The sequence below is a fragment of the Temnothorax nylanderi genome, unplaced genomic scaffold (assembly GCF_030848795.1).
Source record: "Temnothorax nylanderi isolate EJ_2023f unplaced genomic scaffold, tnyl_v1.0 TNYL_tig0870_pilon, whole genome shotgun sequence".
NCBI classification, from domain to species: Eukaryota; Metazoa; Arthropoda; class Insecta; order Hymenoptera; family Formicidae; genus Temnothorax; species Temnothorax nylanderi.
Window position 1 is genome coordinate 1 of NW_027249932.1, and position 58,731 is coordinate 58,731.

Below are 58,731 nucleotides of genomic sequence, written 5' to 3' on the forward strand. Positions count from 1 at the left end.
CATCATTTAACATTTTGTTCGTGTTAAATTGAAATTCTCCTTTTCGACGTATTGTTTCAATTATTTTTTACGTTCAAGACATCCTTTCGGTAATGCAGCGAATTTCTTAACATCTTCTTCATTACGATGTACACTTTCTAAATGTCTTGCAATTTTTGCTTTTGGTAACTTACAATAAAAACAGTAATATTTTTTTGTGCCACTACGAGAATTATCAATTGTAAGTGTGCATCATCACATCCTGATACACCCGATGCATTTGCGGTTGTTGATAAATTAAAAGTAGTCGATTCGTTTAAGCTATTGTTACATGCACTTGCTTCATTTTCGTTTATAAGTTCATCATTGCTTTCATAATCTGTGTAGCTAGCTGAATCTTCTGATGGTTCATAATCTTTGTCAAAGTAGTTCTCATCTTCGATATTTCACTATTTTTCTCCGGATTATTCTCCACTTGTTCTTCTATTATAGTATTTCCTAATTCCACTAAACATAAAACATTACTGTATATATAACTTTATTAAATATGTAAAGATGTAAATACGTGTAAATAAAATTTTAATAAAACTTATATATAATTTTTATGACAAAATTTTACTTATTAACTAACTTTGGGTAATATCTTCAATTTCAGGAAAATTTTCTAATGTATATGTATTATTGAAAGGCATCAATTCATCCATTATAAAAGAAGTATCATTAATACTACTACAATCTAGCAAACAGTTTCCTATTTCTTCATTGTTATAATTACTTTGTTGTAAAATTAATGATTTGTCCGATACAGTTAAATTTGGCGAGTTACTTTCAGACTGATACCTGCAATCAAACATAAATAATTTATATAGATTCTTTATATATGCATAAAAATAAATGCATGATATATTTCGATGCAAATTAGTCACAAAAATAAAAATTGAAATAAAAAACTAAAATATCTCTAATTCCTTAACAAGTTCAGGAACATGTTTTGTCTGAATACTGCTTCAATCTATTCCAAGAAAAATGTGTGTAATACTTTCAACAATATAACAATTTATAAAACAAATAGTATGTATAATACACAGAAAAAATAGCAAATAAAGCGTAACCATAAAATAATATGTAAGACATGGCAAAAAGAATATAAAGCATAGCGTTAAAATAAAACTAGATTAATTATTAGTTTTTGATGTTTTGGTTTTATGAAACATTAATTGATATAAATATTTATAGAAATAGTAAAGAGAAATGTTTTCTTCTAATAGAAAAATAATGCTGTTTGTAGAAAGAAACAATTTAAAAAAAATTTTAATATGAACAATTAATTCTTTATTTAAGTACTTTTTTAATTAAAGTACTTTTAATTAAAGTACTTTTTTTAAATATAATTTTGAATTTAAAAATCAAATATTTACAAAATTGTAATTATAACTATTTTAGATAAAATTATTTAATTAAGAGTTTTAACTATATATTTTATTTCTTTATGAAATATTTGTGATGCGCTATGTCGTACATATATTTTACATACTGTCTTCAAAAGTGTCTTGTTGCCATAATTTGCCGCATACATCTGAAATAACTAGTAAATTATTCGTATTTTATTAAATTAAAATTTTTTCATTTATTATTGTGCAACATTAGGAAAACTTTATTACCTGCATACTTCCAGTTCTGTAATTGTTTCAGATTTATTTTTTCTGTCATTACATATTAGTTGCTTGCTTGAATTTTCATTATATGACAAGTTTTTATAAAATGCGCGATTAAACGCAGCAAGCAGAAATTGAGAACGATCTATAAAAGCGGCAGATGTTAAAATAAAATATCAATTATTTCAAAATAAGAAACTAAAGGAAAAACTGATAGGTAAATGAATATGTATATGTCACATGACATTTCAATTAAAAATACCAAAACTTCTATCAGATTTTTTATTTCTATCTTATTTTGACTTCAAATTACCTTGTATATTATTAAACTGTTTATTACTCTTTTCACTCTCTTTATAATTTTGTAAAACACGCGTTTTGTTATGTCCGTCGAGAATTTTTCTATCTTCAGTTTCATTCATTTCTGTTAATAAATAATATCTTTATATAAACATTATATAGATATTTTATCTTTCAGCTCTAGGATTTTATGACTTAGAAATTTACTGTGTACCTTCCAATTTCTGTTCATTATATATATTAATTTATTATCTTTTCAAAACTTATGATTATTAGTATTTCTACTTTCATAATTTTATAGAACAATCTTGAAATTTACTTTATTTTCATTTTCCATCTTTATTTCTATTTTGTTGTATCTTATAATCTCTACAATTGCTTTGCGAAACATACTTTTCTCTATTTATGCAATCGATAAATGTACAAACTTAGAAGTCGAAAATGTTTTAAAAATATTTTGAATACAATAATTGAACATCATACCTGAGTTATCTTGTAGATTATTATATAACTTAATTTCATTTGTTTTATTTTTATTTGTATAATTATTTGTTATTCCAGTATCATCATTGTGTAGAATAACGCCTAAATTAATTTCACTTTCTTGTACGTTTTTCACTCTTATGTTCATCTTACTTATGTTCTTTTTGTTATTAAGTTCTTGAATTTGATTTTCCTTTTTTCGTTTTTCGTTTGAATAAAGTTCTTTTTTTACAACTGTAATTAATAATTTAAAAAATTTCAATAGTATACCCTAATAATCAAATCAGCAATCAGCAAAGAATTTTAATGTTTAATAAACAATAGATAATAAAATGAAAATCCATATCAAATTTAAGCATTTGGAATTATATCTAGTGATTAACTCATTTTTTCTAAAACAAATTAGAAAAAAGTAAAGTAAAAAAATAAAAATTATTAGTTTTACATTATAATAATATTTAATCAATAGACAATATAGTTTATTTCTCTAATTATTTTTAACTTATTAAATTAAACAATTTATTAATGATAACCCAATAACTATCTCTAAATTAATAAAATAGTATGTAAAAAAAAATACAAAACAGTATTATAATAAGTATGTAAAATTTATAGAATTAAAAATTAATATGTAGATACCTTTTATATAAAAGTTCGATAATATTTTATTTTCTATTATGGTTGGAATCTGACGTTCTCTGAAGTGCGTTACTTGATCTAATTTTGAGAAAATATTACATAGTTAGTAGTTTTACAAATATTAGACACATTTAAAAATATACATTAAAGTTAAGACTTATTCGTAATAGTACTCTAATAGTTTTATAATAGATTTATTACTCTGTATTATTCATTTTCTTACTCGTTTTTCTGATAACTTTCGTCAAATAAATGTAAGGAATATTCATATTTAAATTATTCGCAATATTTTTAAGTACACCATAGTTTCCTGAAAAAGAATGAAAATATTGATAACATTTATATGTTTAAAAAATTAAATTACATTTTTGCACTTATAAAAAATTACTGGTTACAATAAAAGATACATTCCACTCAACACTACAAATGCTTCGAAGCACTTCTTTTCTCCTTTCTCTCAATAAAGAAAGAAGCAGAAGAAGGATGCTTCAAAGTGTTTGTAGCATCAAATGAACCGCAGCTGTGACAATTGTGTTTAAGTTAGAATATACGTACCATGCTTAGCTATTATATGGTGGTTATGAAACGACATCATCAAAAATCTGCTGACAGTAAAAATACCAAAATATTTGCAAGGTGCCGTGTACGTCGTCATTCCTGCACTTGGCGTAATAATCTGAGTACAGTAAAACTGGTGATAGAAATAACCTGCCGCAAAGTCAAACTGTGTTTCTTGGAGCTGAAATATCTTTTTTAGTGTTTATTGCAAATATTTCGACAACCGTTGAAGATATATAGATAATTTAAAACAGACTGTTTACATTGCAATCTGCTGTATTAAAATTGCCCGATTTTATTAATGCCAATTATGTATGTCAGTTTATTATAACAATATAGCGCATGGAAACATAAGGAAACGGGCGCCAGGCAACGTTTCAATGTCATAAAACGCTCATATCTTTGCAACCATAAATAACAGAAATATAATTCAAAAATATTTTTAGTTCGTATTTTGTTGTAATTGAACAACTCGATTTTGTTCATACCAATTACATATTTCCGTATATTAAGACGAAAAACTGCACGAGAATCTGGTGGAACGTCACGACCTTAGCTGTCGGTTTCTTCTCTCTTTATCGTTTCAAATAACAGAAATGTAGGTATAACTAGCATTAATAAAATCAGATAATTCCAATAGAGCAAAGTATAAACTAACAAGTGCTCTTTAAATCATCAAGAATAGACACTTTTCTTGCACAACAATATGATCTCAAGCAATCGATTCAGTCTACTAAGAAGTCGATCGATCCAGTTATTATTTTGATCTGATAAATGTGTATCTGCTCAATTCGACGGCACGCGTAAAGATACACGACGTGATTTCATGCTCATACGCTGATGTTTGGATTTAGCGCGCACACTATCGTGTTTCTTGAGGTTTTCTCTTTGTAGCTGAACTAATATAAGTTAAAAAAGCAAAAGTGTCGAGAAGATTTAAAATTACAAAAGAAAGGATTTTTCCAAGCATGTATGTATATAAGACACCTTTTTATCATTGAATATTTTTTAAACCGTTAAATGCCTGAGTAAATAGTAAAATACACAAACACGTGTATTATATATTTTTTCTGTTGCCCAATCCCTTAACAAATGTTTTGTGAAATTGGAAATTATTATATGTAGTTTTGTTATCATACTTAACAAAGTCACTGTCCCTAAAATAATAGTATATATAATTAAATAAGACAGGATTTCTTTGGTAACCTGTTAATTGATAGGTTTCCAAAATCCTTTCTTATATATGATTGAAGACAGTCCCCAAAGTAATCTTTTCTCATATACGATTACTTTGGGAACAGTCCTCAAAGTAATCTATTTGTGTATAAAATAATGAGGACGGGTCTCAAAGTAATCGTTTGTCCCCAAAGTAATCACTTTATATCAAATTTTGTCCTCATAATAATCGACTTGTATACATATATGTATATATATTATAATATATATACATATATATATATATATATATATATATGTATATATATTGTAGCTACATTGTATTTTTAAGGACTGTGATTTTAATTCATTCAGTTATGTGATAATATTTAATTCATTTACTCGATTATGTAGCTCTACTAAATTACAGTCCTTTGAATCTGAATCCTTTAAACGAAATTGGACAATTCGTTAAATCTAAGTTTATCAGATGTTATCTTTCTTCCTATTTTTATCCGACACTGTATACTTGTCAAAACTTTTCGTTGGATCAAAAGGTTCCCATCTACTCGCTGGAAAAATGTGTTTGTTCCTCTCGTACCATGATCTAATGAGAAATAACATAAAAGAGAATTATACAAAGTATTCTTTTAATGATAAATACCTAAGTAAAATTTTTCCGGCATGTGATTCCTCGGTTTCGACAGAAGCATCGTGCATAACACAAATATCATCGTAAACGTCAAATGTGAACAGAGGTTCGCTTTTTCCTCGTGCCTAATTGCAATATTACATACATTAAAATAACATGCCAACATTGTGATATTGCTTCATAAGTTTTATCATTTAGTATCTTTACCTTAGTTACAATAAAATCGTAAAACGTATAATGGTGCGGTAATATAAGAAAGATCCTTCTTGACATACATTAACTGATCTGCCATTACTGTTTTAAGCTCGCTGAATTCACGCTTCAGAACTTCTAAACATCTCTGAAGAAGCTGATAGATAGAATTACCTGTATGTGAAAATTTAATTTATGCAGTAGAACATTATATATCACGCCAATGTTACTCCAAAAGTGACACTGGAGTATTTTAGTAACTTAAAAATTCTCTAAATTACTGAGACATTCACCTTTCTTCATTATAACACTCCGACGATAGCCAGATCCATCCCAATAACTGAATGTGATCTCAATTTCTTCTTCCTTCAACGCGTTCTGCTTTCTAGCCCATTCTTGCCTCGATTCTTCCTTAAGTTTATTTTCCTCCTCCTCCCTTTCCCTATCTGGCAATAAACTTGTATCTACATCTGGATTTTTCTTAATCTTCTTAATCGCGAGGCCATCAGATTGCTCATTTGCTGACTGCGGGGATTTTTCGGCATTGTCTTCGTCCAGATTAAAAGACAAAGCTTGAATCTGTCTCTTCTGTTTGTTCTTTTCTTTTCCTGCTCTTTTTCACGTTCCTTGTATCAAAGCATGATATGTATGACTAGATGACATTCAGAGCACTGGGCGAAAATCACATAACATTCAGAGCACTGGGCAGAAATCACATATATATATATATATATATATATATATATATACATATATATTCACGGCAAACAACATATATAACATCGTGTTATTTTTATTACATTTAGGAAAATTATTTCATATTAACTCAATAGGCGTTAAACTTGCATACATAGGGAGCTTTCCAGCAAGTGACACAAGCCGACACAAACGTCGTTCTATCTTTCTTTTTTGGCAATGAGTAACAAAGACAAAACGATACCTGTGTCGACTTATGTCGTTTGCTGGAAAGCTCCTATAAGTGAATCTCGCGTTTTATGTAAAATTTTGTAAGAAATCGGTAATCTAACCTATACTACGTTTACGCGAACGTTACTTAATTCTGTAGTAACTTACGAACGATACGATAATTCCTCCGCATAAACGGGAGATTTTATAGTAACTACGATGAGATATCGTTCGTATAAGTTACTACAGAAGTAAATACTCACGTAAACGTAAACTATTATAATTCCTGTCACATGCACTTAGTCGCGTAAAAGAGTCACGGTGCGGTTTCGCTTCGCGTCGTATAATAATAGGATAATTACATGTAAATAAAACAATTACCTTGAATCAGAAAAAATATTAACGTCGCGTCGCGTAAAGAGTCACGATTGGTCTCGCTCCGCGCGTATTTGACGTGGGACACTACCGTGTTATAGGTTAACTGACTGTGTGACAGCGCGCTAAACGCACTATCTGCACTGCGCGCAGTACACACACGTATACATCGAAACTGGCGATACTAGCAGCACCGCCAGTGTCGAAAAAGTGAAAGTGACGCGACTCCAGCCAATGAAATGATGGCATGGCATGAGAGACGGTCGACGTAGACGACGACGACGTATCTTAAAAATAAATTTTCACATTTGGACTTTGCGTCGCTATATCTCCGCTCGTAGGGCACGTAGCGGAAATATTATAAGAGAAACCCCCCCCCCCCTAATTCGACCCCAAGCTATCGATCAAGCCTACTTAGAACTTGATCCGTTCACTCGTTATCGAGATCTCAACATCTCGAGTACTCGCAACTCATCGCGTCGCGTAAAAGAGTCACGGTCGGTCTCGCTCCGCGTGTACTTGGTGCGAGACACTACCGTGTCTCTTGATTTGTTGTTGTTAATTAATTTGTTGTAAGAGATACAAAAATATTTTATATATGAAAGTTGGTTGACTTTTCAGGGTGATTCTAGTGGTCTAGTTAGTTGAGATGGGTGATGATATAATTTTAAATGTTTATAACAATTGTTCTTGAAAAATGTTAATAAATTGTTATTTTAATGTGGTAGTTTTCTATAAGTATAAGAGAATGTGTTTCTATAAATGTTTTGTCTTCAACTAATCGTTTTCATTTTTATTTGAATTTTTGTTGCAAGTCCGTATTGGCTATCCTCGTCTTACTCATTGTGAACTCGCATTAAATTATCCTCGTCTTCCGTACAGAAGTCGTATGCTAATTTAATTTATAAGGAGAAAGTATTAAACTATTCTCGTCTTTCGTATAGGATGTATGTAATATGGCATAAGTCTGTCTCTCTTAGATTCGTGTGTGAAGCAAATATTCAATTTTCAATCTCATTTATTAATTTAATTAATTTAAGTAGAAAGCTGGGATTAACGCCATTGACGTTTGAGGACATAAGAGATTCGATTTTTAGTATAATAATTAGGTGTCAAAATTTTCGTTCAAAAATGAAATTTGTTATAGCCAAAACGTATCCATCTAAAAAAAAGACATTAAAAATGTAAAAAAAACCGCCAAGTATATTTTAGACAAATAAATAATTTTATAAATAATATTAGACAAATAAAGAAAATATTTATTTAAAAAACACAAAAAAATAAATATAATGGCATGAAAAAGAAGTGAAATCAAAGTATTATTCCAAGTATATTTATTAGAGCAGGTAATATTGTTTAAAAAACACAAAAAAAAATAAATATAATGGCATGAAAAAGAAGTGAAATCAAAGTATTATTCTAAGTATATTTATTAGAGTAAGTAATATTTCGCAAGATATATATTTTTTGCGTAAAATTGAATTTAAAGGAATATACAATATTTTATAAACTATCTCAAAATTGCTGTAGACTTAATATAGGATGCAGAAGACATTTAAAATGTATGAAATACAACGACATAATAAAATGAGAAGATATAAAATACAATAGATAGCGTAATGAAAGGTGCAGAAATTAAAAACGGTTTAATTGCATCGACAATAAGCACCAAATGTGAAAAACAACAATTGAAGATGGACATAATCTCCAGCAGCATCCTTGGCGTGCCCGGCGTATTGCCTATAATTTTAACAACAAAATAGTCCTCCGCACTTAAGTTTGTCAGTATGCCATAAGTATAAAGTATTTTATGTGTAACAAGGCATACAGACAAATAATTTTCTACAATGTATTCAAATTTATTACTATAAAAAGATAATTTGAATATATTACATATACAATATAATAACATAAATTATTACTTAACATAATATTATTGTTTTTTAACTAGATTATACTTGATTCACATATAAAAAATACAAGGTTTAAGGTGATGCTGGATTTGTCTGTATAACCGACAAAATTACCATTTTCTATGTTATCGACCTATATCTGTCCTTGTATAGACAGGGATATAGCCAAGGATAGCACTTACATTACACGCACACATACGCACAAATCGTCATACACGCTGTACTCTTATATTAGACTTCTAATCTCGATTTGGAGGGTTTATCGACATTTTTCTTGTTGTGTAATTCAGGGAAACTCTTTTTCACTTTGGTATCAGTGGTATATCTCTTATATGAAACACATCTTGTGATAAGTTGACAGCGATCGCTGTAACTCGAGACGCTATATTAGGATAAAAGTAGGTAAGGAAATCTGTTATTCCGTAATTTTTTCTCGTTTTCTATATAAAATCGGAGTTTCTCTGAATCATTGATGTATGTACTGCAATTATGGAGAAGCATTTTTAATTCTGTCAAATTAATACGACGCTACATGAGTAGAAAAAAAATGGTAATTTTATCGATAAAACAGACGACTCCAGCATCACCTTAAACATAATAAGCTTTACCTATCCATTCATAAAAAAGCCGTGTAAGAGATTTTATTGTTGACATTTTTCCGCGATGCTGATTGGTTCTCTCATTGCGATGACAATGGAAACCCCTATTTTTCAATGCATATTCTTGTAGCTAATCTCGAGAGCTTTTCAAAACACTATAATAAAGTATTTTTTCATTAAAAACTTTTGGAATTATTAGGCTTGAAAGTTCTAGTATTTTGACATAAAATACAAAATATCTTGTAAAACATTAAGTTTTCGGTAATGTTACCTTAATACTTTTATGCACAGAATAATGAGACGAATCAATTGGTATGAAAAAAAGACATAATTCCTTTAAGAAAAAATATGTAATTTGTAACATGCACCTGCATAATTTTTCTTAAAAGCAACTATGTCTTTTTTTATACCAATTGATTCGTCTCATTATTCTGTGCATAAAAGTATTAAGGTAACATTACCGAAAACTTAATGTTTTACAAGATATTTTGTATTTTATGTCAAAATACTGGAACTTTCAAGCCTAATAATTCCAAAAGTTCTTAATGAAAAAATACTTCATTATTGTGTTTTGAAAAGCGCTCGAGATTAGCTACAAGAATATGCATTGAAAAATAGGGGTTTCCATTTAAGAAATTGAAGGTGACCTTCACGTGATCTTCAAACGCCTATCCAAGGTCAAACTAATGACACCATCTTATGTGCCCCTCGAAACCGTACAACTTTTGTCTGAAACATTTTTGCTGAAAATGCTTCGTTGAAGAATTATCGAGATGCGTTTTTTAAGATGGGACACCCTGTATAAAAAATTTGAATCAGTAAACTTTGCCGCCTAACACGGCTCTCATTTACTCGTGACGAGTGCCATCTAGCGGCACGGTAGGCCAAACCGACAACACTTTTTAAGATTTTGCGAAGAAGAAGAAGAAGACGACGACGACGACTACGACGACGACGACGTATCTGAATGATATAAATTGGACAGAAAAATAGAGGCATATATGCATATCTATGTATCAAGTGCATATATGTGCATCAATGTTGTATCATTATAATCAGAAAAATCTATTTTCTTCTTTAATATTTAAATCTTTCGATAACATCGACTTATTAAAAAAATTCAGTGATTTATTTCTGGAGAAGCGTTCTCCTTCCTGTAAAAGATACGCTGTAGCGTCTCTCACTTAAAAATAATTAATTAATTTATATTATATTATATTATATTATATTATATTATGAAAGGAGGATATGAAAGGAGGATGTATCGCTCCTGTATCTTGATAATCGCTTACGAAAAGATGTATCTCTCTTGTATCTTGTTAAAAAATACTTGTTTAAAAATATCTTGTTAATAAATTATTATACTATTATATACTTGGCGTGAGACGCTACCGCGTCTCTTGATAAAAGACCAAGAATATTAATATAGAAGTGGTCCGGTCCTTCTAAGTTTGAATGGTGAAAAGTTTAATATTGGCGGAATTGAAAACTTTAATAATTAATAACTCGGAAACGGTAAGAGATAGAGAAATGGGGTTTCTTTTATCGTACTCAGGTAATCGAGGGCTTCCTTTTAGGGTTGTCCAAAAATTTTGTGTTTTATGGATTTTCGTAAATTTTAATTATATCTCGGAATTGAGAAGAGATATAAAGTGGAATTTTTTGTTAAATTTGTTTGAGATCACGAGTGCATCGTAGCGTGCATCGGTCTCGTCAAATGAAAGGGCACAATGCGCGTGCCTTCTCTGTACTATAAGTTCATCGTTTCAATAAAAATCCTAATCCAAATATGTAAGTTCTGAATACTTTGCATTATAACGTGGGCTTCCCTAAAGGCATTTCGCAATCAATACCTTTCAAGACGTTTCCAAAACGCTGTTTTCATGTCCTTGCGCGATGGAGAAACCCACGCTATAAACAGTCACCGGTGTGACAAACAACAACATTGCTAACGGCCGGTTAGCAATGTTTCGTCTCGCGTCGACGCGATGCGGTGACGTAGGCCGCCGATTGCCAATCAGGCGCGACTCAATGCGTGTCATAGCCCTGTGCCGCCAATCACAAGGGAAAATCGGAGGTCACCGACAACGCTTCGAAACAATTGGTTATTGCGAGAAGAAGCTCCCGTATAAAAGAGCTTGCTTCGTCGCGCACCGGGCTCTTTGTCGAAAGTCAATCGCACAGAATCTCCGCTCGCTAAACCGCTTAACTACGCTAGCTAACACCGCTGTGTACACCGCTTTGAGTTCGCTCTTCGCTATCGCGCTTCGCGAACACGCTTTCACCACCGCTGCATGCCGTACTAACATCTGGGCGCGCGTTTACGGCTTCTTGCTTTGCTAAAAGTAAAGGAACACTGTATCCATTGTATACTGAGACTTTATTGTAATATACTTATTTTAGTGGACTTATACGTATTTGACTTGTGTGAACCGCTTTCCTCGTGGTCGTCTTCCTCGCGCCATCAAACGCGCATCCGCGTGCTCACGAACAAAATTACTTGACATACTCTGCCGAGTAACCGTAGTGGTTTTATTGATTATTTTTAATTTTGATATTACGATAAATTTTATTGTTAGTTAATTTATTTTAAGAGATATATAAATAATTTATATGTAAAAGTTGTTTGATCTTTCAGGATGGTTCTAATAGTCATATTAATTAGGGCTGGTAATGACGTAGTTTAATTGTTTATAACAATCATGTTTGAAAAATGCTAATAAGATAATTATTATTTTAATATGGTGATGTTCTTTAAGCATAAAAGATTATGTTCCCGTAATTAGTTTGCTTCTAATTAATCGATTTCTACTTTATTTTAATTTTTATTAGTGCGTTCATATAGGCTATCCTTGTCTATACATAGAACGTATATTTTTCTCAGATTCATGAGCCAAACTGAATTTATATTATATAAGGATTCTATAAAGGCTATATTAATAATAAATATAGTTAGCTTTAAAGAGGTTTGCAAAGAAATTTGACAAGCGGTTGTCATAAACTTATAGTTTAATCATGAAAATGGGGTTTAATCATGAAGAGACGGCTTAAGGCGGCCATCTACTATAGGCTCAGCTATGCATCAGCTGTTCGGTCAGCTGTTCGGTCAAGTGCAATATATAACGCATTGTGATTCTGTGACAGTTCGCTAAAAAGTGATTTTACATATTAATACTGTTTTCAGGTGCTGCATAATGAAGATGGAGGAAGGAAAAATTTTTATCTGGCGGGAATATACCGGTGGTGTGTCGCGAGACGTGACAGAAGCACATTTTTTTCTCTCGGTTATGAAAAGCGGCTGATGCAAGACTGATCGTCGTCGTAAAATTAATCGAATATACGCGGTAACTCCCAAAACTATGATGTAGAAGGGGAGGGGGGGAATTAATGTTTCTGTAACGCGCAATCAGAGCTCTGAAATTTAGGAGAGGGAACTAAGGTAGGATGTTTTTTTGTATTAAGACGTATATTCCTCCTCCCCTCTCCGCATGACATCAACCGCGAAACATGTTCAGACATGTTCGTCTAAACCAGATACCCTCCTCGAAGCTCTCTTAGAATTCATCACGTATACCTACTTATTCTTTAATTTTGTACACTATCAACTAATGGGGAAAGGAAATAAAACATTGTAAAATTTATATATACATATATAAAATTTATTTTAAAAAGATCGCAATTCTTTCTGGCGTTTCGACCACCAGTTAAATATTTTTAATACATTTTGCAATGCGCAATTCTTAACGTGTTTTCCACATCGCATAGTATTGGTATCTAGAATATTTAAAGATTCGATATCTTCGTAATTCGCATCCAGAGTCTCGATGGTTAAGTTTTCTCTCGCGTAATTCTTAAGCAGATCCACTAGCCATTCTCGTTTCTGGCATCCCTTGACGTACACGAGAGTCGGCATCTCGTCGTCCTTTTCCGCACCGAGCACGGCCGATGTAATTAAACGTTTCACCATGCTGTACGGTACGTTTCCGTCTTCCCATCGTAATTCATGGTGATTCGCAATCAACCAGGAAGCGCACGATTTGTCGGACTTTGTGAGGGGATTCCACGGCATGGGGCATGTAAAGATATAATGCGCCAGAACGGTTCCTTTTTTCGGCACCGCCGTCTTCTTCAAGACAAATTTCATCCCGACGACGAAACCTTGCAGGTCCACGAACGTTGGTGCGGACATGACGAGATTTCTCTCTCTCTCCGATGCGTGAATCGAGAGAAATGTCGCGCGTTTCGCGACACTCTGATTTATATCCTGCTCCCCTTTACCTTCTCATAAATTTGTATCGGGAGTGAAAGAGAGAAAATTTTCGTCGACGTTGCCGCGAACACTCAGACTATTTTGCGCACTACGTTGGTCAACGGGTTGTACTCAATCACGCGATCGTGTGTGATGAGACAGTACGCGGAGGTATTCGGCGGTACGTTCTCCATGCAATCGAATTCTATTCTGACATCCACGGTAGCGTTTTTGACGGATTCGTTTTGTCGAGAGCAATCGATGATCACAAACGGGCCGTTACGTAGAAAAGTCGAAACGGTGAGACTTGGCTCGAGATATTCGTATCCGAAATAGCTCTTACAGAAACGCGCGTACATACCGTACAGAATCGCCCATCTGTGTTTACCAAAGTCCAAATTCAAATCGTCGTACGGATAGACTCCCGAGTTTAGATCGAGTTTCATGTTGGTCAATTTGCAGTCGTCGAATCGGCTTGTGTCCGCGAACATAACGTTCTTCCGACCCGTCTACAGAGCAAAGACGACGTATCGCGGTTTCTCGAGCTGAGTCGCGGACTTAATGGCCTACGAGTGCTTGGTCGTGTTCTGCAACAAGGGATACTCGTACATATCCCACGAACGGAAACTCATACTTAGATATCGTCCGTTTTCCAAGGCGCGCAGCATCGACAGCTTGTTGATCTCGCTCAATACCACGTGAGGCATTCGCCATTGTATCTTGAGTATTTTGATAGTAGGCTCCAACGCAAGACTTCCCACCAGGGAATCGTTGTCGTTGCGCGATCGTATCAAGATTAATTCGTGACGAGCGTTGATCACCACGCGTTTGTAATCCTCGCAAAATCCTAGTAACAAGTTGAGCGGTACGCAGAAATTGAAGTATCCATTCGCGTTATTCTGTGGATCCCAGCCGGCGTTTCAGGATCACGCTTCTATCGGACGATACCGTTACGTAGTTCTTGAGCGTGCTGGTTATTCCTACATTTCTGCAGCGATCAATCTCCACGCCGTCGAGCTCGTATCGAATCTCATTGAACATGAACGCGACGCAATTATCGCAGGCACAATTGTCCACAGATGCTCTGATTGTATCGCTGATAAAACGTGCGATTGTACTCAATCTTTGTCACGCTCGGTCCGAAATATCGCACCAATTCTTTCGGTGGTCGAAGATTGCCGAAACTGTCGAAATATATGACTCGATCTTGCCTCTTCGCGTACGCTACCCAATGAGTACCGGGACCCGCTGCATCGTCCAAATTCATGATACCGCTCTCGTTTTGACGAGCTTTTTGGACCGCCGATCGGTAACGAATCACGCATGAAAACACCTCTGAAGAACGGTACGCACATGCGCCTTGCCAGTCGATTCAATTGTACGTTAGTCGTAATACCCGTTAGTCGTAATACCCGCGGGCATATTTAACGTCTTTTTGACGTTTTTTTTTATTTTTGACGCTACTCCTCGTCTGCGTTTGTACGAGCCGAGATACAGCCCTTTTTCATATTTGTACGGAGCGAGATAAAGTCTGCGACCTTCCATGGCGCGATTGTGACGTTGCATCTCTTCCAGCTGACGCCGCGCGGCTTTGCTAGCGTTCACCACCGTTGTAATTCCGGCCGCTCCGCCGGCCAGAGAACCAAGAACGCCCAACAGCGGTAGAATCGGCAATACGCCGCTTTGTTTCGCCGTCGTAAGTATCCGTTTTTTCGGATTCCCTCTCTTCTTCTTCGTCTTTGTTCTCAAACCCATTACGAGCTTCCGCTTGGCATTCATAGACGCCCAGACGACTGTAGCGGCAGCTTTCTCTCCGAGAGCCGAATCTCTCGCGGTAATGCGTTTTCGCGCTTCCGCAGCAAGTATCTTGTCCGCCGCGTGTCTTTCGGCGAGATCGCGGCTACGCGATTAGGCTATGTCGTGCTCGCGACAAGCCGCGTCTAATGAATTTACATCCGGATCACCTCTCGCCAATCGTTCTTGTAAACAAGTTCCCGGACCGCAAAATTGATAGCCGGGGATATGCAATTCGATCGGAAGTGCGTTTATCGCACGATTTAACAGGCCTCTGCCAATTTTTTTTGTTGACATTCGCCGCAATTCTTTATCAGTGGCGCGGGACCGTCGACGTGCGTTCGCTGCCACGGTTGATTGTAAAGTTCGTAACAGCGACGATATGTCTGAACCTCCAAATCCGCCCTTATATGTTCGGCACAAATTGCAGCTGTTTGGCGCTCAAGTCGCGAATATCGGAAAGTCTCGACAGCAGGGCGAACATCTTTGCTACTAAGTGATTCGCGGTTCCGCGCACCTATAAATAGCTGTTGTTCGAACGGAAGTCCGATTCAGTCGGCAATGCGAAAAAAATGAGATTCGTGCGACAACCGTTGGCGATTCGCGTGACGAATTGCGACGACAGATCACGGTCGATGGGAGGCAACGCGGAGAAGCGCAGGCACGGTACGATGCTGCCGACTACTATACGCGCGATCATTTGCGGCCTCTCGAATTGCGGTAAAACCAACGTTCTGATTAGCTTGCTGGAACGTCCACACGGTGTACGTTTCGAAAACGTGTACGTGTACTCGAAATCGCTGCAACAGCCGAAATACCGATATCTGGAGAATTTATTGACATCGATCGACGAAATCGGCTACTTTACGTTCTCCAATAACAATGACGTCATTCTACCGAGCAACGCGCGTCCAAACCCGATCTTCGTCTTCGATGACGTGGCGTGCGATAAGCTTTTATCTCTGTTAAACGTACGCGAGAATACCTAAACATCTGATACGCGACAACGCGAATCTGCTGATCCTGTTCAAGCAGGATGGTACCAATTTGAAACACGTGTACAACGATCACGTAAATACCGACATGCCGTACGATGAATTTTGCGCGTTGTGTCACGATTGTTGGCAACAAAAGTACGGATTCGCGGTGATAGACAAGGACAGCGCGCTTTCGAACGGTCGATACAGAAAAGGATTTAACGTGCTCGCGATGCCGTAAAAGCGATCAGTCGTTGCCGATACCTCGTCGGAGGTGAAACGTTAGCGTTATAGAGATCGACACTCTGCTTTTTTTCCGCGATGGTCGCGATCGACGGGAGCGAGAGTATTCGCAAACGCGAGAAGATCGTGAAAAAGATTGCGAAAACGAGTGATTCGATTCACAAGAAACTTCCTTTGAAGACCGGACCCGCTGCAAAAGATCGTCGACAATGTTACGTCCCGACGGATTGCGGCTGCACAGCAGAACTTGGATCGCACGTGGTCGCTTGTCGGGTCGAACGAACCAAGGGGTTCTCCCCGGGGATATCCGCGACCGAGGTTATTCACGACCCAGATTCCCGATTACTAGAGGGTTTCGTCAATCCAAACTCTAATGGGTTGGCCTACATCAATCTGTGTCTCAGTCACGGTCGTATACACAGGTCTGGAAACCAAGTCAAATTTCAGTGGTGGGGGTAGTCCGCTTAGCGTTTGAAATTTTATGTCTCCGGCCGCCACTACGCGTCGCTTTTGGTTATGGTACCTGGTTAAAATAAAGCGCGTAAATAACCTTACATAACCTGATATTAATAATGTCATTAATACCACGTATGATTGTGTGATACTGTGCGATATAACGACTAAATCATGCGCGGTTCCAATGTGCAAATCGCGAAATTATTCAGCAAAGAAGTGTTCGTTGTTTAAAGTGCCGTCAAATATCGAACAATGTAGAAAATGGATCGCTGCGATTCCGGGCATTGTTGATCTGAAGCCGTCGCAATTCGTTTGCGAGAAGCATTTCGAAGAACATCACATCCTCAGGAAATGGGTCAAATACGATAATGATCGGGTTATCGCCGAAGTAAGTTTAATGATGGTCACATTTTTTCTATGCTATAATTATATTATAATTATATATACAAAGACTTGCGTGACTATTGACATAAGTAAATATTTTGACTCGTTCTTGCTGAGTTAACTTTCAAATGATCTTATGTTACCTCATTGCATGTTTATTGAAGGCTCTTTACTTGCGCACTCGACTCCATCCGTTGGCTGTTCCTTCAAAATTTGACAGTCAGAGAAAGGTGGAAAATATCGCCACTGCTGGGGATTCTTCAATTGGCCAACGCATCAGTGCAGAGCATAATTATTTCTCTTTGGACGAGCCCTCGATGAATACAACGGTCGACGAATCTTGCAATGACAAAATACATTCTTCGATAGTCCGTCTTCCTCCGTCTACAGAATTCTCGAACATTGCTCTGATCCAGGAGCCTTCTTTCGTACAAGGTATACTTTATTATTCATTGATTCCTTAGAATAGATATGGACATCGTGGCATCTGAAACAGAGAGTGACTAAATATTAAAATTGCATGAGTGTATGTTTTAAATTTGAATTCTTTTCACAGATGTAAAAACTAATAGGTCTTCGGTAATGGATGGAGTTGATATAAAAACCACGAATATAATACTCCATGAGGATGATCTTTCGCCAAGGGATGTAGCCACCATCGAGTCAATTCAGGAGCAACAAATTCAGGATGTAACCACTGTCGAGTCAATTCAGGAGCAACAAATTCAGGATGTAGCCACTGTCGAATCAATTCAAGAGCAACAAATTCAGGATCATCCGGTGGTACATTGTGCACCTGAAGTGTGTGAACGTCGCTTTCACTTTTCACAAGTCACTTTCAGCTATGGTAAGTAAAATCGCATTTAAATAGTAACCGTAAAGCGTGTTTTCCAAAGTTTTCATTCGTCTCTGTTTCCATAGGTTGTGACCGGAACAACGAATGGAATTATAAAATGTTATAATATAGCCACTTACTACTTGGGCTGAATTTACGGTCGCCACTGTATTTTCAGGCATCAATACAGAAAGCCTTGGTAACTGCGTTGCCCCGTCCTTCCTTCTCAGCAATATGGCTGCCGTTTCTACGTCGCGGACGCATTCAAGGCCATCGGCCACGCCCTTGTTAAGCGAAGCGTAATTTACGATTTATCGGATAGGATGTTCACTGGGGTCGCGAATGAATATTTGCTTGTTTATTATAAACAAATAACAATTTATTAATATTGGTTGTACAGCAATCTCTACTCGCGCACGTGTTCGCTCGATCGCGTGTATTACGTCGAGTGTTCTCGAACCGTCGCTATTCTCGTGTGTGTGGATCGTAATGATCAAAATAAGCGCAATAGGATTTCCCGTATCACGCACTCACTGTCTCTATGAATGTATAAATCACGCTACTGACGCTAGCGGATAACGGGATAAGAACGCCTTTTTCGATTTGTATGACGCAACAGGTATACACGTGTTAACGCCTCGAAAGTTCGCGACGGACTGTCCGGGAGGAACGGGTCGAGTTCTCCCACCTTAGACTCACGCATGCGCTGAGTCCTTATTTTAGGCGCGCAGCCATCGTACTGGCTGTTCGTACCTCAGGGTGTAGATGGTACGATTCCATCTGCACTTCACACGCCGAGTCGCTCTTGGGACTCGGCACCTTTTCAAGAGATGCTACACTAAAGTGCAACGGCGTGCATTGGCTTTCGCACTTGCGTGAACCAAACACGTCGCTGCACGCAAACTTCGCGCAAGCGAACCAAAAGTCACTCGATTTGCATCGAGTGACTCTCAACGTCACATCAGACGAATCCTATGAAACCAGGTAAGTATACAGGTAATTTTACCCATTTTTAATTCTCCTCTTTCTTTTCAGGTACCCAGGATCACTATGGAATCGTCTCATCTAATCACCGGAGTCGGTGTACTAAAGGTAAGTATAAAATGTAAGTATATCGCGGCTTAATATTACCGCACGCATAATCATATAATAATGAATTCTTAAATCGACAGGGAATAATGTAATAATATCAAAAACATGAATATAATATCAAATTGGCTAAATGCCGTCTAAAAGTGTAGAAAGTTCACAAAAGTGTAAGAAAGTGTAACTGAATACAATGAAAATCAATGCAAAATGCAATGTTAAATAAATCTTTGCCTGGAATAACTCCATTTGGCCGGTCTCTCTTCCGTGAGATGTAACTGTAAATAATATATATGAAATTCAATGAATTTAATGAATCTGCACCTAAAGTGCTCAAAAGTGTCTCGAAAGTGTAACGCCGTCGCTGGCTCATCTCGCACGTTTATTCTAAGACGTCGAGTGTAGAAAGTGTAGAAAGTGTTGCACCCTTCGGTGATTTATTCTCGCACGCTGAAATCTAACATGCAGGTGTAAATGGTGTAGAAAGTGTTGCACCTTTCGGTGACTTCGTCTCGCACGCTGAAATCTAACATACGGGTGTAAATGGTGTCAAAAGTGTTGCACCTTCGTCTCGCCCGCTGAAATCTATCATGTAGGTGTAAAAAGTGTCAAAAGTTATTGAAGTGTAGAGCCTTCGCCGGCTCGTCTCGCACGCTGGATCTAAGAAACAGGTGTAGGTGGTGTATAAAAGTGTAATGAAAGTGTAATCGCTTGAAACGCGTTAAACAATGTGAACCTTCAATATGTACTCGGGAATTTGTCCCGCTCGTTATTTGTGGTAATAATATAATTAAAATTAAGTAAACGAAATATATCTTAAATGAATCGTGTTGCCCAGCTGTCACTCTTGGATCAGCCGTGGATCTACTCCCGCTCCTAATATCAATATGTAAAGTGTGAATAAAATGTAAAGTGTAATTATCATGTCTGGATCTGGGAAGTTGATTATCAAAGGAAAGAATATTATTATTGAAACTATTATAAATTCTGTAAATCTCATGTTAAATAGTGTGGTTCTGAGCTGTCTCTAGCTGCGTAAACTAGTAGTATCATATAGATGATGAAAATTGTGAATAGTATAAGAATAAACGTTATAATCGTTATATAGAATTTATCTGTGGGCATCTTTAATAACCCTTGCGTGAATATATTAAAAGTAGTATGTAAATTATTGCTATTGCAAGTAAAACGAATATGAATGTTAAGATAACTGTCTTGCACCTCTCTGGAGGCATTTGATCTCTATCGACTGGTTCTAATAGGATAGGATCTTGTAATTAAGGTAATTATTTGTTATTGGGTAAAAATGTTGTTTATTGTAAAACGTTGCTCTTGTATCTTATGGTGTACTGAGTGTATGTATTAAAATGTCTACACCTCGCTGGTGTGTTATTGCGCCATGCAAATAAAATGGTATCAAAATAAAATTGATTAATATATGTGATATAAAAAAATATGATAAATGACATATGGACATTATGCGTCCCACGCTTCAAAGGCTCGTATACTTCTGCGAGTCGGTCGCTCCCGGCTGTCGCTCCTCCTGCACCTCGCTCGTCATGGGCTGCACTTCCTGCCGCCCGGCCTGTCCAGCGGGCTGTTCGCCCACCTCCAGCAACCTTCGTACCTCCTCGTCTGCCTCTAGCGTGTATTGTTGCGTATAGACCTGGCTGTCAGCCTCGCACAGGCCGCTGTCGGTCACCGCCACGGTCTCGCCGCTCTCCACGGGCACCGGTGTGGCTGCCCTTTGCTCCCTCTGCACTCTCTGCACCCTGGGTTGTCCTTGTGACATCTCCGTCGTCTCCAGGGTTGATTCCCGGCTTATTTGGGAAACGGGTGATTTATTACTCGGTCCCAAGGTACTCCTGGAGAAATTACGGACTCTACCTCGATACCATGGCCGTGGACTGTCGGTGAACTAAGCACCGATATCGGCAGTTTTCTGTTCACATACGCTATAACGAAGATGGAAAACGACGATAAATTCCCGGTTGTGGAAAAAAGTGTACAGCTTTGCGCCAACAAAGAACTTCGCTACTTCGTGTATGGAAGTGCCGTTAATGTACACGGATGTAAACTTCCTCAAATCTTGGAGGACATAGCGTCGCTACCGCAAGCTTTGAAAAAGTTCCAAAATATAAATCTGTGCAACGGTCTTGGCACCATCAACGTTTATCATCTGTCGGCGGATAGTGCGTTTAAAGATTATGTCGATGGCGTTCCAAAAACTGCACTTTGATCTCAAAACGGAAGAGATGTGACCACTGCATGAACATGAGAAACGTAGTGCAGATGAAAAAAACGAGATCGAAAACGAAAGTATCGTTAAAGCGTGTATGTCGAGTTTCCAATCCGATAGATCAAAGGAAGTTAATCGCGCTGCGCAAAAAATGTTTCCGTGAAAGACGGCAGAAGAAGACAGCCCAGAAACGCATACAATTATTACAGGAATCCTTGCAAAATAAGGCAAAGTGCATCTTCAGTGTCGCATTTGGTCGATCTAAAATCAAGAGGAGGACTGATTTACGCAAATTTGAGTTTTTTCAACTTAATTCGTCACGTAGAGGCATGTTTTGCTAAATATGCATCCCGGCGCGATGTTTTTGATTGCACGCTAGATGAAGTTATGTCTTCTTTTAAATTCACTTTTCCTTGCAAAGAGCACGCCTCAGACATTTTGTCATATTCGATAATATATTATATTCGACTAAGAATGAGGCAAAATGCCCACCAGGAAAATCTCAAAGTCGCAAAGAAATTTGTTGTAAAAAAAAAATTGTCTAAATTGACGAATTAATAAAATTTTTTTATGATTTTCAATGTTATGTTTTACCCTCTTCCCCCTTCTGAATAAAAATCGTACATGCTTATCAGCGTCGTTTTGATTAACGAAATTGTAGATTTCTTTCAATATTTATAATGATGAAATTATTCATTTATGCAACGTATAATAGGCATATTAATTTTCGTTTTATTTCTTATTCTCTATTTTTCCGGAAATATCCATACATATACATATATATCATACACACGGTCTTATAATATATCATACATACACACATACATATGTATATATATATTATATGTATATAGGTTAAGATTTCATGCGCAGAGCGCTTGCGCTATGCGAACCAGGACCATAACACACAGCGCAGCCCTTGTGGCCACAAGCCAAATAAATTCTCACACGCTAAGCGAACCATCCCCACCACCTTCGTTTCCAAACCTGTGTATACGACCGTGGTCTCAGTACGTCTAGTGCGTGTTAATTTGCGAGATGGCGATAATTGTAGGCTCTGGGTCGAGGAATAATTGTTCCCCTTCGTATTCCACTGAACGAGTGACGTCGCGAATTATTTCAGAACACGTTCGACAGTGTTACGTCCGCCCCATCACAAAATCCGGGAAAAGTTAAAAACTTCATAGAGGTAAGAGCGACATTTCGTTGATATAAGAGCGTCATGGTATCATGTCCCCAATCACAAGAAGAACGCCTTCTGGTACACCGCTAGGCACGACCCTGCGCTAGGAACCTCGAGGACGCGTATCACGCTCAGAATAAATCCAGATCCTTTTAGAAACCTACGGATCCTTCCAGAACATTCCAGAACCTTCCAGAACCTTCTCGAACTTTCTCAAAACCTCTAGAATCCTCTCGATACGACCACTTTTATAAAACCCTTTTTTTGGGAACCCTTTTTTTGGGTCGTTCGACAGTCCAAACCTTTCTAGACCCTTCTAGACCTTTCTAGACCCTTCCAGAAACCTCCCGAACCTTCAGGAGCTTTCCCTTCCACTTGACCCCCACCAACCGATTCCAGCACCCCCGCCACCAAGCGAACGGGTATATAAGGGCGAGTATAGTCCCCCCCCCCCGAGGGACGCTCTCAGTTGATCCTCGGACGCGAACGCGATACTACTTCGGGCTCAGGGTAAGCTAGAACACCGTATTCAGAACCTTCCATATTTTCTAGCTAGAATAGTCTAGAGTTATTGTCACGTGTATCACTGTATCACTGCATCCAGAACGAACAGTTTAGAATTATTGCCACGTGTAATACTATATCACTGTATCCAGAACGAACAGTCTAGAACTATTGCCATGCGTAGCTACGGAATTGTGTAATTTCCAATAGAACCTTCTAGATCACGACCACGTGTTAGTTTTATATATGTATTGTGTAATTTCCAATAGAACCTTCTAGATCATGATTACATGTTAGTTCTACATATATTCGGTAATAGAACCTTCTGGATTACAACCACGCGTTAGTTTAAACAATTCTATGTAAAGTTTATCGTAATACACCATTATTCTTATATAAATCCTTGCATTCACAAAGTCTTTCGCCAACCTTGTACGTCCCACGCCAGTTCGGGTAACTTCGACTCCCGTCTCGGAATTTGTTTAGATGGTCCTAATATAGAGCACCCCGATCTCCAGTCATCCCCTTGCTTTCACATTCGCATACGAGACAGTGCGGTACGAGCTGCACGTTTTCTTGCCGTAGCAACAGGGAATCAACTGGAGCGTATCTCGTTCTATATAAATCCTTGCATTACCGATTGGCAAACAGATGCCAAAAATGCGACAAGGCGGAGTTAAGCATCGCATCCGCCGGTTAAACCGTCTCCTACACTCCGCACCCTTGAATCCAGCGCTGGGAATTGAATACACGGAGAACCCTGAGTACGAGAGGTATTTCATTGCGAACTTCGCGCGCAAGGCGGACGCGAATATAAGTACGAGTGATCGGAATCCTATAAACACGAGTGATTACAACACGAACGACGAGCCCTACATCCTCCTGCCGACAGAAGAAATTCGGGCCAGCTACCAGGCATTCCTTAAGGCCCGAGGAACCTACAGGTTGATTCCAGTAACAATACCTGAACAGCATTGGCCCCTGACGATTAAGGAGAGCGACCCCCGCAGCACACGACTTCTTCAACGTCGTGCCGAAGTCCTGTATAAGCAATACGGAGGCGCAACACCGGATCATTGGGGCACTGCAGACCACCCCCTGGAATTCGACTAGCTGTACAGGGTGCTTCCGCAACATACACATCAGTATGACGGGTTGCCCATTCGAGCAGGCGCGCATGGTCGTTCACAATTGCGTTGACTTCGGTGCATCACCTATAATCACTCGCATATCTTTTTTTACAATAAAATGAACTTTGTAGCGCCCGAAGTTGCAATACAATTGTGACGGATTTCCGTAGCAGTAACGTTAAAACAGAAGTCGAGATGACAATACAGGTTATGAAATAAATTTTATTAAGAAAACGAAAGACATCTTTTCTCTTACGAAAAAAGCTCGTACCACAGTCCATCATAATCATTATATATTATAATTTTATTACTTAAATTATTTTTTGCACACAATGTTTATGCACAGGACAAAAGTCAGCAATTAGCATATGTGTGCAAATTTAAATTATAAGTCGGCTAATAAATTTCATTCAATGTAAGTTTAAATAATGGCATAAATCACCATTAACAAATCTTACAATATTTATTTTGTTACATTAATAAATAATTTATCATTAAATTGATAATTAATTTAATATATCAATACTAATAAGCATTATATAATTCTTTATATAAATGATGCTGCTGCATCTTAAAAATCTTAATATTAATCTCATAAACAAGAGGTTTATTAGTATAAAATACGCATTTTAAATATGATGCTAATGAATAGTTTATATAAGGCAAATTATCATAATATTTAATGAATACTTTTCAGTAATAAATTCCTTGTAGATTTATATGAGATTCAGTAGCATTATTTACATAAAGATGCTTATTAGCATCAGTATATTGAATTAATTATTAATGTTAATGATGAAATATTAATATTCTGAAATAAATGTTGTTAGACATAAGATCCGCTGATAATCGTTTTCCCAGCTTTCTTCGTAAGAGAAAAAAATAAGGCATCCCTCGTTTGTCACGTTTACTTTATAAAATGTATTTTCATACCTTGTCACTTTGGCTTCTGTTTTAACCGATTAATGTTGAAGTCTATTAAAATTGAATGTTTTGCATAATTTAAGTGAATGTCTCGTATTTTGATGGAAATTTGTCGAAAGCGCAGAGATTATTAAACAAATCATCAGTAATCAGTAATATAAATATTAAGATTCGAAGTGTAGGCTTCTTATGGAATAACCAAGTATAGATAGCGGGCTAAATAAAAGCCAGGCGCGGTTGGTGGTGCGCGAATATTATAATAATTAATTTTAACATATAATTTTTCCAACAAAAATTTGTTTAAATATAGCCAGTTATACAGCTTCTGAAAGTTAAATTAATCGGGGCGAGGGAAGGAATTTTACTACTCCAATGAATTTGTGTTGGAAAAATTATGTGCTAAAATTAATTATTATAATATTCGCGCACCACCAACCGCGCCTTGCTTTTATTTAGCCCGCTATCTATACTTGATAAATATATTAAGTATGATAAGATAACTCGATAACTTTATTAATATTAAAAAAATTTCGATATTATTAATATTAGAGATAGTCAATAACTTTATTAGTATTTATATAATAACTTTATTGATATAACATTAATATAATCATCATATTTGTATTTTATCTTTACAGAAGATTATAGAAGGTGTTCAAAATAACCTCCATTTTCTTCCGCACATAACGCGATTCTCCGCATTATGCTTTCTCGCACTTTCGATAACATTACGGGTGTAATTTCTTGACAGGCTGCTTCTATTTTTTGTATAAACTCGTTTCTACAAAGTGGCAATGTCTCATAAACCTGATCTCGTATGTAACCCCATACAAAAAAATCCATAGGTGTTAGGTCAGGAGAGCGTGGGGGCCATTCATGCAGAGTGCTATGGATGCCTATCCATCTGTTAGGAAATCTTTGATTTAGTATATTACGAGCGAGAAGGGATGTATGAGCAGGATGGCCATCTTGTTGAAAGATAATATTTTGTAATACAGCCAATGGAACATCTTCTAATAAATTAGGTAGTGTTTTCTCCAGGAAAGCGGAATAAACTTCTGCTGTGACGTTAATATTTTCCGGAAAGAAACACGGCCCGATAACTTGATTATCTAAAATTCCCATCCAGACATTAATATGGAATTGGCCCTGGATGTGTGTTTCTTTTCGGCAATGAGGATTTTCCTCCGCATAATGATGTTCATTATGTCTGTTTATGCGCCCATCACTGCGGAAAGTGCATTCATCTGTCCAGAGAATTCTCCTCAAGAAATGATCATTAGCGATGTTGTTTACGTCAACCTGATACAAAGGTACAAATTTGATTGCTACGATTTTGTATATATTTGAAATCAAAATGGCAAGAAAATTGTTAAATTATAAACTTGTAGCTATTGTCCTACGATAAATCGATATCTTTAATATTACAATTCTTTAATGATTCTCAAAGCTGACAAAAATAAAAATTTGATTTTTAAACTATTTTATAAAAAAAAAATTGTTGTTTATTCTCAATTGTGGTAAGAACCGATAGCCACCAATTGGTAATATATCTTGCTCTTACTTGTTCTGAGAGCCAATCACAAAAAGCTTCTCGGCGACGCAAATCTTGAGGAAATAATCTTTGAGTTGTATGCCTCTTAAATGGATGCCATCCAAGATTATGCTTAATAATTCTGTGGACTCTAGTATGGCACACCTGTAGGTCATGTGCAATACTTCTTGTGCTCGTATGCGGATTAGCAATAATTGCCTTTCTTACAGCATCAATTGTTCTCTCAGATGAATGCACTTTCCGCAGTGATGGGCGCATAAACAGACATAATGAACATCATTATGCGGAGGAAAATCCTCATTGCTGAAAAGAAACACACATCCAGGGCCAATTCCATATTAATGTCTGAATGGGAATTTTAGATAATCAAGTTATCGGGCCGTATTTCTTTCCGGAAAATATTAACGTCACAGCAGAAGTTTATTCCGCTTTCCTGGAGAAAACACTACCTAATTTATTAGATGTTCCATTGGCTGTATTACAAAATATTATCTTTAAACAAGATGGCCATTCTGCTCATACATCCCTTCTCGCTCGTAATATACTAAATCAAATATTTCCTAACAGATGGATAGGCATCCATAGTACTCTGCATGAATGGCCCCCACGCTCTCCTGACCTAACACCTATGGATTTTTTTGTATGGGGTTACATACGAGATCAGGTTTATGAGACATTGCCACCTTGTAGAAACGAGTTTATACAAAAAATAGAAGCAGCCTGTCAAGAAATTACACCCGTAATGTTATCGAAAGTGCGAGAAAGCATAATGCGGAGAATCGCGTTATGTGCGGAAGAAAATGGAGGTTATTTTGAACACCTTCTATAATCTTCTGTAAAGATAAAATACAAATATGATGATTATATTAATGTTATATCAATAAAGTTATTATATAAATACTAATAAAGTTATTGACTATCTGTGCGAATTGCAAGTGCCGAATTTTCGTCGTTGTCAGGAAAGGAAGGAAGGCGCGTAATCGAGAGGCAGAAAACAGCTTGAGTGGAAAAAAGAACAGTGTATTTTGAACAGTGCAGTGTACAGAAGAAAAGCCAATAGCAAGAACGAGACGGAAGTGCGCGAACTCGAAAATCAGCGAAAGTCGGATTGAAAGCGTGCGAACAATACTCAGTGAAAGCTAAGAGCGATCTGAGCGGGCACGGTCGTGCGTGCGTTATGTATATTCCCCGACTTTCCAGAAGATTCTGCCGATGATCGACAACAATTCTGTCGGAAACAAAGGCGGTGGCGAATCTTCCAGAAAGTCGGAGGACAAGTTGTTTGTTATTTTCGGAGACTCTGTCCGTTTGCCTCATGTGGTTGCCAGCCGATTTTCAAGCCGCGCGACTCGCGGAGTGGGGCTTGTAGGCGCGCCGCGTCATGCGGGCGAGCGCGCGCTCGTAATTGGCGGACGCGATGCTCGGTGCGATCTCTCGCGGTACAGCTGCCTTTTCCGAACACTATCTCTAATATTAATAATATCGAAATTTTTTTAATATTAATAAAGTTATCGAGTTATCTTATCATACTTAATATATTTATCAAGTATAGATAGCGGGCTAAATAAAAGCAAGGCGCGGTTGGTGGTGCGCGAATATTATAATAATTAATTTTAGCACATAATTTTTCCAACACAAATTCATTGGAGTAGTAAAATTCCTTCCCTCGCCCCGATTAATTTAACTTTCAGAAGCTGTATAACTGGCTATATTTAAACAAATTTTTGTTGGAAAAATTATATGTTCGAATCTTAATATTTATATTACTGATTACTGATGATTTGTTTAATAATCTCTGCGCTTTCGACAAATTTCTATCAAAATACGAGACATTCACTTAAATTATGCAAAACATTCAATTTTAATAGACTTCAACATTGATCGGTTAAAACAGAAGCCAAAGTGACAAGGTATGAAAATACATTTTATAAAGTAAACGTGACAAACGAGGGATGCCTTATTTTTTTCTCTTACGAAGAAAGCTGGGAAAACGATTATCAGCGGATCTTATGTCTAACAACATTTATTTCAGAATATTAATATTTCATCATTAACATTAATAATTAATTCAATATACTGATGCTAATAAGCATCTTTATGTAAATAATGCTACTGAATCTCATATAAATCTACAAGGAATTTATTACTGAAAAGTATTCATTAAATATTATGATAATTTGCCTTATATAAACTATTCATTAGCATCATATTTAAAATGCGTATTTTATACTAATAAACCTCTTGTTTATGAGATTAATATTAAGATTTTTAAGATGCAGCAGCATCATTTATATAAAGAATTATATAATGCTTATTAGTATTGATATATTAAATTAATTATCAATTTAATGATAAATTATTTATTAATGTAACAAAATAAATATTGTAAGATTTGTTAATGGTGATTTATGCCATTATTTAAACTTACATTGAATGAAATTTATTAGCCGACTTATAATTTAAATTTGCACACATATGCTAATTGCTGACTTTTGTCCTGTGCATAAACATTGTGTGCAAAAAATAATTTAAGTAATAAAATTATAATATATAATGATTATGATGGACTGTGGTACGAGCTTTTTTCGTAAGAGAAAAGATGTCTTTCGTTTTCTTAATAAAATTTATTTCATAACCTGTATTGTCATCTCGACTTCTGTTTTAACGTTACTGCTACGGAAATCCGTCACAATTGTATTGCAACTTCGGGCGCTACAAAGTTCATTTTATTGTAAAAAAGATATGCGAGTGATTATAGGTGATGCACCGAAGTCAACGCAATTGTGAACGACCATGCGCGCCTGCTCGAATGGGCAACCCGTCATACTGATGTGTATGTTGCGGAAGCACCCTGTACACAAGGTAAGTGCCGACGACTTTAGTTGAGAAGACGAACAATATGAGCCAGGTACCATCGCGCTCCCTCACGCATCGTCTCTCATCAGTGGCCTCTCGGATCGCGCGCGTTAATTGGTCATCTCGTGCGATCTGTGTCTTCACCACGTGTTATCAAAATCGGCTCATAAATGTGCTAATTGTGATCAGCACAAAATAATTATGAAAGAAATAAAATAAAATTTGGCAAATGAGAATCTAAAAACGCAGTTTTAATTACTCATCAATCTAATCATGAGACTGAATATTCGAACAAAAAACAAGAAAATACTTTCTTTTTTTATTAACGCCAACATAAAATCTAGTGTATCACAGTGTTTTTAAATAATAATCGTTAAATGACTCATGAATGTGCCAATTGTGATCAGCACAAAATAATTATGAAAGAAATAAAATCTTTTCGTTGGTTAATGAAAAGTTAAAAACACAGTTGTAATTACTAATCAATCTAATCGTAAGAATGAATGCTCACCAAAAAACAAGAAAGTATTTTTTTATATTAACGCTAATTAAAAATCTAAGATCTTTTTTCAAAATTTGTTAAATAACTTATACATGTGTCGAATGTAATGAACAAGAAATAATGATAAGAATCAAAAATGTGTCCTAGTTAACGAAAAACTGAAAACACTAGTTACAATACGCAGGAAAAACAAGAAAAGATTTTCTTTATATTCGCTCTTGTTTTGAGATTGAAATGTATATGTTACTTTTACTTGTTCCGATCCGACGTTTGCTCCTCTGCAGTATTCCTCTCAGTCAGCTGCTTTAGCACATGTTCAATGGATGTAATATGCGCATCGTAGGGTAAATTGACATTGTAGATTCCTTTTTGAATTAATATCCATAAATGCTCACTGGCCAAAGGATACTCGAGGTTGAACATATGAAAAGTCTTAAAACAGATATCTAAGCCTTGTAGAAGTCCTTGAACTTTGTACAACTCGTTGTCAATACAGACATAAACGTCTTGTACATCTTCAATAGATCCTACAATGATCAAGAAAGGCTGGATTGGAAGTTTAAGATCTGTAGCCCTCGATTTTGTTTCTTGCCTGAGTCTCACCATGTCTCCAGAAATCTGTAAAAAATTTATAAATACGTGTAAATTTATATATACATAAAAAAGATAATTTTATTGAAAAATATGCATTGAAATGAATGTTTATTAATTCACTTACAATTAGTTGCATACATAGTTTAAATAAATTTATACTTAGAAATATTTCTAAATCTCAATCCTCAATATTATTGAACTAAAAAGTTCCAATTAAATTTAAAAAATGTGTTATAAATAGATGCATACTAACATTAGCAAATTTTAAGAAACTATCTTTTGTGAGTCCGATAGATGGCTTGAAGCACTTGTTTTTCATCCTTTTCATTTGTCTTGGTGGAAACAAGTGAGGAAGTAAACTAAGGCTGCGGTCCACTTGACGCTACAAATGCTTTGGATCGTTCTTCTTCTCCTTCTTTCTCCATTGAAAGAAAAGAGAAGAGGAATGCTTCGAAGCATTTGTATCATCAAGTGGATCGCAGCCTAAGACTCATGGCTATCATGGAATCTATAATATAAATCAATAACTTAAAACCTAATTAAAAATTAGGTAGTTCGATATATTTTTATAAATAAATTTCATGTATTTACCATCTGAAACATCTTTAGACTTCATTGTTTCTATAAGAACCTTTGCTGTTTCATCTTTGGAGCTAATAGAGGTATGCTGCTGCAAAGTATTTACAAATTTTAACCAAATATCTTTATCCAAATTCACTTTAGATAAGTTTAAGCATTGAAAATCAGCATCAATTAATTCATGTCCACTAGGGTGCTTATACAGCTTCCATGTTTCAAATATATCCACCAAATTTTTGTCTGTTGATTGTTTTAACGCTTTGGTTCGATGAGCAGAAGTTTTTTTCCAATGCTCTAAAACTAGATCCCAAGGAGCTTGATTCTTTTCTAACCAGTCCAGGGAATCTTTAATATCATCTTGTATGGTCTCTGTACGATGTAATATGTATAAAAATTTTATTATTTAAAAAAAATGATAATGGAAGTTTTCAATGTACAAGGCCAAAACAAGCTGACTGTTAAACAAAATAATCTTTACAGCTTATAATTTTTAGTGAATATAAACTGAAATTTTTTTGTTATTTTTAAGAAAGTACTCATTAAGTTTTTTATTTAATATTATCTCTCTCTCTCTCTCTCTCTCTCTCTCTCTCTCTCTCTCTCTCGCTCTCTCTTTCTCTCTCTAGTTAAAACTTTTTGAAAAAAAATTATTGATTAGAATAAAATTATATAAAACAGAATGGTATAAATCAATTTTTACGAGGATATAATGCACCTTTTTGCTTCTTAAAAATATTTGTTGAAAATAAAAAACAGTTTTATTTTGACTCAAAGGCCTCTTTAACCCAGGCTATTCCTATATTTGTTTATACAAAAAATTACCTTACCGGGCTCAGTGCTTTGATCATTTGCAGCTTTCGCCTCATTGGTTACTTTCACTTGCAATTGTTTATGTTTATATTGGCATTGGGCGGTTCCGCCACATACTCATCAATTTTCCACGAGCAGGTATGGATTTATTACTGGAAGAATCTTTTTTTGCAATTGGTGGTATGTAGTACGTATTTGCTGCTTCTGATGGGAAGGTATTAATAATCATTGTAACGATCATGTCTGCTAGCGCATTATTTAAGCTATAAACAAAAGTAAAAATGAAAATACATATGTGTGACCTATCAAAAAATTTGCCTTGAGGTGAAGCTCTATTAAACAATTTAAAATTGTTTAATTGTGGTACAATTTGTCTAATAATTTTCAAGTTATAATACAATATAAGTTTCTTTTTTTGTTGTAAAAAAGAGCTGAATCCTTATATGACCCATGCTTTAAACCTGTTGAGTGTCAGTATCAAGAATTTTTTTATTTTTTCATATCATAAATAAAAAAAGTTTGCTAGATTTATAATTCTCAAGTAATTATTTTGTTCTCGAGAAATAAAAAAATTTAAGTTAAAAAGCTGTAAAATTGTCCAAAAACTTTTGTTTGAATGGCTGTAACTTCATCAATTTTGAGAAATTCTATGGGTCTTAAAATGTACCTTCAATTATAAATATTTAAAAAATGCGATAAAAGAAATTGATTTTTGGCCAAAAATCAGTAGAGCTCCACCTTAATTTAGTACATATTTTTTCAAACATTTTACCTTATTGATCGATTTTCTAAATCTGTTATGATTATGTGACACAGCTTATTCCTATGTTTATCATGCACAAAGTTGTTCTGTTCAAACGAGGCTAAAATTTCTTTTCCTATCATAGATTCCATGAGCAGGTCCTTCAGAGGTTTCAGTGATTGTTTAGCATAAATATTATTATATGAAACATTGACAGAACTTGACGAATTGTCTTCATCTTTTAGTCTTTTAGCTGAGTTCATTGAACTATTGGCCATAGAATCATCATCTCTTTTCTATACATACAAATTTTTCAAAAGAAATTTAGTATTTTAATGCCAATAATTTTTACACATAGGGAAGAACGGGTTAAAGGGAAAATAGTATGTAGTTAATGTAGTTCAAATGTATTGCGTTATACAAATTTCAAATAAAAAATTTTCGTTTACTGCATAGCTTTTAAAAGAACATAACTTTTAGCTATTTCTTATGTATTTAGTATAACTTTACAATACTTTTAAATAATTGATAATTGTAGGGGAGACCGGGGCTAAACAATCCGTTTTTTTTCGGTGCCGATTTTTAACAACAAAATAAATAATTGTAGTTAAACGTGGTATACCACTGTAAAGAGTGAACCTTTAGCTACAAAATTTATATAGGAAATTTTTGTCTACGTCGCTTTGTTTAACCGGTATAGAGCAAAAACGACAACGGTGAAAAAATTGAAATTTCAAAAATGCCGGGGTATAACAGTCTGCACTGCATTTTCAGTACATATACGTACATTTAATCCTAAAAAATAATAGGATACATGCAATAATTGTTTTTTAAGAGAAAAATATAAAAATTTATTTAAAATTTTTATGCAAAACATTATTAAAAAATAGTTACGAGGGTTCCTCTTTCCGCAGAAGTCACTCGCCCGACTTGTTTCACTCCTCGACGTCCGATGACTCTATTCGGTGTCTGAACGGTTGTAATTCCCGTCTCATCCATATTCCATATGCAGTGAGCCCGAAAATGCCTTGGAAATGCACCCGGACTGCTTACTGACCGATTAGCCCCAAACACAAGTTTCAGGTTTGATCGCCCACGAAATATTAGACATCAACGATAATGAAAAAACTACACTGGATTCGTGTTCAGCATGCATTACTCTTTATAATCACGTACCTCGAGATTTGGAGAGCAAATATTATTGCAGATATTACAAAATTTCCACGCGCAGAAAATGTAACTTTCACCTTCCGAAAACACGTTTGCCTTCGTAAAAATCATAACACGGCAGGTAACCTGCCGAAACTCCGTTGGTCACATGGGTACTATAAGCAGCGTTTACAATGTTAATAGCGAGTTCTCACAATATACAGGTTCCGAGATATTTGATTAGACGTATTTACCCCGTAGACGTTTTAGCCCCGGTCTCCCCTATTATCACATAAAAAGGATTATAAAAAAATTATGTGCAAAAATTACAAATTATTCACTTTACCCCGTAATCTAGGTTAAAAAATCATTCTTTAAAACTGTAGCTTACTTTTTTATTATTTGCATGATAATTATTACTTTTATCACATTCATCTTTGCCAAAATGTTTACGCCAATAGTTAAGGAATTTGGCTCTGTCACCAATAATAGGTATAAGATCACCTATTGTTCGGGGGCACGCGTTAGCGCGGGATGGCGCGAGGTAAAGACAACCACAAGAGAAGACACAGCAAGTACAGAGAAAATAGCGTTTATAATGTTAAATATGTACAGTTAACACAGGTTACTTTTAGGCAAGTGCCGTGAGCGCGCACAGAGTTGAGCACGGCGAGAGCAGCGAGAAGCGGTTCAGCAAGCGAGTGCGAAACGGCGGCGGTATAGCAAGGCGGTTTAGAAAAGCGGTGTACTAGCGGTGATCTGCGAGCGAAATCGATTCCGCGGCGCAGCGGCGATCCCTTTATCACCTCCGAGGCGAAACTCCCTCCAGGCTGGGTACCACCAGTTTCGGGAGGGTGATTGGCCATCGGAGCCCTACGTCATAGAACCGACGTCACCGTTTTCACGTGACGCCCCGGCGGGGTCGTTACATGGTTTCAACTGTTTTGTTTATAGCAGGGATCTTTCTTTTGTGAGAGCGTCGTCGTTCGACTTTGTTTATGCGACCGGTCGACCGTGGCTGTGTTGTTGCTAACAATTAGCGAACTTTCGGAAAGTAACGAAAGATCCATGCTATAACGTGCCGCGAGTTATTCCCTTAACGCGAAATTATTTAGGCGATTATTTTATAGAAAGCGTGACATGCGCTGACATGCAACCGAATTATCACGATCTCACACATTCCCGCCCGCCTCGTCATATGGTGACGAAACGAGACGGTGCGCTCGCTGAGGCGATCGCAGTCGCGGCACGAAGTATCGATTAGCGATCGATTACTGATGATCGCAATCCCGGCGCGAGTGCGAGCGGCCATGTTGCGAGGTGCGCGGCTGCGCATTGTCATAACACGCGAGAATCTCGAGCGAGAAACATATTTCGCACGATATGTTTCTATGTATGTTTTTCGGTATATACATGGTGCCGTGAAGTGATGTGACGCGAGTGTGTGTTAAGTTAAGGCGGAAGGCCGAAATCACCGATTAAGTGAAGTGCACGGAGTGCATTGGCGGAAGGCCGACATCACCGATTAAGTGAAGTGCACGGAGTGCATTGGCGGAAGGCCGTCAGAGACAATTACGCGAAGTGACAATAATAACCGACGGACATAAGTAGCGCGAACCGCGAAAACTAACGCAACGGATGGTTTTGGCTCACGCATCCGCAACGGTGGTGGTGGAGCCAGCGGCCCCGGGAAGCAGCACAAGTTTGACGAGTGGCCGGACGAATTCGGAGGCGGCCGTGCGAACGGTCACTACGCGGACGACGCCGTCGTCTCCAGGATGCAGCTTGATGATCCTTGCGAGGGGCCATCGATTCGGCGGAGCGATCTCGGACCGCATCAAGCAGAGTGAGCCGACATCCGGGGTGGTCTCAGCAGATAGCCACTTTGGTCGGGAAGCGAGATGCTGGATGCATTCGCGCGACCACCGTTGCCAAAAATGATCGCGCATCTTTTGCACCAGCTGCCATCGAGTTAAGGTGTTGTCCGACCTCTCTCCCAGTGACGGCTCAGGAGCTGCCAGCAAGGGAGCCCCGATAAGGAAGTGCCCCGGGGTCAGTGCCGTGACGTCGTCTGGGTCATCGGACAAGGCCTGAAGCGGCCGAGAATTCAGACAGGCCTCAACCTGAGCGAGGAAAGTGGCCATTTCCTCGAAGGTGAGGGTCGTTTCGCCGATGACTCGCCTCAGGTGGAACTTGGTGGATTTCACCGCCGCCTCCCAGAGTCCGCCGAAATGCGGTGCGGCTGGTGGATTGAAATGCCACCGGATTCCGTGGGTGGAGACGTCGTGAGCGATGCGCCGGCCGTCGGATGACGACGCGCGTAAGAGGTCCTGCAGTGCCCGGTCAGCCCCGATGAAGTTGGTGCCACAGTCGGAATAGATGTCCGTGCAGAGTCCCCGGCGGGCCGTGAAACGACGGAGGGCGGCCAAGAATGCCTCCGTCGTGTAATCGGAGACTACTTCGAGGTGCACGGCTTTGGAGACGAGGCACACAAAGACGGCGATGAAAGCCTTGTGCGCTCGATGTCCTCGCCCTTTGGTCGTGCGTATGAGAATCGGGCCGGCATAATCCACGCCGGTCCGCTGGAAGGGCCGCGACGGGATGACCCGGGCCCGTGGAAGGCTGCCCATCGGTGGTTGCGGAGGCGCGGCTCGCCATCGGGTGCAAATTACGCATCGATGCAACAGCTGTTTCACCACGGCTCTGCCTCGTGGAATCCAGTGGCGGAGGCGGAGAGTGCCGAGCGTGAGTTGCACTCCGCCGTGGAGGGTTCGTCGGTGGCAGGACTCCACGAGCAGACGAGTGAGCCAGGAAGACGTTGGAGCGATCAATGGGTGTCGCGCGTCATGTGGAAGCAGTGCGTGCTTGAGTCGCCCTCCGACTCGGAGCACGCCGTTGTCGTCGAGGAAGGGACTCAGCTTGGCGAGTGGACTGCGATGCGACACAGTGCGGCCGTTCCTGACGGCCTTGATCTCCTCCGGGTAGTGAAGTGATTGCACCACCCGTTGCCAACGGAACAGTGCCGTGTCGAGTTCTTCCGGAGTGAGCGTTCTCGCCCGATCGTCCGGACGGGGATCGTCGGTGCGGGAGGTGGTGCGTCGCCATCGCAGACACCACGCCGTGACGCGTAGAAGCCGGTGTAGCGAAGAGAATCGAAGGAGAGTGTCGGGCTCCGTTTCGATCCTCCCGACGGCGGACACGACGGCCTTCCGCTCAGGCATCTCCGCGTCGGGAATCTCGTCGTTCTCGTCGGGCCACCGGGTTCGGTCCTCCCGCAGCCACGCCGGGCCCGTCCACCACAACGGATGGCCGATCAGTTCGCCGGGCGCAATCCCTCGGGAAGCGCAGTCGGCCGGGTTGTCGCGTCCGGGAACGTGCCGCCACCGAGCCTCGGGAAGAGTCCGCTGAATGAGCGACACCCGGTTGGCCACGAACGTCTTCCAACGGGATGCGTGGCCCTTGATCCAGTGAAGTGTCACTCGGGCGTCGGACCAGAGGAAGATCGGTGCTGCGGGCAAATGTAAAGTGTCGCGAGCGTGTCGCGTTAATTTAGTGAGCAGTGCGGCCGCGGACAATTCGAGTCGAGCGAGGGACACCTGCTGAATCGGAGCAACCTTGCTCTTGGCCACGAGCAAGTGCAGCGTGGTGGAGCCGCCTCTCGTGACGCGGAGGTAGACGGCAGCGGCGTAACCTCGCTCGGAAGCGTCGGCGAAGCCATGGATCTCGACCTGAGACTCCGTAGCTCCGCAGTTGAGCCAGCGGCTCACGCGAAGACCCTCGAGAAGCGGGAGCTCCCCCAGGAAGCGCGCCCAAAGCTGAGCGTCCGCCGGCGGAAGGGGGGAGTCCCATTCCAGTCGCTTCAACCAAGCGGACTGGATAAAAATCTTGGCTCTGATCACGACGGGGGTGAGCCATCCGAGCGGATCAAACAATCGCGCGGTCTCCGAGAGGACACGCCTCTTCGTGAATTCGGTGATCGCGCGCGTACGAATCGCGAAGGAAAATTCGTCGTCCGTTGGGTGCCATCGGAGGCCGAGAGTGGAGTGAGTGTCGTTCTCCCACACGTGCAGTGCGCGTTGAAGGCGATGTTCCCGCGGGATGCCGACGAGAATGTCCTCGGAGTTCGCGGCCCACTTACGTAACGGAAACCCGCCCGCCGTGCAGAGCTCGCGTAGTTCGGTTTGCACCGCGATCGCGTCGTCGATTGTGTCCTCTCCGGTTACGACATCGTCCACGTATCTGTCCTCCTCGAGGGCGATCGCGCCGCGCGGATACCGAGACCTTTCGTCCGCGGCGAGTTGCAAGAGCGTTCGAATCGCGACCCACGGCGAGCACTTGAGGCCGTACGTGACCGTCGTCAGGCGGAGAACGCGCACGAGCAAGTCGACGGCACTTCTCCACAGGATCCGTTGGTGGTCGCGATCTTCCGGGTGGACCGAGATCTGACGATACATCTTCTCGATGTCGGTGATCATCACGTAGCGGTGCCGACGCCAACGCAAGAGCACGTCAGCGAGTGCCGGCAAGAGGTTAGCGCCTGCGAAGAGGTGGTCGTTCAGCGATTCGCCGGAGCTGGTGCGTTGTGAGCCGTTGAACACCACTCGAAGTTTGGTGGTGGTGCTGGCCTCCTTCAACACTCCGTGGTGCGGCAGGTAGCACGCTCCGCGAGGTAGGTTCTCGTCAGACGGAGCAACGGCTTCCATGTGCCCGAGGTCTTCGTACTCCCGCATGAACGCGTGGTAGAGCTCTCCGAACCGGGGATCTCGGGCGCACTTGCGTTCCATGGCGGTGAGCAGGCGCTCCGCGGGCTTGCGGGTCTCGACGAGATTCTTCGGCGGCGAGGCGAACGGCAGTCGGACGACGTACCGGCCAGAGGGGGTGCGCTCGTGGGTGCGCACAAAGTGTTGCTCGCACTCCTCTTCTTCGGGAGTGAGCGTGACGGAAGCGGGAGGTTCGCTCTCCTGCTCCCAGAAGCGGCGTACCAGCTCGGCCAAGTCACGGTCGGCGGTGCCTTGGAATGAGCTGAGGTGACCAACGAGGGAGGTCGCACCGCAGCCCCCTGACAAGATCCATCCCAGGATGGTCTTCTGAGCTATTGGCGTTTGCGGTTCGCCTCGGCGGAGACCATCCTCCAGGATGGTCGAGCAAACTTCAGCGCCCAACAGCAACTCGACGGGGTCGTTGGCGGTGAAGCGCGGATCGGCCAACGGGAGTCCTTGAAGATGAGGCCACGTGGTGCTGCACTTGTTCGTGGAGCCTTGGTAGAGCGAGAGACGCGGAAGCACGAACGCGACGGCGGTGAACGAGTCCCCGGTGGTCCTCGACGTGACGTTCAGTGACACCTTGCCCCGAGTGGACCCCGAGTGTGAGCCGCCGATGCCGAAGATAGACACTCGCGTGCGCGATCGCGGCAGGCGTAGCCGCTGCACCAAGGACTCCGACACGATCGACACTTCGGAGCCCTGGTCTATGAGGGCCCGAACCTCATGGGGATCTCCGTGCCGGTCGGCAATGGTCACGCGCGCGGTCGCGAGGAGAATCGCCTTACGGTCTTCGGTCTTTCCGGCGGCGGAAAGCGCGCTGACTTCCGCGGCAGGTTTCGGCGTGGAAACGTACGCGTCGTGCAACATCGAGTGGTGACGCAAGTTGCATGTGAAGCAGTTTCGCGTAGACTGACACTTCACCACCAGATGATTGCCGAGACAGTTGTAGCAGAGTTTATTGGTCTCGACCACAGTCTTCCTCTCACTGGCTGTCTTGGCCTTGAAGTCGGGGCACCCCATGAGCGAGTGCTTCCCCTTGCATAGCGGGCACTGAGAAGGCTCGGAACGCTTCGCGACGTGGGTTTTCGCGGACCGTGACGGTTCACTCGCGGGTTTGGTAGTGTTCTTCGGATTCGCGGCGTTTAACGTGAGAATCCGTTTGGAGATGAAGCTCATCAGCGTATCGTGGGACGGCGGTTCGAAGGAATCTCCCGAGGAGGATTCCCATTCCAGACGCGTTCGCGAGTCGAACAGTTCGATGACGAGGTGGTTGAAAAGGTCCATGCCGTGCGACGCTATGGGCCTCCCAATGCTCTCTTGAGCATTCACGGCGGACGTGGCGGCGTTATGGACGCGGCTGAGCTCGTCGGCGGTAGCGGCTTTCATCTTCGCCACGGCGGTAAACGTGGCGAAGTTGGAGCGTATCAGCTCCCTCTTGTTCTCGTAATGCTGGCAGAGTAGCGCCCACGCGCGATCGTAATTTTCGCCCGTAATGGTTAACGATCTTATTAATTTTTCAGCCGGCCCTTTGAGACACGAGCGGAGGTAGTGCAGCCGTTCGACTGGCGGAATCGCCGGCTTGTCGCCGATGACCGACCGAAAGAGATCGCGGAAAGATGGCCAGTCCTCGTAGGCGCCCGAAAATTGCGGCAAGTTGATACGGGGCAGCGAGACGCGAGGCGCGTGTTCGCCCCCCTGATCTGACGCCGTGACGGACGCGGAAGCCGACGCGGCCTTGAAGAGCTTCGCCTGTTCGGACAGGATGCTACGCTGGAGCACGTAAGCGCTCTCGGCTTGGTCGAGTAAGTCTAATTTTGCGTACTCACTCTCAGCGTAGCGGTCCTTGTAGCAGGCCCGAACAAGGTCATGCTGGCTCTCGAACTTCGCCCAGTGGTCGTCGAGGAGGCGAATGCGAGTCTCGACGGCAGAGAGGGTGATATTCGCCTGACCCATCTTCTTCAGGTTTTCGACTGCGTTGGAGATGCGTACGAAGAGTTCGTGTTGGCTGTTCAGCATGGCGCTATGGTCAAGACTCATGGTGTCTTCTGTTTAGGCACTCCCGATCGCGGTTGCCGGCGATGATCCGGCTCGAAGGACCAGAATGTTCGGGGGCACGCGTTAGCGCGGGATGGCGCGAGGTAAAGACAACCACAAGAGAAGACACAGCAAGTACAGAGAAAATAGCGTTTATAATGTTAAATATGTACAGTTAACACAGGTTACTTTTAGGCAAGTGCCGTGAGCGCGCACAGAGTTGAGCACGGCGAGAGCAGCGAGAAGCGGTTCAGCAAGCGAGTGCGAAACGGCGGCGGTATAGCAAGGCGGTTTAGAAAAGCGGTGTACTAGCGGTGATCTGCGAGCGAAATCGATTCCGCGGCGCAGCGGCGATCCCTTTATCACCTCCGAGGCGAAACTCCCTCCAGGCTGGGTACCACCAGTTTCGGGAGGGTGATTGGCCATCGGAGCCCTACGTCATAGAACCGACGTCACCGTTTTCACGTGACGCCCCGGCGGGGTCGTTACATGGTTTCAACTGTTTTGTTTATAGCAGGGATCTTTCTTTTGTGAGAGCGTCGTCGTTCGACTTTGTTTATGCGACCGGTCGACCGTGGCTGTGTTGTTGCTAACAATTAGCGAACTTTCGGAAAGTAACGAAAGATCCATGCTATAACGTGCCGCGAGTTATTCCCTTAACGCGAAATTATTTAGGCGATTATTTTATAGAAAGCGTGACATGCGCTGACATGCAACCGAATTATCACGATCTCACACACCTATCAATGCTTCAGACATTATTTCTTATACATCCATGCTGATTTTATTTTCTGAAATGCAGTTATAAATATTATTTTTAAATTTGGATAGTATGCAGAAAAAGTTACTTTATTTAAATAAATCTTGAGTTTGAACGTTTTTAAACTTTTGTTATAATAGTTTTAGTGGCAATTTTTTACCTGGATAAAAATTATTTCAATAAGAAGTAGACATGTATTCTAATGAAAATATAATTAAGAAATAATGAAAAAAATCTAAATTTTTTTATTTAAGTACTTCAAATATTCAAGGTGATTTATATAAAATTTCATTGCGATGCAGAGATTAGTTCTGTAAATAAATAAAAATTATTAATTTATTTATTTTCAAAATAACTAAACAATCACAATGATACATATTTTTCAATAAATTACAATAACTTTCAAGTTAGCGGCCGATTTATCTTAACAATTATTTAATCCAATAAAAACTAAATGAAAAAACATTGTACATCGGTAAAAATTCTATAATAATACTTGTACAGGCATTTTTATTTCGAGCATATAGGAATTCCTTTACTTACATTCTATTTTGACTAATCGACCGCTAGCTTCAGTCATCAAAACAATTTTTTGCCGAGCTCTGATCTAAATATAATACAAAACAACACTTACTTTCAAAAGTTTCCACCAAGTGAGCAAGTTGTAGGTCGTGTAATAAAGTCTTCGTAGTCTCATCAGCCATGATGAAAAAATTTCTTCCTCCAACACACAATACACAACAATATGATGTCGAACAAAAATAGAATCTGCAGGCGTTATGCGAGAAAATGCGGGCTCGCGTCCGGATCTGCTGGCTCGCGGTCTTTCTGACGCTGCGCATTTACGAGGCGCAACCGTGTGAGACCCAATATAGTGTAAGACTTGCTAAAAGACTCTGGCTTTTACCGCTACGAGCCTTGGCGATGGAGATCCGTGGTTTAAGAGTCAGATGGAGAAGGCAGAAATAACACAGACAATACAATTAGTTCACAACTGTTTCTTTTACACGAGCGCGTATGCTAATCAACGTATGCGACCACACTCGCGAGCCGTCCTTCACTCACACGTACAAACCCACACGTATATCTCTGAGGCTTGTAACTAACTGACTGCCGCTTGCATTATCTCACGCACACATACACTCTTCCGCGCCATCTCCGTGGCGCTACTTTCGAACATCGGCCAATCGGTGGATCGAGAGATCGACGCGCACGCCATCCATTCTCGACTGTTCGGCTCGCGTCGCGCCTTCGAGATCTTTCGCCTACACTACTGAAAAAGTAGAGAGATAGTGATAAAGAATATAAAACCACCGTCTCGAAACACATTGTAAACGGGCGTGCACGTTTTCTTTCTCTCGAGCACAACGTTTTTGATTAAAAATATCAAATATTAAAAAAATAAAATATTCTAATTCCATATTAATGGTTTCTTTGTTTCAAGTAAATATTTACTGCCGCCAGAAACAAGAGTGCCGTTACTGCAAATTGTTACTTTTGTCGTAATATTTATGTAAAGTTCAGAAGATTTTCCATCAAATCATATTTATATTTTCCATAAATTTTCAATAAATTTTCCATAAAATCTATATATTTTGATCATATACGTTTAAGGCTTAAATTGAAAACAAACTTGATTTCGGTAAATGATAAACTTCTGAACTTTACATGAATATTATCATAAAAATTAAATTGTAGTTACGGACATTCTTGCTTCCGGTGACAGTATACTGATAATTTTAAAATGCTAACACTTTGATTTAAGCAAAAATGATCTTAGATTAAGTAAATACTTTTTAATTTCGAACAAATGGTTTCTGTGATCATTAAATATTTGTTTACTGAACATATTTGTTCACAAAGAAATATATTGTTGGTTTCAAAAAACCAAATCTTTGATTTGAGCAAATATTTTCTTAGAAAAAGTAAATATTTGTTAAACATATTTATCGATATTAAGTAATGTATTTTCTTTTCTGATACCAAGCTAATGATTTCTTTCATTTAAGTAAATATTGTTCAAACATATTTATTGATACTAAGTAATTTATTTACTGGATAAAAGTGAATATTTTCTAATTCCAAAGTAATGGTATCTTTAATTCAAGTACATAATTATTTATCAATTATAAAGAAATATCTTCTTAGTTTTCAAACACCAACGCTTTGATTTAAGTTAACATTCTCTCAGATCAAGTAAATGATTTTGTAGTTGAATTTTTCAAAAACCAAAGTTTTTATTTTATTTATTCAAAATAATATTTATTTTCATCAAGTAAATATATATGCCTAAAATATTTAATTATGTACAGATATTTTCGTAGATGAATTGCTTGAGTCAAAGAAATATTTATTAAAACAAAATATATATTTCGTTATTGAAAGTGAATATTTGTTTGCTTTTAGTATCCCAGTATTACTAAATTGGTTTTCTTGAATTAAATAAATATTTTTTTATTCAAGTAATTTAAAAACTGAAATTAAACAAATATTTATTTTAAATTGGCTACTACTTTTAAGTAAATGCATTTATTACACGTAAGAAAATTATTTCACAGTTTTAAGAAAATATTATTTTATTTAAAATAACGTTTTCTTCATGTGAGTAAATATTTATTAAGGACATGAATTACTTTTACGCAAATAAATATTTTCTCGGAAGTAAAAAAATTTATTAGATTTTAATAAATAATTATTTAATTCAAGTAAATGGATTTCAAGTTAATATATTTACTTAAATCAAGTAAATTTTTTTTCAGTGTAAGCTTTTGTTACTATCACTAGTTATAATCAGGTTAGGGGCTTCTATGTACTGAACGCTTTGCGTTTCGAAACATGAAGTTTCTCTTATGACACGTAAAAATAAGTCTAATGATTCATCATTTAGTTTGCTACTTGTGGGCAAGACATTCTGTTCCACCAAATGAAAAGGAGCATATATGTCATCCAGACACTTTCTACGTCTTGCTACATCATCTTCAGTTAAATTTTGTTTGCTATTGTCATAACTGATTATGATGCAATCATCATCTTGCTCTGTATCTGTAACAGCGGCAGATGGTGCTTTTGTTGGAAAAACGTTGCACTTTAAACGTTTGCTCTTTGGAATAAATTCTTCCAAATTTTCCCTTTTAATAGTACTTTTTCTGCTATTTTGCGGACTATTTCTTTTTCTACGCGCATCTTTAGCTTCTTTAGCTTCCATTATATATTGTGGATTTCTTATTGGCATATGTCTATTATGGCGGCTGTCCAAAATTTCTGGAAGCGTGCATTCGTAATAAAAACGTGTTAGGAAAGGTAGCATTTGATTTTTCCCAAAAAACATCGTCTCTTTTCACATCCACTGTTTTTATACTTTTTGGTGTCCATACGGCGAAAATGCAATAATCTCGCTGCGTTAGTGCTGGTGTACAACCTTGCTTTAAGGGTATTTAAGCTCTAAGCCGTAAGCGTTAAGTGACGTCATTTCCGTCTCGAAGACATTCCCGCGCAGTATTTAAGCTTTAGCCGTTAGATCTAAGCGAATTGCGCAAAACTCAATTCTTACGACCTAGAGCATAAAGCTTAAAACCGACGTATAGCGAAGAAGACGTTTTTTCGTGTCGGAGAAAATACGTCGTTCGTGGATATAACCTTGCTCGCCGATATAACCTCCGATATCTTGTTAAATAAGTTAATAAGTGAGTGATAATCGGCAATGGATGACATAGAGGAAACAATTAATGATGAAATCCTCATTACTTTGGTAAGAGAGAACCCGGTGTTGTATGACAAAAAACATCGGGATTATAAAAACCAGGAGGTGAAGAAAGACGCTTGGAATATGATACGAGAGGCGTCTGGAATATTATTATCAGGTATATTAATGTTTATTGACGTGCTTAAAAGTACGGTTTGTAATTTATCCATCCTAACCTCTTTGTTGTTTATACAGTTGAACAATTAGAGAGTAGATGGAATCAGCTGCGAACTCAACTTGGAAAAAAGTTGAGAGAAAGGAAAACCAAACCAGCCAGCGGATCAGGCGGAGGACCAGCAGCGAAGAAAGTGGAGTGGCATCTCATGGGAGCTATGTCATTTCTGATCCCATATATTGCTCACCAAAAGTGAGTCCAAGCATTTAATAAAAATTCTCACATTCATATCTTATTGAGGTAATAAACTTACACGTATGTTTATTACAGAGGCCGTAGTTCTTCTTGGGGAATTTACGTTCTGCTACACCACCCATGTCACCCAGGGCCTCTTCTCCTGTATCACTGCCACCAGTGCCGTCCAACCACCAAGGAGTGTCTCCAACCATCAAAGGGTGCATTGATTTAGTAATGAACGTTGATGATATCCCTATTGATATTGACGATAGTAGCAGCACAGCATGTGAGAGTGCTGCATGTGAAGACAGTACGAATCCTCAAAAGATTAAGTCAAAAAATTCTAGTGTAAAAAGGAAGAAAGTTGTTCCTGACTCAAATAATTTTGCAAAAAAGAAGCAAAAAAATGATGATGCTGTGAGTGGTCTCCTGGAGCAGTCAACCTCAGCTTTGAGCAACCTTGCCAAAACTGTACAGAATTCCATGTCTGAGTCTACTATTCTCAAAGTAGATGAGCAGAAGCATAAAAACCCTTTTGCTGAGACCATTTTTGTTGCATTCGATCAAGTGCCAGTGGTATAGCAAATAGATTGTTTAATTACTATATTGAACTTGATTAAAACTTACCAACAGTGAACCAAAAGCATGAAGAAACTGTACTGGATGAACTGGTTTATTATTTGTTTCGTCTTATGTTTTGCTTCCTCATAGAGGAAGCTTTGTTTTCGTAAATTCGTATATAAACCTTTGATTGCGTATAAAGTTGGCTCTAATCAACCAAATTTAAAAAAATTATATATAAAATAGGGGTAGAAGAAACCGAAGAAAAGATTGTTTTTTGAGTTTTTGATGTCAATATGTTCAGAGTGTTCTAAAACGTCGAAATATTGCATTTAAAAAAAATGTCCGTATGTATGTATGTGTGTGTGTATGTGTGTATGTATGTGCCAAATTTACCGAAATTTCTATAACTCCAGAACTAATCAACCAAATCTTAACGAATTATATATGAAATAGGGGTAGAAAAGACTGAAGAATATAATAGAATTAATAAAAATTGTTAATAATAAAGGGGTTACCGATTTCTGTTTAAAAAAACAACCAAGTTTACTCAAATTTTTATAACTCAAGAATTGATTAACCAAATTTTAAAGAATTATATATGAAATAATGGTAGAAAAGACTGAAGAATATAATAGAATTAATAAAAATTGCTAATAATAAAGGGGTTATTGTTTTTTTTTAACGTAACGTTTTAAACTTCACTCTAAACTTGTCACGTGTGTATCTTCGAAGATAGCCGCGTGTGTACAGACAAATGTACGCGCAGAAAGTAAAGCGGACATCTTGGTGATATCTTGGTGACAGTTAGTGACAGTGAAATAACGTGCAATTAGAGTAACTCCGGTATTTACGCCGACATACGCAAAAAGTAAAGCGGACATTTTGGTGATATCTTGGTGATTACGTCAGTATTTACAGTATTTACGCCGAGCGGGGATTTACGCATAAAAGATAGAAGGAATCAAGGTATTTACTCGCAATTATTCTGTTCTGTTATGTGCTTTATGTTAGAAATGTCCGTGGTTGCTCTAATTTCCGTAAATTTTGAGATATCGAACTTATGTTTTTTTATGGATAGAGTATCATTAAAGGAAGATTGTTATATAATTTGGCGAGAATCGGTTACCGATTTCTGCTTAAAATTTTGTTAAGTACATATTCTCCATTTAATGTCAACGATATTTGAACGTTTATGTATTTTTCTTCTAGATATTGATGTATGTTAATGTATTTTGCAATTATAACATTTTATAAGTAGCAAACGCTATTTCTATAAGATGTATATATATATATTATACATGTATATGCATAAAACTTCAAATATATTATACCATATGTACGTATATGGGTGTTTCTACGTAAATAGCGTTTTTTACTGTCCAAGCTTGTTATATGTTCATGATTGAGAGGAGGGTAAGCAAGCGTTGTGAAAGTTCACTACTGCATCGTATTTGAAGTATCGCACAATAATCTGTTAATTGGGGAGTGGCTTATCCAATGGAAACATGCAGAAACTCCTAAAAATGTCAGTTACCTGGCCTGTCCATTGTCGAAAATTCTCTATTCCAGTTACACTTACTCCCTCCAATTGCAAACTCAATTGAAAATTCCCCATGTTCATTCAATCATAATATAGAACTAAGATTTTAACATCGTTATTAAACATAAATCTCCCTTTGGAACCGAAAAAACCGGCTTCAAACTTGGTCCGGACATATGGAGTAAAATTGCACATTTTGAATTTTACCGCGGTTCCGCCATGTTGCATCGATTCAATGGGAGTCTGGTGTGGAGATTTCAAGAATTGGACATCAGGTGTGTTGTTTACATTGTTGGTGGTTGGTTGTTTTGAGCGTGATACTATCGTAATCGTGTATTTCACTTGAGAAAAGGTATGTCATAAAATTACGTGTCATTTGCCTGGCACATCTTTTTTTATTATATCGCAGTAAATTTTTCCTTCTAGTGGTAAAATTCTGATGATATTCGGTAGGCTAAACTTAATTTTTAATGGAAATTGGTTTACGTCAATTCAGAAGAAAGTGAGATTAATTCAACCATGAAATGTCAGTCTACTGGCATGTCATTCACCTGGCCATTCATGGGTTTGACGTTGAAATAAAATCAAACACGGTAAAAAACGTTGAAATAAAATCAAACACGGTAAAATACGGCGAAATAAAATCAAATACGGTAAAATACGGCGAAATAAAATCAAATACGGTAAAATACGGCGAAATAAAATCAAATACGGTAAAATACGGCGAAATAAAATCAAATACGGTAAAATACGGCGAAATAAAATCAAATACGGTAAAATACGGTGAAATAAAATCAAATACGGTAAAAAACGTTGAAATAAAATGATTTTTATATTTACAGATGGTTAAAAAAGCGACTCCACGATGTGGAGTCGCTCCAGAAAATGTGTCAAAAATGAAGCCACAAATAGCAACCAAATCAGCAAAATCTCAAGAAAGAAAAAAGTCAAGAAAAAAGATTAAAAAAAACAAGGACATTGATGTTCGTCGAGAAGAGAGATTAAGGAAGAAAAGAGAGGCCGAGAGAGCTAGAATGAAGAAAATAAAGGAAGACCCTGTGCAAAAGGCCATTTTTGTACAGAAGATGAAAGAGAAATATAGAAAAAGAAAACTCGAGGATAAAGTAAAAAGTATCACTGAGTTAACTACAAAAAAGAAGAAAATTCGTCGTGCAAAACAAAATGCATGGAAAAGGAGTTCTAGGATGAACATAAAAATAAAGGAATCTCAATCCCAAACAACTGACAAGAACAACAATGATTCTATGTCCAAACAAGCCAAGGTGGGAGTAAAGCGAAGGGCCAAAAACATGAGAAAGTGTTATCGAGAAAATCAAAAACTGATTGAAGAAAATAAGATATTGAAAAAAAAGTGGATAAATACAGAAAGAGGATTGAGAGGTGTAAGAAGAAAAAACCTGTGTTAACTTCTCCCGCTTCTAACGTGAACAAATTTTTAAATGGACGACGTGTGGACGATGACATTAAAAAAAGACTCGTCGCCAATGAAGTTCTAACTCAACAATTAAAAGAATCCTACAGGGATTCCAAAAACGACAAATTTAAGCAAATTTTTGGGAGAGTGCTATGTGGTAAAATTGTGAAAAAATATCGCAATTTAGCTTTTGTGAAGAAACAAATTGCTCCGGTTGAGTCGAGAAGAATACCTCAACATGAAGACCCACTGAAATTCGTCAGAAGATCGAAACAGAGTCTACAGTTCCTCAAAGAAAAAGTTAAAAAATTCTTTGTTGAAAATTCCATTATTGATCCTGGGAAAAAACATTGTAAGAGAGTTAATGGTGAATTAACCTCTAGGCACTATATGACTGCCAGTGTCAAAGATTTGCACATCAAGTTTTGTGCTGCAGCCTCTATTCGAGTGAGTTACTCGTTTTTCGCACGATATCGCCCCTCATACTGTGTTGAGCCAAAAATTACGGGAAGAGACACCTGTGCTTGTTACATTCATGAAAATTTCCGACTTTTATTGAATGCCTTTCATAAGATAAAAATTATTGAAGAAAACTCGATACAACAACTAATCTCTTCTATGACATGCAGTGAAAGGTCAGAGAATTGTCTCTCCAGGGAATGCAGCAATTGTAAGACCAAAACGGTGAACATAAATCTTCAAGACATAAAGTGTACTAGTGATGAAATGAGCTACATGAAGTGGGAGGCCTCAACAGTGAAACGCATAAATGAAAAAACTCAGAAACCTATCAGCATCGTCATGACTAAGAAAAATAAAAAAATCTGTCAAATTCAAGAAGGGATTGACGTGTTCAAAAATGAGTTGAAACTTCTGATGGCTCACGAATTCCGAATCCGTCACCAGGACACAATCTTGAAGGAGGTGATACAAAATTTGAGCAACGAAGAAATGTTTCTAATTATTGATTTCAGTGAGAACTACGCGATCAAATATGGCACCGAAGTTCAGGCGGTGCATTTTGGGGCGAGTAGGGAACAATCGACTCTACACACAGGCATGTTGTATACTGCAGGTTTCCACGAAGGTTTTGCAACTTTATCACAAAGTCTCAGACATGATCCTGTGGCGATTTTGGTTCATTTGAAAAAAATTATGGATCATTATCTCTTCCAATTCCCAACAGTGAAGAAACTCCACTTTCAAAGTGATGGTCCAACTACCCAGTATCGAAACAGGAAAATGTTTTACCTCATTACTCAGGTTCTCCCTGGATGCTATCCGCAAATTCATTCTATCACGTACAATTTCAGTGAAGCAGGGCATGGAAAAGGAGCAGCTGATGGGATTGGGGGCAGATTGAAAAAGTCAGCCGATGATGTAGTAAAATATGGAGGTGATATTCCCGATTTTGAGACTCTCGTTTTGACCCTTCGTACTCGAGTTAAAACGGTTCACATAGATGTTGTCACGAAAGAAGAAATTCAGAACATGGACTCTGTTTTGCCAACTCAAGTGAAGACTTTCGTGGGCACGATGAAAGTGCATCAATATTGCTGGGCAAGAGAGAATTGTGCTAGCGTTCGGTTCAATTCATTGAGTTGTTTCGATTGTTCCCCAGAACTCACTTGTTCTCACTTTTCGATAGGTTCAATTAATTATGACGTTCCATTGGCAGTTCCTAAACGAAGAAAAATGGGAATTGAACAACCTGAAGTCGATCGTTCGAGCGAGAAGTATTTGAAGAAAAGCAAACGAGGTGAAAATCCCGAAAGAGGACGTAAGAAAAAAGAAGAGACAATTGAAATCCGTGAATCTATTCATAAAGTGATTGAATCTAAACCGTTAAGAAGAAGCTCTCGGTATGCGATTTTTCATTCTAAAATCTTTCTAAAACCTACCTCTCACTGTTTTATTTTTTATTTATCTGTCACCTTTATTTTTTTCATCATTTTCAGACTCCGAAAGCAGTGATTGTCTTTCACACAACTGATATCTTTCAACACCTTATCACTAATCCCTATTCTTTATTAGTTCACTCTTCATTAGTTCCAGTCTTTCAGAATTATTTCTGTGATCAATAAGGTTACACAGTGAGATAAAGTAATGAAATTGAACTGTGATATACGAAAGTGATATAGTAGTTATAGAAAACTTAAGGAGAGTCGTTTCTATTTGAAAAAAAATTCCGTGTTTAGGAAAAAAGGAATTAATAGTATTCAATAAATGTTCAAATGAATAAATTTTTTTAATTTGTTGGTGAAAATGGGGTATTTTTATTAAATCACGAAGTCAACTGACAGATTTCCAATTCCTTGACGTCAATATTTATGTAAGAATATCAAAATCTGCTAATTCCATACGAAAATGGTAAACCGGCATTTATCAAATTGAATTTTTTTGCTAATTGTGAATTTATCTCGGGAATAAGTAATTTTAGGAATTTTTTTGACATTTCCTCTCAAAATCACTCATTGTTGAGGTAATTCAATATTTTACTAGACATGCAAAGTCGACTCATTACCGCACTTTACCAGATCACTGATGAATAAGCCATTACTTTCAGGTTTTTGATGTTGTAGTACGCTGGCTTTCAGGGTATGTTTCTGCTTCTATATTCACTCAAAAACAGGAAAAAAAAAATTTTTTTAGGTATGTTTGAAATTGAGAGATTTGCAATCTGAAAAAACGCTATTTACGTAGAAACACCCATATATGAAAAATTGAAGAAATGGCGCATACACACACAAGAAACAATAACTCATTATAAACATACTTGAAGAATTATTTATTTCTTTATCTAGTAATTAGTCTTCCAAGAAAATCATAATATTTGTATTTGTATTTGTTGATGCTTCTGTATGTATTATATTATTTAGTAAATCTATAATATTCAAATAGCTATTATAAAATAATAAAAATAATCTTTAAAAATTTATATTACTGCATGCATGTTATTACACAGTCATGATACCACAGCGATGGATACATGCTTTCTCTTATCACTATTGGCTGAACATAAAGACAATCAGGCACTTTTTTGGTTAAATAATTGTTGATTAGGAGAAAGAAATAACTTTAATTAATTCCATTAATTTAACAAGTTATTTATTAAAGTAATGAGTTATTGTTTCTTGCGTGTGTATGTGCCATTTCTTCAATTTTTCACATATATACGTACATATGGTATAATTCCGGGAAAAAAAGAACCCTTATAATGTATTATATGTTCATATAAGAAGCGGTCTTATATGCTTATACATATATGAATTTTGGCCTGATAAGAACTTATATGGTCATATATGGTTATATAAGATTATATAAGGACAAATAAAAAATATCTCTTATAATGTCTTATATGCTTATATAAGAAGCGATCTTACATGTTTGTGGCGGTTCGCGCCACCAATGGTACACGCCCGCGCAGTAACTGTATTACCGGCAGTTCGCAGCCACGCCGCTAGGCGTCGTATCGCCCATACATTCTCTCAAATTCAAGATTCGACACCGACGTGTATGTAAAGAGACCCCTTACGGGTCCAAGGCAAATATTTTCAGGCGCTAGTCGCCTAAGGGCAAAGCGCTCGGACGCTAAGCCTACGTTACGGCGCTAGTCGCCCGACACAGCGCAAGACGCTCGTCGACCCTCACGGCGCACAGTCGCCTGCGACGCAGCGCTAAACGCTCGCCGAACTCTCACGGCGCACGGCCGCCTGGCATAAGGCGCGAGACGCCAGCCAACCACGGCGCACGGCCGCCTGACATAAGGCGCGAGACGCCAGTCAATCACGGCGCACGGCCGCCTGGCACGGGCGCTAGACGCCAGCCAACCACGGCTCACGGCCGCCTGGCGTAATATACGCGTGGTCGCCCCAATCCTGGCGTCCCACGCTGCCACTGATAAACCGGCAGAAAGCAAAACGCCGCGTTTATTCGAGGAACGGTTCACCTCTGGTAAAAAGGATGAAGATCCTACCAGGCGACGTCGGACTCGGCCGCTGCCTCTCCAGGCCATCTCGATGAGAAAGCGGGAACATACGCTCTCATCTGCTACCTCTGAGGTAACGAGTGTGACCAGCACGTCCTCTACCTCTGTAATCCAATCTCGCGTTGATCCCCCTAAACGCTTTAAAACTGGACCAACCGGAGTTTCGACTAGCAACGAGAAGCAAACACGCGACGTCGGTACCTTAACAGACCCTGAGCACCTAACACGGGATGCCACAGTTTCGTCAACGATAGCCACCCAGACGAGTCCAGAAAAGGCGAAGGTCGACACAGCCACGCAGACGAAACAAAGGGCAGGACTACGCGTAAAAGCTAAAACACTGACACATAGAACACATGTAAATAAAATGTAAATATATTCTATTGGTTAAAACATATATGCAATTGTCGCCTCCATTTCTAACCTCCTTGCGATTCACGATCCTTGGGCTAACTCCTACTCACGTAATAACGGATAAGTTAGAATAAGGTAGATAACCGCATTAATAAAAGTAGTAACGCCCATAATGTTCATATATGAATTTTGGCCTGATAAGAGCTTATATGGTCATATATGATTATGTTAGATTATATAAGATTATATAAGATTATATAAAATTATATAAGAACATATGTATTTAAATAAGTTTATACTTTGAGATGCAATATTGTAATCTGATCATATATAATCTTATATGACTATATAAGTTTATATGTAATTATATTTTTAGTTTAAATTATAAGAAATTGTTATTTTCAAATATTATTTTTTAAGTGTGCCACTTCTTTATTATTAAAGAGTTGGACTCCATGATACAAAAGTTGTGCCGTTTCATAGCGCGAGATACTGCGCGCGGTACATGTCTCTTGATACCGTTCTTATATACCATTGTTCGTCAAATTTTAAATACGAGAAACAGATCCTATTAGATGCCATCTATCGGATATTTTGAGAAACAATATTATGATCTGATCATATATAGTCTTATATGACTATACAGGGTATCTCTAAAATCTGACCCAGCCCTTTAGATCTCGGAAACGGCTTTAGATATGGAAAAATGTTTCAGATAAAAGTTGTAGGATATAAAGGGGGACAGATGATGAAAATATAAACTTGACCTTGAGTAGTTATAATAAGAGAGTTCTAACTAGGGAGCTCCGAGGGGGGGTGAGGGTATCAAATTTCGCGGAGGGTGAGGGGGAGGGAGGAGGGGCGGGGTATCGGGTTACACAAGGGTATCGGGTTACAAGAAGATAACGCGGGGGGGAGGGGGGTATCGGATTACACAAGGGTATCGGGTTACAAGGAGATAACGCGGGGGGATGAGGGGGAGGGGGGATGGCGGGGTATCGGGTTTCAAGGATATCGGATTTCAAGGATATCGGATTTCAAGGATATCGGATTTCAAGGATATCGGATTTCAAGGATATCGGATTTCAAGGATATCGGATTTCAAGGATATCGGATTTCAAGGATATCGGATTTCAAGGATATCGGATTACGAGGGGCAAGAGGGGGGGATGACCTTGGCATACCACGTGTATGACTCATATCCGGTATGACTCATATCCGAGATGACTCACCGGGATGACTCACCCGCGCCGCGGGGTCCGCGTTCGCGGTCGCGCCGCGGGCCCGCGTGGGGGTCCGCGGGGTCCGCGTGGGGGTGCGCGTCGCGCCGCGGGGTACGTTCGCAACGACGCCGTTAGGCGGCGCACAATGGGTAAAACTAACTCGATAGCGCACTGCGTAGGAGCGTGTTTTGTCGATGACGCGTCGAACCTGTCTTAACATGTTCGTCGTAAACAACATTTTTCTGGGAAAAGGGGGATGTTATCGCGTAGACTAAACAATTTCGCGCTAATTTTTACGAAGCAGTTCGCGAGACAAAGGAAAAAATGACGTCATCGGGACGATGATCGACCCGATAACGCGTCGAACCTGTCGGAACATGTTCGTCGTAAACATTTTTCTGGGAAAAGGGGGGTGTTATCGCGTAGACTAAACAATCTATCTACGCAGTACGTAAAACAATCTACGCAGTATGTAAAACAATCTACGCAGTACGCGAGACGAAGGAAAAAATGACGGATCGACGATAATCGACCCGATGACGCAACGAAGCGATGATAAAAATTAAGGTAGGGATGGACATGCACGCAAAAAAATTACATCGTTCATTTAGTTGTAAAAAAAGCCTGTTTATTTAACTCTTCTTTTTTTACACAATATATATTACGTACTAAAAAACTAAAGCTGCGAGCTCACAATCGATGAGCTGATTTGTATTGAACGCATCGCTAGCGTATATTACATTCGACGCTTCCTTGGGATCCGTGACAGTGGACGCGATATCGGAAAACTGCGCAAACTTTGCATCGACTGCCGCAAGTATTTTGACCAATCGATCGAATCTTGCATCGATGCATCGATCGAGATCGAACATACGATGCAACGTCGATTCGGTCATCATCAAGCGTACGTTTACAGATTCGAGACGTATGAGTTTGACGTTATTAACCGACGTACAAACTCTCACCGTTAGCAGTCCAACGTTTATAAAACTGTGGACTGTGGATATCTTTGTAGTCATTGCGAAAGAAATTCTGAATGTTTCGCCGTTGCTCATAGAGTGCCTTCCACGTTTTGAGAGATAACAGCAGTTCCTTTCCGCGATGATCTCCAACGGCGATCTCCACGTAACTCGGTGGGCCAACGTTGATGCCAATTTCGAGGAATTTGTATCCCGTAGCTGTCAACGCGTATCGTCTGCCGAGTATACGTACCGCGCGACGCTCCAACGAAATGCTGTATAAAAAGAAATGAAATTAGTTTTTTTTTCATAAGTATTACAATTTGCAAAGATATAAAAACTGGGGGAGGCTCTATATGTTTTTTTCTTAAAAGAAACTTACCTATTACATCTGTTCTCACACGACTGAGTTTCAACGTCGTGAATCGGCACGTAATAATTCACGGCATTCGCGCGTTTTCCACCATTGTTGCTGTTGCTGCTGCTGCATCCTTCAAAAGAGAACATTTTTTCTCTCGACTCTGAAAAGTTGTGACCGTCAGTACAAGCGATCGCGACAAGACTGATCATATAAAATTAATCGAGTATACGCGGCAATACCGACATTCCAAAAGTAATAATGTGTTGGGGGAAAGGGGGAGGGGGAATTAATGTTTATAATCGAACCTGTCGGGACATGTTCCGTAAACAAATTTTTTCCAGGAAAAGGGGGGTAGTTGTCGCGTAGACTAAACAATCTATCTACGCAGTACGTAAAAAACAAAGGAAGAAATGACGTCATCGGGACGATGATCGACCCGATAACGCGTCGAACCTGTCGGAACATGTTCGTCGTAAACAATTTTTTTCTACTCTAACGGTGATGATGGGGGAGGGGAAGGGGAGTAAGAAATAAAACATTATAAAGTTATATATAATTTATTTTTTAATTTTGGCGATTATCGTTATACGTTAACAATGTATTTCATTGGAAATGGACGTTGGCGTCGCGCGCGACCACCAGTTAAATAGTTTTATTACATTTTGTAACGCGCAATTCTTGGCATGTTTTCCGCATCGCATAGTATTGGTGTCGTCTAGTTTATTCAAAGATTCGATATCTTCGTAATGCGCATCCAGAGTCTCGACGATTAGGTTTTTTCTCGCATAATTCTCCAGCAGATCCACCAGCCATTCTCGTTTCTGACATCCCTTGACGTACACGAAAGTCGGCATCTCGTCGTCGTCGTCGTCGTCATCTTCTTCTTCTACACCAAGCACGGCCGATGTATTTTTATTTAATTTAATTTATTGCGATGCTTATAGTGGGGATACAGTCGTGGGGAGTATAAATATGTAAAGAGAGCACGCAAATGGTGAGGCATCAACACGCGTTGTTTCCAAGCCTACCAGTGGAGATCAATGTTAAAATGTAAAATAGACATACAAAGTGGTGGATTCGCTCACGAGAATAAAATTTTAAACTTATATACTAAACAGTGGAGATCAATGTTAAAATGTAAAATAGACATACAAAGTGGTGGATTCGCTCACGAGAATAAAATTTTAAACTTATATACTAAACTTATATACTAGATGCGCAACATACAACTCGCACACAGATGTGCACGTGTGCGCGTTAGTAGACACGACATCGTGTAAGCAAATTAGTGATGCGCAGGTTGAGATGCATTTCTGGTAGGAAGTGCAGTCGACAAAATGAAAGCGGACGTAGATGTACGAAAAGAAGACAAAGAGGATAAGGATCTTATGGTAGAGGAAAGGTCATTGAAATATTTGACTGCACAGTAGGAGAAGGAAGCGCGAAACTTGGCAGAGTGAGGCGATGGAAAGGAAAGAAGGTCAGGGTAACGAGTATTCGGGGCATCATTGGTATGGAGCTCGGAATTCAGATGCAAGAGACGACGAAGGTACGGAGGAGTATTAGAGTGAAGGAGACGGAAAACCAGGCAGCAGAGATGAAGCACAAAGCGTTGTTGGATTTTTAGCCAACAGGAGCTAGAATAGAGTGGGGATATGTGGTCAAACTTACGTACACCATAGGAGAAGCAGAGACATGAATTCTGAATGTATTGGATACGATTTAGGAGTTGTTGGTTGAGTGCTGAAATATAAACGACGTCAGCGTAGTCGAAGAGTGAGATGACAAGCGATTGGGTAATATGAAGCTTTTGGGAGGTGGAGAGGATGTGCCGGAAAGGATAAAGAAGACGAAGACGAGCAATTGAGGACGATAGAGGTATAGGCACAGAGTTTAAAGAAAGGTCAAAGGAATCAAGCTGAGCTAGAAGGACTGAGGAACCGGCAATGAGAAGTGAGGACTTAGAAGGGTTAAGATGCAGTGCGTTTGAGGATGCCCATTTAGCTAGAGCTTTGAGGTCATCGTTTAATGCAGAGATGGTGGCAGAGACGTCGGTTAGGCGGAATGACTTGCGCAAATCACGTCGTCTGCGTATTTTAGAAGCTCGGCGAAAAAAGGAGTGGAGGCCAGATCAGCAATAAAAATGATGAACAGTAGTGGACCGAGCACGGACCCCTGAGGTACGCCTGACAGAACAGCGCGAGAAGGGGAGAAAATAGGTAAAGGATTGTACAGAAGGACGCGCTGAAAGCGGTTTAATAGGAACGATTTCATGAAGGACAAGGCAGAGGGAGATAAGCCGTAGTACTTGAGCTTAGCCAGAAGGAGATGAGGGTCGACTGTGTCGAACGCCTTCGTGAAATCAAGTGTAATCAACGCTGTGAGGAGACCTGAGTCGAAACCACGAAGGACGGAGTCGGAGAAGTGGAGAAGTTCAGTTGTGGTGCTGTGCATGCCAC

The 58,731-nt window shown here is 39.0% G+C and overlaps 2 protein-coding genes, 2 long non-coding RNA genes and 2 pseudogenes across 4 annotated transcripts; 2 read left to right on the forward strand and 4 right to left on the reverse strand.

The window, feature by feature from the left end:
• Nucleotides 1-2,484: 2,484 nt before the first annotated feature.
• Nucleotides 2,485-3,343, reverse strand: LOC139785713 (uncharacterized). Its single transcript, XR_011722060.1, has 3 exons — nt 3,280-3,343; nt 3,057-3,134; nt 2,485-2,651 (listed from the first exon to the last, which is right to left on the reverse strand). It is a non-coding gene; the product is annotated as an uncharacterized lncRNA (long non-coding RNA).
• A 2,156-nt stretch (nt 3,344-5,499) lies between these two features.
• LOC139785719 (uncharacterized) lies at nt 5,500-6,957 on the reverse strand. Its single transcript, XR_011722061.1, has 3 exons — nt 6,901-6,957; nt 5,907-6,284; nt 5,500-5,787 (listed from the first exon to the last, which is right to left on the reverse strand). It is a non-coding gene; the product is annotated as an uncharacterized lncRNA (long non-coding RNA).
• Nucleotides 6,958-17,679: 10,722 nt separating this feature from the next.
• On the forward strand, nt 17,680-22,629 carry LOC139785718 (uncharacterized). The gene is made up of 3 exons (XM_071724878.1): nt 17,680-17,944; nt 18,066-18,356; nt 21,290-22,629. The coding sequence occupies exons 1-3, from the start codon at nt 17,827-17,829 to the stop codon at nt 21,667-21,669; spliced, it is 789 nt and encodes a 262-aa protein (XP_071580979.1). The 5' UTR covers nt 17,680-17,826; the 3' UTR covers nt 21,670-22,629.
• A 4,414-nt stretch (nt 22,630-27,043) lies between these two features.
• Nucleotides 27,044-27,794, forward strand: LOC139785714 (uncharacterized; annotated as a pseudogene).
• A 2,778-nt stretch (nt 27,795-30,572) lies between these two features.
• LOC139785715 (uncharacterized) lies at nt 30,573-33,267 on the reverse strand (annotated as a pseudogene).
• A 2,579-nt stretch (nt 33,268-35,846) lies between these two features.
• On the reverse strand, nt 35,847-40,997 carry LOC139785717 (uncharacterized). Its single transcript, XM_071724877.1, has one exon. It carries the CDS (start codon nt 40,995-40,997, stop codon nt 35,847-35,849), a length of 5,151 nt encoding a protein of 1,716 aa, XP_071580978.1.
• Between the last annotated feature and the right edge of the window lie 17,734 nt (nt 40,998-58,731).

Coding starts and splice junctions, on each gene's coding strand:
- LOC139785718 (XM_071724878.1), top strand. CDS start 17,827: ATGAATACAACGGTCGACGAATCTTGCAATGACAAAATACATTCTTCG. Junction 17,945..18,065: donor GGAGCCTTCTTTCGTACAAG/GTATACTTTATT, acceptor TTCTTTTCACAG/ATGTAAAAACTAATAGGTCT. Junction 18,357..21,289: donor ACAAGTCACTTTCAGCTATG/GTAAGTAAAATC, acceptor CTCGGTCCCAAG/GTACTCCTGGAGAAATTACG.
- LOC139785717 (XM_071724877.1), bottom strand. CDS start 40,997: ATGAGTCTTGACCATAGCGCCATGCTGAACAGCCAACACGAACTCTTC.